Raw genomic sequence first — 72,089 nt, forward strand, 5'->3', positions numbered from 1 at the left:
ACCAGGGAGGTTATAAAAATACCCTATATACATGTGTACACTGGAGGCATTTTAAAAGTCATCAGAAGCTTGAAGGGTACAGTGTCTCAGCAGTTTCAGCTACTAAAACCCAACTGAAGTGTCTGTCATTTAAATTTGGATTGGCTCAGTTATTTGAATGGATGATAAAATTGAATTGTCATCTCAGGGAAAAAGGAACCAAGTTCACCTACCCATCCTTGCAATCACTCACAGGGTAAGAAAATCTGGTCCAGAACTCGTCTTTTTGACATTATAGTTTCTGAGTAAATGTAATCAACGTGCTGCCCCCGCCCCCCCAGCCCCCAAGGCAGAGTGCTGCAGGAACAAGGTAACTGCCATGACACCACCTCGGGGTCAGTCCGCTCACGGGAGCGGCTCATCTAAGGGTCACTCCAGAAATGCAGCTTGCACCTCTAGGGAGGAGGCTGTAGGAGAGCGCATGAATCCAGCAAGGGCCTGACCCTGGTGACCTCACCCGCCCTGTCCTCCCTTGAAGCCACAAGTTGCCAGCGCCCCCAAAGCCCAGTGCTTTTCATTCTTTTCCATTGGTTATTCCTACCACAAAAAACTGTGCTCGGGGAAGCACCCTCACCCTAGCACTTATCCCTGAAAACCAGTCACTGCATCTTCTGTCACAAAGTACTTCCGAGCCCTCTGTCCCCACTAACCGCCAGCTTTTGGGGGCAAAGGGACGCTGCCGCGACAGGATGTGAAACCCACCCAGGGGCCCGCATCCCCGATGGATGCCCCTGGATGGGCCAGCTCGTACTGTCTGGCGGGGGAAGGGTCTGAGCAGGGGGTGGGGGGCAGGAGGAGCTGCCAAGACGGATGGAATGAGCAACAGCCAACACGAGCCGAGTCTGCGAATTTTTCTGGATTCCTCGAAGGCCCTCCAGGGGGAGCGAGGTCCAGGGGGGCAAAGCAGGGCCCGTTGTCCTCGGATCCGGGCCAGGGGGCACCAGGAGTGTGCAGTCGTCGACTTCCTCTTCCTGCCGGCCCTCCCCAAGCTGGGCTGAAGGACCTGATCTCCATGGTGGGGTCACAGAGAGAAAAGTCAGCGCAGGCTGTGTTTCCAGGCGAGGGACGCGAGGGGCGGGCACACCGTGCACTGCTTCTCCCTCTCCCCTCAGGTTCCTGTGCAGGAGGAAGCGAGCTGGGGGCCCCGCTGTCACAGCACTAAGAAGAGGATGAGCACGACCAGGAGGACCACGAAGAGGACAGCGATGGCACACCACTGGCGCCGATCTGGAAGGCAGGACACGAGGGTCAGCTCTCCCGGGACTCGACGTCCCCCAAGGGACAGTGACAGGAAGCTTAAGGCAACACCTGGATGCAGACAGAATGGGCAGAGGCCCTGAACCTGCCCGGGCACCTGCACCTGCATTCACAACCCTGCCTGTCCCCTGAAAGTCAGCCTTGTAACAAGTACCTGCTTTGTGTCTCAAGTCTCTAATTAGAATCTATGGATCACAGTTCTCTGCTGGCAATCCCTGGAAAAGATGTTGCCGTTGGTATTACAGATCAAAGCTCGTCAGCTTTAATCTCCCACCAAAATCAAATCATTTAAACAGTAATCATGTTCTTTTCTTATGAGCACAATGGAAGGATAGAAAGGAGATGAAAGCTACTGCTGGTCACTTCAGGAAACAATGAGCTGAAAAAGCAAGCTGCAGTGATCACAGGGTGATGAACTTCACACCACCCCTGGGCAAGAAAGATCACTTAACCAGTAACTGTGTTAAAGTAACTGACACAGCTTATCTATAAATAAAAGTGGAATGTCTTTTCTGAAGCTTTCTGCCCTACTCACAATTTAGAACAGGTGCAGTAAACAAAGTAGCCAGAATCCATCTAAATGGCCTAGAGCAAGGAGGCCCCGAGGGACAGAAGGGCCCACACAGGCTCCCGCCCACAATCCTGACCGCGTCCCCCTAACTCTCAGGGCTGCTGGGAAAGCTACACAACACGAATGCCCTTGCACACTCTGCGGGCCCACGGTCGGGGCACAGGATGCTGTCTGCCGTCAGGATGCACCCTTCACTTGGTCAGATGTAGAAGAGCAAGCCTCTCTCCACAGAGGAGCCCTGCTGTTTTGCACAAAGGGTCAGGCTGAGATAAAGCCTGTGACAACACAGCTCAAATGCTGGAAGTAAGAGTTCCATTTAAGTAGAAATATAAAGGTACATACACTGATTCACCTAAAGTTTATTTGAAAGCCTGCAGATTTTAGCACACCAGAGCTATTGAGAATCACATTATAAAAAGGTCTGAATCTAAGAAAATACACTGCAGAACTCTCCGCAAAGCAATGCGCCAAGTCCACAAAACATGTACTTAAGTTACTTAAATGCCACGGACAGCAAAGTCTTAGAACCGGCCAACAGAACTGCTACCAAACAGTAGTAAGTAAAGCAAGTACCTCCCTAGTGGCTCATCCTGCTCTCCATCACACATGCTAGAAACTCACTTAGTAACTGGGGATTAGGGTCAAGACCTCAAGTCCATCTGTTCCTTTTCTGAAACAAGACTAGTCCACAAGGTGTGGGGAAGCAGAGCTGGCCTATAATAGTAATAGGCCTATAATAGTAATAGATAATAGGTTATAGTATTAATAGATAATAGTATTAATCTGTTTATCACTTCAGTGGTCCAGAAAACTCAAGTACCTAGCATTCTTTCATCTATTTTAAAATGTTTACGACAATTTAAAAGCCCTCTCGTTAAAATGATTAGTCTATATTCTAGGATGATACAGTCAAGGTAAATGCCTCCTAACAAGGCATCCTGCCATCACAGACCTGGAATTCCAATACTGAACCAGCTTCCCGTAACCCAACCCTCCCACCTCCACTCACTTTCTCTTCTGCAACTGCACTAAATAGGGGTTTTCATCAAGGAGGACAGCCATCACACAAGCTAGCACAACCCAGGAATGCTCTTTTAAATGCACTTTCCTCTGAAGTGTTAAGTTGCTTCTAGGAAGCATGAACTGGGCAACCCCGAGCTGTTACCCTAGCACACTTCACCCCAGAAGGGGCGGGTACTAACCACAAGGGCTTTTGTGATCTCAAGTCACAAAACCAGCTTTTTGCAAGCTCAGGACCTGCCTCAAAAAGTCAGGGGGAAAAAGGGGACTCCACAGGTTTTTCCCCCTCCCAATATAGTCTCTTCCCCTAAAGAGAAAAGATGAACAACAGAATTTGGGAAAGTGAGGGGAAGAAAACCTTGGTATCCACACAAAAGAATATACTTTTTGAGGGTAGGAGATTGACAAGATTAGTCTCTCTTGGGTCATTCAAAACAGTAAGCATGGCATCTTGGGTGATTTCTGCCCAGGAAGCGGCCAGCACGGTGCAGGGGTGGGGGGGAGGGTTGGGGGGGGGGAGCAGAGGTCTCGCCTCTGCAGGGCTGTGGAGCGTGGGCGTGCAGTTACTGCCTAATCAAACTTCAGCGTGTCTTGACACTTTTTTTATGCACAGGCTTGGTTGAAAAGCGGTGAACTTTCCTAAAAGTTATGGAGGAAAACACAAATTGCCTCGCTGTCAAATTGAAGCCAACACCGCCAAGTAGGAGGCCCCGAGCAATTCTCTGGGGAGCAAACAGAGATTAAAATGAGCCCCACAGGCAAGCTGTCCAAACCTAAGGGCCTTTCAGGCTAAAGGCTCTGTTTCCTGGCTCTCTTTCTTAGACAAACATAACTGAAGTTCTTACTTTGCTCCCCAAACTTTTCTTCTGGGAGAAAGTAGGAGAAGGCATAAGCAGGCCTAGTGCTATTTATACACACTGAAACACTTACCACAATGCAAGTACTTTTCTAAATTATTCATACCCAGAATGCTGGGGACAAGGACACAGTGCATCTTTGTTCCGCTGCTCTTCTCCAAACAAAACTGGTGCTGAAGTAGCTACTTGACTTTGCGACTAATACATAAACTAGTGAGAGATCTGGTTGAAATTGGTTATATGATACTTCAGTAAAACGCTTTTTTTTTTTTTTTTTTTAAAAGAGGGGTCGGGGGTAAGAGGAGAGAACAGAGGGAAGCAGGAGAGGACTTTGCAAACCTCCCTCTAGGTGTGCGGAGGACGAACTAAGCTGGTGCCTGCCGCAGGCAGTGAAGAGCCTGCTAGAAGCATGAAGATATTTGCCCCTGGAGAGGATGAAGGAAACCGGGAAGCTAGGAGCTTCCCTTTGTCTTGAATATAACAGGTCCTTTGCCCCCAGGGCCATCTTCCACCTGTCTTATCCTTTATTTTTTTTCAAACAAACATTTACTATGTACTAATACACGAGAGACACCATTAAACGCTTGTACACTAATTATTATTTCATTTAATCCTCACAATGACCTTGAAGAATGTCTCAGTTCCTCCCTTCACCCGGAGACTCCCACAAATAAAGGGAAAAAAAGATACTGGATTTTCTTTTGACTTAAAAAGGTATTATTTCTCATATAATAGGGAAGATGGGTTGTAGTAACAAAAAAAATAGTCACTGGAAAACATCTTCCTACACAGTAACTGATTTGAAAAATGTTGCTTCTTTATCCCCCCAGCCTGGTGCAAATTTGCTGGAATAGTTTACTACAAATTTAAATAAAAACAGTTTAAATGAGATCTGCAAGGCCATCTTATTCTGAAATGGTAGAGGTTTTTCTTTCGGTGAAAAGTCAGTCCAGGAGAAACAGTAACTGGCTCTTAATTACTGTTTTAAAATGAATTCCCTATTTTGGCAAGGAAATAGGAAAAAAAAAAGAAAAAGAAGGATTTTGTAATTGTAAAGAAAGTTACTCCACCAGAAGGAACGTCACCCGACACCATCAGCCTTGCACGGTGTGGACCACAGAGGCACTTCCCAGGTGAAGGCCACGAGCAGGAGACAAAGCCCGTGCGTGCTGGTCTTCTACTCTCTGACCCCAAAGCATGAGAAAAATGTGCCAGAGGAAAGGGATCTGAATGGGCACACCTGTGAGACCCCCTAGACTGTGTCTCTAGAATTTAGTAAGAATTCTCGAGCTTAAAAGCACATACATACCACTGGTCATGTGAGATACTTTTGCAAGTTTCTTCATCACATTGTCCAGCCGAGACTGAGTGCTCTCCAACTCGTGAGAGAAATCATCCAACATACTAGAAAGACAAGCAGACGCAGGAGGCAGCTGGTCAGCACAGTCTGCAGATACACTGGCCATGGATCTGGGCCTCAGTTTTAGCAAACATCAAACAGGCAACGTTGGGGTCAAGCCCCCAGTCTTTTATCCTTAGGACAAGATACGTTTTTGATTTCAGAATTTTGGAAATTTAAAGAAGTAGTAAGTTACACTGTGTATTAGCCAAGCCCCCAGCAGGGTCTGGGACAGTCCCCATAATCAAACACACAAGTTAATATTTCTGCAAAGAAAACTATGAGGAGTCATAGCTGCAGTCAGTTCAGGTTAGGTTTTTCTGTAACATGAGCTTGCTGAAAATTTTTTTTTAATTTTGAATTTTTTAGAGCTTTCTAGATTTCAGAATTGCAGACAAGGCCAGTGTGGACCTGACCATACAATAATACAAACTCAGCAGCAGTGCAGTGTAGCAGAAAGAATACGGTGTGAAGCCAGACAACCAGGCTTTGCCACTTGCTACCTTGGACAAGGGACCCTGTTTGCTTATCTGTAAAATGGGGCAATCCTATCAGCGCAGCTTCCCTGCCAGGATTCCTGTAATACACAAAGCACTTTACAGCAACGTAAGTTAAGAAATACACTTGGATCAAATAAGCACCTCCTTTAAGGCACCCGGTGCTTTATCATAAAGCTGGCGGCCTCAGGACTGAGTTCCTGACGGTGTGTGCGCCTCATCTACACCCACAGAGGACAAGCTCACACTGGTTGCTGTCCAAGGTGCAGGTGGGAAAGAAGACACCAAAATACTTACACCAACGGTGTTTAATTTCATAAATTACTAAGCATTCCAGACTTTTCAGCTTAAGATTAGTGTATGATTCTCCTGAGGCTAGAACGTGACATACCAGTTAGCACCGGCGGGCTTACTAACCAGGCTGTACTCCTCTGGCAGCATCAAGGGCAGCTGGAACTACTGGTCTTGGTCTGTGCCCACACGAGGCACCTGACAGCCCTGCAGGATTCCAGTAACCAACTCCTCATTAAGTCAATCATTAAATAAACTCCATGTTGACAACTAAATAAACAAGCCTTTGTCCCTTACCTGAATTTTCAAATTAAAACATTTGTAGCTCATTTTAGATCCTGGTAGCATCTGGGCCCTGCAGCTGGCAGACCTATCCGGGCAGGGCCAAATGCTGAGCTACTTTTCTTACTGAAGACAAAAACGGGTAAGTCATCCAACCTCCAGCCCAAGTACACCCACTAACCACCCACTAACCAAGTTTCTAGCCCAGCTCTAACTAACTCAGCGCTGTCCAGAAGAAATACAATGTGAGTCACATATGCCGCTTAGTATTTTTTAGTAGCCACATTAGAAAAGGGGGGGGGAATTAATTTTAACGACCTATTTGGCCCAATATACCTAAAAATTATCATTTTGACATGTAATTTTACATTTTATTCATACTAAGTCTTCAGAATCTGGTATGCATTTACGCTCAAGGCCCTTCTCAGTTCAGACTGGCCACATTTCATGTACTTGATGGCTGGTGGCTATTGTACTGGACAGCAGAGGTCTAAGTCCAAGACCCATGTTTTTTCCTTTTAATTTACTTACTATTTTTATTAGAGTTATACACATACACGGTTTGTAGAGCTAAACAGACCTACAAGGCCTCTTATTAAAAAAAACACAGTTGTCTCGCATCCCCGAGGGCCACTGCTTTCAGCCCCTCACACTATTCTCTTGGTGCTTTCTCCAGTTTTTGAAGCTACACACTGGCACCTCAGTATCCCGACCCTGCTGACTCCGCACAATGAAAAGCTAGGGCTTAGCCCTCCTCCCATTTTATACCCCACATCAGCATCCTTCCCACTTCTCTTGCCCCTTCCTTCCTTCCAATATAATTGGGTCACAGTTTGATAAGGTCAACATTCAGGGTTTACACTATCATAAGTGAGGAAACGCTCCTCTCCCAGCTCGGGGGTTTGGGGCATGAATCACACCGCTCCTTGGCTCTCCCCTCTGCTAGCCGAAGATTTGGCTTTCTCAGGTCTGTTGAGTCAGTAACCATTCATCTATTTTGCAGTATCTAAAATGTAAAGGTCATTGCTTCTTATTCCAAGCTCTATGTCCCCATAGATTTTATGCCGTTAAAAAAAAATTCCTGGGCTTCCCTGGTGGCTCAGTGGTTGAGAGTCTGCACGGGTTTGTGTCCCGGTCTGGGAGGATCCCACACGCCACGGAGCGGCTGGGCCCGTGAGCCATGGCCACTGAGCCTGCGCGTCCGGAGCCTGTGCTCCACAACGGGAGAGGCCACCGCAGCGAGAGGCCTGCGTACCGCCAAAAAAAAAAAAAAAAAAAAAAAAAAAATCCCTCTGTTCCTGTTCTAGTGGACTTTAGAGAAAAAGCAGAGATAAGAGGTTGTGTTCAGTTCACCATCTGTAACCAGAAGTCTGCCAGGCTCTACCTCTACCCAACCAGGGAAACTGCTCAAGTAATTAGTCCTTTCCCATCCCCACAATACATTTGAGGGTAAGAATGCATTTTAGACAAATTAAACTGCATGCCTAGATTCTCATTCTGCCAGCTTCCGACCTGGTCTCCCTGCTTCCAGTCTTTTCCACCGTGGTTCATCATCTAAACCACAGAACGATGGGCTTCCCCCAAAACGTAAACCTGACCACAGCATTACTAACACAACCTTCGCTGGGGCTGTGTTTCCCACTGCCCTTTGAATAAAAAGTCCGAACTCCTTAACATGGCTTCTAGGGCCTTCCCTGATCTGTTCTCTGCCTCCCTGACTTGACTTCTGCAACCTCCCTCTCAATCCCCATGCTCTAGACACACTAAACCTCTCTGTTCTGTGCACTTTTTCACCCTGAAATCATCACAGGGCTCTTTCTTCCTTCCGATAGCCCCTCCCCTCTCCCCCACCTCTCCCACCCAGTCTCACCCCACCTGGCTACCTTCTACTCATCCTTCTGGTCCCAGTTAAACCACTCTTCTCTTCTCAGGGACTTTAGACTGAGTCAGGTCTGCAGTTCAGGCTATTAGGGCCCTCAAGGCACCACGCATCCCCTACCGCGGTAGCCTAGCCCTCCACTTCTGTCATCACTTAACGACTTGCACCATTTATGCAACATCTGTTCCATCCAGTGACCAGTAAACTGTGATGGCAGGGACACTGTCTATTCTCTGGGCTCCTCTGTGGATACCCAGGGGCCTTCCAGTAGAACAAGATGCCCAATTTGAATTTGTAATGAATGAATCCATAACGTTGAACACAAAATCGAGGTAGGAGAGTTTCTGAAATACCCTAGTGGAACAATTATTTTTTTCAGAAAAGGTATTTGTAAAATGGTAAAGGTATTATATATATATGGTAGCATTTAAGAATGCTGTTTTTGGTGTCATACTTCAGGAGTGCACAAAGAGATTGTTCTTAAGGAAAAACAAATCCAGTTATATTTTCTTGCGTTTTCTTTTTCTTTTTGTGGGGGAAGAAGTTTTTATCAGTTGGAATTAAATTGATACTTTTTTCCCCATAAAATTAAAATTAAAGATACAGAGCAGAAAGTCCAGTTGAATGTAGTGGGAGAGGCATGGGATGTTAAGTTAGCCCATGTCCTATCCTCTTTGGGACAAAAATCTCCACAGAGCTTACACAGCCATATCAGTTTCACATTTCTATTCACAACAATACTTCAAATACCTGTTTGGAGGAATTTGTTCCTGTTTTTGCAGGTGTTTAAAAATGTTAATAACTTTGCCTAAACCCTGTTGAAAATTGTATCTGACAGATTCGCTTCTTTTGGAGAGACCATTCTGTGAAACAGAATAAAGATGCAGCTATAAGCAAAATAGCTTTTGGTTTTACTAGCCATGTAACTGTCAGGCTCTTTATAGGTCCCTAAGACGGCTTTTCCCGCCATTTCTCTGCGGCAAGAGGGGCATCTTGGTACTCACACTGCCTGCTCCTCCAGCTCCCCTCCGATGCGCTGGGACATGTTCTTCAGCACCCCGATGCTGCCAGAGACCAGCTCCAACTGCTCATCCTGCTGTTCCACGATCAGCTGGTGCCAGAGAAATGGGAAATCAGCAATTAAAATCCATCTTACCTGGTTCCAAGCCCAGCACTCTAGCAGCTGCTAGCTTCCTTGCCAACTCGGGACAATTCACATTCAGAAGCAAAGCCCAGAAATCAAAGGACCAGACCGTTGCCTCGGAGAACACGCTGCTCAAAAGGCTGGGTTGTAAAGCTACTGATCTCCCCTGCTGATCCAACTTGTGAACAGTCAGCGGGGCTTGAAACCACCCAGAGAGATTTACCCTGGTTGGCTGAAGTCCAACAAGGGACAGACAATGGCCGAAAGCACCTGTGCAGTGACCACAGACGCATGGGGACGCTTGGGAAGAGGAAGCCCGCTGCCAGGGTCAAGGTCTCAATCGGCAACAGCCGGCCACAGCTTAACTACAAGAGAAAGTCTGGCAGATCTCTAGATGTGGGAAAACTACGCACACAGAGTCCTTTGCTCCCTCCCCAAGGACAACTAGAGGAGGCTCTGTGACAGCAAGCAGACAACTTCAGAGCCATAGTTACTTTTAACTGTGTTGTAGTCGCCTTTTTATTAAAAAAAAAGAAGTGTGCTTGGTTAATAGCAATGTAAGTAGACAAATGGTTAAGCAGACATGCTAATAGAAGAACAAAAGAACACATAACCTACATTGAATATATAAAAAACAGTATTTAAGAACCAGTAGTTTTGATGGATAGATAATCCTCAAATCCCCAGATGCTTCATCATTAGCTTCCTTTTATTAATACAACTACATATCAAAAGCAACAATACAAGGGTAATCAACCTCACTTTCCTTCTACCCCTTAACCTCCACCAAAGCAATCATTTTTATATATAATGGAACCAAAAATTTCAATGAAAAAACAAGGACTAAATTTTTCTCGAAGTGCCTTTGTTGAAATGAACAAAAGCCGAACACAGAAGTGGAGGCTGAGGAAGAGGCTGCTGTATTTTTAAACCAATGGCCTCCTCTGTCAGTTTCGGGTGTCTGGTCTGCTTGTCCTAAGAAATCTAATCAAGATTGGTTCTCTGGAAACTCATGCTCTGAAGGACGTTTTAAACAGCCTTTCTATATGCAATCATCACACAGGTAGACTCAGGCAGCTGCAGGGCGAGCTCTGGTCCATCCTGCCTGTCATTAGCAACAAAGCCCCCGGGGTGGCAGAGAAGCGGGGAGGGAGGTACCTGGCCTCCCACCTCCCTGTGCTCGGCTGGTGGTTCTCAGGTACCTGCTGCTGTGCCTGTTGCTCCTCGATGAAATGGGAGTTGGCCAACTGGAGCTCCTGGTCAAGGCGCCCATATTTATCCATCGTTCCAGTGCTCCAGTTCTGTCCGCCACTGTCTCCTAGCAGGGCCTGCGAGAGTGGGGCAGGGGGCAGCAGGGCAGAAGAAACAAACCATTACTATCTCTGAACAAATACCCCATCACCATGATACAAAGATTTCTCCCAGTGCTCATAAGCTGGCCTCCCTGGGGTCAGCCTTTTATGTAGTGGTGTAGGGTAGTGCCTGTGGGGTACAATTTAAGGAATGCCAGGAAGGGTACTCTCTATTTCCAAGCTCTCCCAACAGGACTCACAAATGGGCTCTGTCCCATTAAAATGCCAATAAGTGTCAACTTGAAATCAACAAACACCCATCTGTGTACTGCTTTGTGGATCTGAAGGCACTTGGTCTCTGTGGGCCAGTTCTTCCTAGCACCCTTGGAAGTTCACCAGAGACCTGTTGTAGGTTCTAGTCTAACTGATTCCAGACAGCTAGAGTCCTTTCTATTTAAGTATGACCCAGGGAAGTTTTGGTTCTTTGGAGGGGAGAGGAGAGAGTTCCCTAAAATGACAAGAAGCTAAGGCACAACCCCTCACACACAGAAGGCGCAAGAACCATCAATGTGTATTCAATGTAATCCACAGATAAATCCCAATGCCCTTCAGGTGAACTAAAAGGCTACAGGTTTCCCAGACAGAACTGGGGGTTGCTTCACCAGGCAGCATGGCCACAGAGGGTGCGTGACCCTGATGACCCAGGCAAGCATTGGCCCTGAAGTCAGTTCTCGACCTGGGCCCCCAGACGCCAGGGTCAGGTTTCTCAGTGTGAATATGAGGAAGTTTGTAGCCAGAAAAGGATAAGTTTGGGAATGTCTTCCTTCCTTGAAGAGGCCAGCCAACAATGTGAGCTGGCCCTGCCTGGAATGCCCACAAGCCTTTCTGACTTGGCCAAAGTACTGCTCAAACCAGCCCTGCACAAAGAATTGGAAGACACTGGCGAATAGGATTCTTCCTTGAAGAGCTGTCAGATCTCACCAGGTACTTTTTAGCTCTGGAACTGTTCAAAGCCTACCTGACTACTTGGTTCTGTCTGAAAAGCCCTCCCATAGCCCCTCAATGTTGACATTAGCCTCACCTGACTTTCAGATGTGAATTCAGTCAAATGGCCACACCTGAGGCTAAGTTCAGGGATGCTCAGGATGCATCTTAGGTTCTGAGGCAGTTATGAGAAGAAAATCAGGAGGCCTGAGAGCTTCCAGCAGCCCAGGACCTCAGTCAGGAGTCTGGATGGTAACTGTCTCCGGTATAAGGCAGACCCAAGGCTTTTTGGGGATGGCTCTGCTCCAAACTGGTTGCAGGGCTGTCAAGATTTCAAAGGTCGGGCTCATTCTGATGCGAAGGCTCTAAGGACTCTATGGAGGATACTGGGGCCTAGTGATAATTTTTTCAAGGTCAGAGAAAGGCTACAGTGCATCATTAGGCTATGGGCAGAGAACTGGAGCTCCCGGGGTCACAGTCAGGGCTATTTTTTCTAGCTTACCTATGGTCTAGTCTTGGGTGGACATACGTCATGCTGCTAAGAGTCATCTGTGCTTTATTGTGAGGCAGTTTAGATTTCCTCAGTCTGACCTCCAGGAGTCTGGTTAGTGGGACAGAAGATAGAGGGCCCAGAGCACCAAGGACCAGCCTGTGTGCAGGTGCCAGAGCAGGAGGTCCTGGCTAAGCAAGGAGCACCTGGTGCTAGATGAAGCATCGAGGTGGACTGTGCCTGTGTGAGTGCTTAGAGAACCCTGGCCCCGCTTTTCCTTGAAACGCTGTGACTCGGAGGCATTTTACTCACCGCCCAAAACAAAATTCCCAGCCATACTTGGAAAGGCTACGTATAAACACACATTTTATTTATTTATGTTAGTTCAAATATACTATCTAGAGAATAAAAATTCAAATAGAAGTAATAGAGGATAGGTGTTACTGTTCACTGTCGAAACTAGTGATACTTCAGGTAACTGTCACTCAACTTCTGTAAGCTGAAGCAGAAACGAAAAGGGGACTCCAAAATTTGGCCAGCCTGCGGCCGTTCACTAGCTTCTCTTAAGAGTTAGTGCCAGATGGGATGGCTAGCTAATGGCTTTCCTAGCTGCACTGAGAAGAGCAAGGAGGGTAAATGGGAAGAAAAAAACAATGACTTGGAAAATGAGATGCAGGGAAAGGAAACAGGATTAAGTTAGGTGATATTTAGAGAGTCCTCTCCCCTTTTCAAGCTTTTATAATACTTTTTTTCAAAATTAAGTGGGTCAAGAAACACCTACAGGTATAAAGTGAGCATTTACATCATAAACTCCTGATTCCTAGATAGTTAAAAATGCCGAGCTGATTTCTTGAGTTACCAGTGTAATAAATTCAAGGACTGGGTCTTTTGTAGCTTTTATTTTTGATGTGTCAATATCTGGGCTTTGGTTTCTGAAATTAGGTTTCATAATTTATTTGTAATAACTTATAAAAACTGGACCTCACATCAAAAAAACAAAAGATACTTAAATGGTGAAAGATTTAACACACATTAAATTAACACACATTTAAGTTTCCTCAAATACTTTACATAAAATTTCAATCATTAAATGTCTAGTGAGTTCTATGCATAGGCAATGTAATAGCAGCTAGAAATAAAAAGGAAAAAAAAAAAGAAAAAAGACCATGACACCATCCCTCCTAACTCACAAAGGAGCTTGAGGTCCAGCAGAGAAAGTAAGCAATTACAGCTCTTAACAGAGCGCCTGGTACACGGAATATGCGCAACAGGTGCAGAATAAACGGCCTGGGGCAAAGGCTCTAAGGTACGCAGAGGGTGCAACCGGAGCCCAGAGGAGGAAACCAGAGGGTGTGAGCGAGGGGAGCGGAGGCAAGGCTGCCTGCCAGCATCACTACGGGCTCAGCACACAAGGTCTTCTGCTTGAATACATGATACACGAAGTCAGAATTTTTAAATTCCAAATATCTCTGTATTTTCTTTGATTGATACTGTATATTCTGACATTTACCCACCTGTCTATTTTTCCTTTCAGCTAATGCCTGCACAGATGAAGCTGACATCTGATCCTTCATGTCCTAATGAGATAAACAGAACACCAGAAAACAAATGAACATCCTTAAACAAAATCATGGTTAATATTTTGCACACTAGCAAAATATGCATAATTATTAATTTTTAAACAAAAATACAGCATTCTTTGACTTCTATTTTCAGTCTCAAAAATAAAGGAAATAAAGAGAAGGACATGCCCTTAAAAAGAAGTAACCGGAATACTAAATTTAAATATGAGGAAAGAGAAAGTACTTCCTGGGTACCTACCATAGGCCGGAAACACTGTTAAACATGTACACATATGATCACTGACTTTCCACAATGCCCCTGTGAAGCTGGTATTACCTTCATTTTACAACTGAGGACACTAAGACGTAGAAAGACTAAGATGCTTTCTCAAGGTCACATAGCCAGTAAATGGCAACCCTGAGGTATACAAACAAAAGCTGTGTTCAAGGGCTAGCATCTTTAAGTATAATACATGTAAAAAAACCATGCACTTTATGATAAAGTATATTTACCATTACATGCCAGAGAATATTTTCAAATAGTGATAAACAGGTAACGTATTTTATTTGAGTTGCATTCATGTGAAGTATAGACTATTTCTAACACCAGTATTTTCCAGACTGGTATCAAAAATAATTTTGTATGCAAAGAAAAATGAATTACTTAATCTAAAACAAAACACTTGGGGATTCCCTGGTGGCGCAGTGGTTAAGAATCCACCTGCCAATACAGGGGACGCAGGTTCGAGCCCTGGTCCAGGAAGATCCCACATGCCACGGAGCAACTAAGCCCGAGTGCCACAACTACTGAGCCTGCGCTCTAGAACCCGTGAGCCACAACTACTGAGCCCGTGTGCCACAACTACTGAAGCCGTGTGCCGCAACTACTGAAGCCGTGTGCCTAGAGCCCATGCTCCACAAGAGAAACCACCACAATGAGAAGCCCGCGCATCACAACGAAGAGTAGTCCCCGCTCACTGCAACTAGAGAAAGCCCACGTGCAGCAACAAAGACCCAATGCAGCCAAAAATTTTAAAAATAAAAATAAAACACTTTATTAAATATGAGCCATTTGCATCATATTTAACTACAACCCAATACACTTTAAAATGATTTCTGCTGAGTACATGATTATTATAATACAATTTTTCTTGAAAAAAAAAAAGGATGCCAAAATACTTTATAATTTCCAGTTGGCAAGTAGGCTATTTTAGAGGTGCAAATGTTGAAGTATTAGGCTTTAAAAAACTTCTTCCAAGACCCATGACAAGTGAATGGTAGATGAGACAGTGCCACAGCTTTCCTGATTCCTACTATGAGAAGTCTGAATGACAACCACCTTGCTGCAACCTTCAAATTGCCTGATCCCTCGCTCAGCAAATACCGACTGATGCCCAGTGTGTGCCAGAGCACAGCAGTGACGATACGCAGTGTCCTTGCCTGACGGAGCTCACATCATGGTGGACAAGAGGCAAACAGCAGTCACACACACACTTCAACAGGGTGACTAGCATTTTGGGAAGGAAAGGAGTCAACAGGGCTGAAATCCAGTGGGTGAACACCACTTTAGAAAGATGGAGGTGACACCTGATCGAGACCTGAGGGCCGAGAATAAGCCCACCACAGAAAGAGCAAGGGCAGAGAATTCCAGGCAGAGGAAACAGCAAGCACAAAAGCCTGGAGGCAGGAAAGGCTCAATGCTTTAGCTTTTGAGAAGGAAGGCCCGATTGTCTGAAGAAGCCACTGTGTGCTGGGTGTCGGAGGGAGGATGTAAGACACGTCTGGCCAAAACATGCAGGACCTTCAAGCTGCTTAGATTTTATTCCAAGGTAGTGGTTGGCAAACTTCTTCTGTAAAGGAATAGATATTAAATATTCAGCCTTTGTCATTTTTTTTTTAAACCACCCTTTAAAAAATGTAAAACCATTCTTAGATCTCATAGGCCACAGACTGCAGGCCCCTGCTCTAAGGCAATGGAAAGCCCTTAAAATATTTTGAGCAGGGCCATGGAGTATTCTGGTTCATGTTTTAAAAGATCACTTTGGTTATTCTGTGGGGAAAATGTTGGCAATTAAGCAAAGCAGAAGTAAAGAGATCATTTTACTGCCACACATTGAAGTGCCGCCCACGATGGGAAAGGGTGCCTCTAGGAACAAGTGCCCTGACATTGGAGGCCTTCAACAAGAGAGTATGTGAGCCCTTGGAAATGACACTGGGCAAGTAGGGTGTCGTTCACCCACTAGATTTCTGAGGGTGCTCTACCTGGGGTCCAGCTGACCCATAAATTCTAAATTTTATCTGTTCACAAACCTCAAAAGAAAAAAAATATATATATAAAAGAATGCCACCCACAGAAACTGAGAAAAATTTACTTAGTAAAAAAAGTATTCACCATAAAAATGGAGGTATTGGTACGTTTAAAACAAGGGAAACAGTGATATAAGCCATGTTTCTTAAATGTTTGAGATCTACCTGAGTCAGTCACCTGAGGTGCTGTTAAAAATGCAGGTCCCTAGACCCCACCCAGCCCTACTAAGTCAGACTCTAAGGAACAGTTTAACAAGTCTCCCAGGTGAGAAGCTGTTTGAGAAGCTCGGATCCCCACAAATTCTAGAAGCCTTCAAAGGAGACCATTATGCTGTTATCTCCTGGATTGCAGGATTCCTTTTCTAATTATCAATTAAATTGGAGTTTAAGATGATATTCTGATATTCAAACAATATGAATAGTACAATCCCATTTACTTGATATATATTAATAACTACACAAAGCAAATATCTGAATTGTTCACTGGTGGGATAATATATGCTTTTTTTAATGCATTTTATACATTTTACAGTAGTCTTTTTAAAAATAATGAACATTACTTGCATAATAAAAATATCAGCCCACATGTATGGAAAAAGTGACTTTGAAGTTCCAGTTGAACTTTGAACACTGTCTGTAGAATGTGCTTTTGCTGTTAGAAGGTAGGACAGTGAGGGGGGCAGTAATGACTGTAAAAGCACACAAGGGAGCTTCTGGGGGGTGCTGGGAATGCTCTGGAATGCTTCTGGGTCTGCTTCCATGGTTGGGATCAGTTTATAAACTCTTTAAACTGTATATTTGGGGTGCATGCACTTTCCTGTACTATTATAACTTAATAAAAATGTTTAAAAGAAAACTACTGCTCTTGAACAATGGCTGGAAGGTAAACTAGACCAACCCTTTGAAAATAAATTTGGCATTTTGCATTAAGAGCTTTGATATTTGTAACAAATATCCACTGCCTTGACCCAGTAATTCTAATAGGACTTATTTTAAGGAAATGATAGAAAATATATACTGAAACAGATATGCAAAGATGTAAACTGCAGTGTTATTTACAATATGAAAGAAAAGTAGAAATAAGCATCATATCCAAACAAGAGAATAGTAACTTATAGTAAACCTATACACAATGTAATATCATGTACTAGACATTACACTTAGGAAGAGAGTTCGGTGAACAGACAATTCACAGAAAAGCACAAATGATCAAACATGAAAAGATGCACTAACCCATTAATAATCAAAGAAGTGCAAGTTAAGAGATATTTTTCCCAGTTAGATTGGCAAAGATGAAAAAGATGAACACTACTTAGTGTTGATATAGGTATTAAGGAACACGGAATCTACACTCTGCTTTTAGAAATATCATTAATAAGGTCTCTTTGCAGGATACTTTGAAAATATTAACCAGTGTTTTAAATGTGCATTTTCATTGAACTTTTTAGTACTTAAATATTCAGGATATGCTCACAAAGATGGTTCCTGAAGTATGATTTGCAATTGCCAAAAATTAACAACCACCTAATATCTACCAATAGGGTCAATGATCAAACAGATCATAACAGAACCAGGCTAGAGAAGAGGTTAAGAGCATAGTCTTTCATATCAAAGACCTGGGTTCAAGCTTAGTTATGCTTTTTAGTAACTATGCAAAGTTGCGCAAATTACTCAATTTTTCTAAGTGCCTGTTTCTTCTGTATAATATTTTATAGGGTCATTGTGGGGACTGATAAAGTATGCAACCATTAAAAAGGATCATCTAAATCTACTCTATCCAATAGCTATTAGCCAATTACGGTTACCTATTGAGATCATGAAATGAAGTCAGTGCAACTGAGGAATTAAATTTTTAATTTTATTTAATTTTAATTAATTTAGATTTAAATTCAATTACTGGAAAACTTTCACATGTCTGGAAAATACATGGTGTGCAAATCAACCTTTTCAACTGTATTATAAACTCTAAATGCAGATGAAGTATCCCCAATGAAAAGTTCACTTCTGAATTGAGATATCCTTAAGCATAAAATATATGCCAGACTTAGAAGTTTTAGTAAAAAAAAGTTTTAAAAATTTAACAAAAAATCTCTATTACTTTTATATTGATTATATGTTTAAATAATAATCTTCTGGATATACTAAGTTAAAAATACATTAAGTTCACCGTTTCTTTTTACTTTTAAAATATGACTACTAGAAAATTAAAGATAGCTTGCATTTTAGTATTTCTATTGGACAGCACTGGTCTAGATATATCTGTATTGATATAAGACTATGTCCACAATATTTTTTCATAGAAAAAAAATACAGACTAATATCATTTCTTTTAAAAGTGTACTTCAATGTCTATAAAATGGCTAGAAAAAATACTTAAAATTGTGATTTTTTTTAGGGAGTGGAATTACAGAATGGAGGGGCATTTCACTTCTTAATCAAAATTATCTGCATTTTAAAAATAGTATGAATTACTTTTAATTTTAAAAGTTAAAATAAAAAATGCTTATGACTGCATAACAGTATGATCACAACTATGTAAAAAACACAACAAAGTTTTGTGTTTACGTTTCTTATTTTGAGTTTAGGTTTTTCTATTTTTTCCTCTTGTAAAATTTTTCTAATTTTCTTTGAAATGAGCACGCGTTACTTTAATGAAATACATGGTTTAAAGTTCCAGTTTAAAAATTTTCTGTTTAATAAAATATGTGTGTGTGGGTATATGTTAGCTCCGATGGTCAGTGAACTCAACAGCTGTGTGGTGTGCACCCTGTTTGGGGCCATGGCAGATGGTAAAGAGCTATGGCTTTCACTTTCAGGATGGCACTTTTTTAATGTAGTGTAAAAGTTGCCAGATACCATACCACAGATTACCTTCTTATTAGGATATGGAATTTTAAACTATGTCACTAAACAGTTTTGAGCATTTTTTAACCACCTGTCATGCCAAAAACATAATTACTCATCTTTTTTGAAAAAAAAAAACAAGTTATTTGTTGTTGTTTTGGCCACACTGTGCAGCTTGTGGGTAGTTCCCCGGCCAGGGATCGAACCCGGGCCCTTGGCAGTGACAGCGTGGAGTCCTAACCACTGGACCGCAGGGAATTTCCTCATCTTCTTTCTAATACAAGAAGTTTAGAACAAGCAGTCAAGACAGCAGTTAGTATCGATAAAAAATGGTTCACCTGCCGAAAGAACAACAACGGTCCCAGTTGTTTATGCTCCTGTTCCCATTTTATGCCATCTTCCAAGCTGAGTGAACAGCACACTGTAAATCCCAGTGCTTCCCACTCATAGGAGTCACATCCCAGTGTCATTTGTAACCACAGAGTATGACTCACCCTTTTTGATTAACCAAAGCCATTTCTATCTTGACTTATAACTGACTACCACCAATTCTTGGGTTTTAAGAGGTTGGATTTTGGGGAGGCGGTGCTATAGTTCTGACTGCCTTTGAAAGTTTAAACAAAGTTGGAGAATGTTAGTGAGGATCATTTAATTGATAAAACTGAGATCCAGAGAGGCTAAATGACTTGCCATGCTGAAAATTTATTAAGGTCTCAGCTGAGCCTAGAACTCAGGTCTCCTCACCTCTCTCACTGTTCTGCCATTTACTGCAAAACCTTTCACTACTAAATTAACCCAACGTCACTTCTGCAATAGATTTCCGTAACACGAACATCTCACAAGCGAAAACTCTGATGTATACGTGACTCCACAAATGTAAAAATGATGACCTCAAAAATACCAAGGTTATATAAACAAAACAAGAATGTTTTGCTTTCTTTAGTAAAAGCTGCCAGCAAAACTTAATAAAAACTGCACGAACTTAAAAGACGTTTTGAAAAACATATACAAAACTTTTTAAACAAAAATGACTTATTAAAAAACAGTGGACATTGAGAAGATAAACAAAAATAACTTATTAAAAAGCAAAAACAGTGGACGTTAATTGAGAACACAAGAGAAAGATTTAGTTCTTCAGGTAGAACAGCAACAACAGATGTATAATGCCCTAAGAAGGAGAAAGCACAATTGGCATACACTGTGGATCAAAAGGTATTCCTTTAAGCAACTAAATGAAAACCCACTGATAATGGTAACAGGAGCTTACATAAACTTGTGATGTACAAATTCCTAATCTGGGCTAGGTCTTGTGTTTCATTTCCCCAAATTGCTAACTCTCTGATCCCACAATATCAGTGTCCTCCAAGTGGAACCCAGAGAGTTCTGGATACAAATACTGTTCAGCTGAATGCAATAATATTGAATCAACACAATGCTTTTTTTAAAAAAAATCAAGTTAGCATCAATTACCACTTCTCTTCTACAAAACCTCAATTAGAATTTATTAAAATCAGATGAGCAAAAACTCAGTTAGGTACTATTAACCCATCACCGGCAAATAGTAACAGCTTTCAAAAAGGAGTAATAAATTAGAAGAATGATTAAAAACTCTAAAACATTCAGTTGGGTCACACAGTTGAGTACAGTTTAGATCTCAACTATAAAAGGACTGCAACATTATGAAGTATGGACTTGATTTAGAATACTTCTTTCAAAGAACGTACTTTAAAAAGCTTTTCAATTATTATAAAATGAACTGAACTTTGGATTATACTTCCAATTATACCAACTCACTTAACTTTTACTATGTTGACCTCTGAATTTCAATTTGCAAAATTTACAAGTACTTCCTTGCAGAAAAACAAATATAATGATTAAAGTCAAGAATATATGCTTCACTGCAAGGCACCATTTAAATACCAACATCTACAAAAGTCATTTTCAGAAAAATCTATCACAAAAAATTAAAAAAGCACACACTGCATTTATAAAATAAGGAATTGGGAAATTATTTACCTTACCAAAAAAATACATCACCCAACAACAGGGCTTCCTTATCAGATAGCCTCTGAACTGGCTAGAGACTAGGAGTGTCTAATCCAAATGTTCATCATATAGATGGGGCACCTAGGTCTAAAAAGGTTACTGCCCCCATTACAATGTGGGTTTATTTCTAAACAATTTAGGTACATGGATACAGAAAGGCAACTAATGAGTAAAGGAACAAGAATATTTAAAGTACAGTGATAACCTACCATCTGAAATAATTTCAAAAGGAAATCACATGACATGGAGTCTTTGGCAAGCACACACCAAGGTTCCCGCCTAAGATGACTCTTAAAAAGCCATATGTTAGCACTGGTATGATCCCAAGTCTTTTTATTCAAGGAAGCTGCTTTCTAGTACATATGTTAAAGACAGGTGGTTCTCCTACATCTAGTTATGCTAATCAACTGGCTTAGCCATATAGTTTCAAAATACAAACATATCTTAATGATACAAGATTTCACTTAAATGCTATTTTCTCTTAGGTTTTTTAAATAATAGGTTATTATCTAAATAATTGTAGACTGAAGATTTGTTCCCTTGGATTGATTTTTTACATGCTGATAGATGCTTGCTTGCTCTGGATAACTCCCGAAAGGCTGTCAAGCCGTTGTATATTGAAATGTCAGTAAATGGGTTGCAAGAGTTCCAGAAGCAATTCAGATGGTGGAAGAGGCCGCCATCCAAACCCAGTAAGAGTACCCTTCACAATGCAAAGGGATTACCAATCAATCAGGAAAGCAAATGGTTTCTACAATAGCAGTTCTTCTTTTTGTCTAGAAATACAGTATACTAAGAAATATAGAGGAAAAAAGATAACTGGTTTGGAGGAATGAGAGGTATGGACAGGAAGATTACAGTAACCTTCCCAAAGCCAGCAGCCTACTCTCTCATTTTTGCTCTGAGAAAAAAGGCTTACCGATACTAAAAACAGATTTCTTTTCAATCAGAGAAATATGTAGAAAACTGGCATTTAATTCATATTAAAAAGGAGTTTCAGACTTGACCTATTAGTTTAAATTAAAGGGAAGAGTTCAGAGAAGTCTGGCTATTTCTTGCACAAATTACACAGTAAGATCACATCCCTTACCCTGACGACTTGCCGAGTACTTGTGATGAAAGCTTTTCTTATACTCAATTCGGTTGCATCGAGGTTGAATTTCCTAGGATTTGCTTCGACTATGCGTGGGTCAAAAAGTCAAGGTAAAGCAATTTCATCATCGAAAACCTAACAACCAACATCATGTGAAACCACAGAATCCCTCACAGCAATAAAATCTGGCCCAGCTTTTCTGAACACATAGTCAACTTGGCACTAATCACTCTCAAACTTTCTCTGCCCACAGCTAGATGAGGATCCTTGTGCCCCGAGGCAGAGATGACCTGCCTGGGTTCACTGCAAACCCATGGGTGTCTGACCACAGCTGAGCTGGGCTCTTCCAGATGCCTGCCAGCACGTTTTTTGACTCCAGATCACCTTTCAGTGGACAGCTTCTGTCCTGGGAAACAGCAAGCTGTTTTCATTTCCATTCCAACTCATTCCACTTCTGCCAAGAAGCTAACTCTGCTTCTTAACCTAGAGATCGAGGCTTCTTTTGTGAAGCTTTCCTGCTCTCCTCACCCCCAGCTTGGTTCTGCTGATCCGTGTCACTCACATGGCTCTCTGTACTTATCTCTTATCATCTGCAAGTATACACTTGTGCCAATATTTGACTAATGTCTGTTTCTCCCACCCCCAAGTCCCTCTATACTCCCACGGTAAATTCTACAAGGGTTGGTATAGTTTTGCTTATCAATCCAATCTCAGTAACTAACAAAATGTCCAGCACATAGCACACTCAGTAACTACTGCTGAATGACGAATATCTATTAAAACTTTTGTCCTCTAATCTCACAATTTCTCTATCTCCCCCAATCTTTTTCTCATCCCTCCTACCTCGAGGGAAGACATATCTCCCTGTAACTGTGCTTTTGATCCCACTCCCTCACGTATTTTGTTCCACTAGTTTTAGAGAACACCTTTGTCTTTTAATAATTTAGAAGGTGCCCCGGGGTCACTGTGATTAATAGAAATTATGGACTCCACATCCAGTCTGACTCCAGGGTCCAAGCTCAAAATCACTGCACTAGGCCACCTTCACGTTGCAGGATCTGACTACTCTACCTTAGATTACTGGTCAACGATTTTAAGTGTGTCAATGGTACGAATAAGGGCAACATCAATCAACGATAAAAGGCAATATCTAATCTATGTACTTGAGACATCTAGATGAAACTTGTCCATCTGTCTGCTTGCCTCATGTGGCACAGACACTGCAGAAAAGGATATTGATGGTTTCGTCCAGGTCCTCTAGATCCCACTCTATGCTCCGGAGGTTGTTTCTCAGCTCGTTGGTGGTCCAGTCGATTTCTTCCCTCGTGGCTGTGGATGGGTCCTGGAGGAGCTCTGTCCATCTCTGAAACAATCCCTGTGCAGTGTTGACTGCTTTCTGTACCTCTCTGTATTCAGGTGAAGGGAAAGGAGAGATATGAGACAGCATGTTCCACGAGCAACTTATAAGACTTGGGTGAACCTTTACGATCAGACACCATCCTCAGCAACCACCATTCCCCAAAGTGTTTTTAAGTCATTACAGAAGGCTCTTCATGGACAAATATCAAAGTTCAAAACTTTAAAATAACAGGCTGAGTATTATGTTCTCAGCTGATTTCAAAATAAAACAGCCACTACTTAAGCAGCTATAATTACCAAGTTGGTTTGTGAAGGACAAAATTTAATTTTTCTAACGGACTGTCCTTAAAAGTAGTCTAAGAAGCTATAATATAAATTAACTAAAGAGCCGTTAACATTCACACATGTTGCCAGTTGGAGTGAAGTAATTTATATTCAGAAGAAAAGGTTCTAAAACAACTTTCCTTTTCTTGGGGAGGTTCGTGTGGAAGAGGGGTAAAAAAGGATAGAAGGAAGAGTTACTCTTACACAGCTAGTCTTTTAGAAGGCAAGTATTTTAACCTGAGACATTTTAAAATCCAACATCTCATTAGAAGATTCCTAAACATTATTAGCTTTAAATGTATCTACTTTCCTGGATTAAGCAACTCTGTAGAGCAGATTAGTGCTTCATGCTTAGGGAGTGAGACTAGGCCATTAAGAGCGATGGTCTATTTTGCTTTTAGATACAGTCACAAGGTCTTAAAAACTCCTCCCCTGCCCCTGCCACTGGGCCAGTATCCACCACTTAAATATTATAACCTAACACTACCACATATAAAAGCCAAAAAGGACTCATTGTATAATCATGGTCTCTTGTGTACAAAGATTATAATCTTCATGCTCCTAAACGAAGAGACCTGTTTTGATCCTTCTATGATTTCTTCACCAGTTCTTCTGGGTGTTCAATCAGTGTGTTCATTATCTATCACTTTAAAACAGAAATTGCACGCATCCTATTCCCTCTGACATTTCAAGTACCAGAGGAGACAGCACTAACAAAATGAAGAAAGGTGCCTTACAATATCTTGGACTGTGAATACTGATGAGAGCTAAAAAGCTGAATGTTAAATACAGAATACAGCCATTGGGCCCAGCTGAATAAATCACTGAGCTCAACGCGGCCAACAATGTATCTACCAAGGTTATGTTCATAACCAGTTCATGGGTTAGGCAAGTCCCCTCATTTTTCCTCTCACATCAGTCTTATGCTTTTAGCGCTAAAGAGAAACTCTATTTGAGACAAAAAGAGGAAGGACTAAGTAAGTGAGATGTCAATCTGCTATTTTTACTCTTTACTGAAGTTTCTGGCTGATTTGGTAAAGAAAGAGGTATACATTTTGCCATAATATGAAGTACTTGGTTTATTTGTAAGTGTTGAATATCCTCTATGACAACAGAAGACAAGAGTTAAAAAGGTATCTAAAATGGTATCTCATTCTAAAGAATATGAAAATTATCAGTTCTGTAAAGGAAATTTGAATTCCTTTTTGAGAACTAGAAGCCTCGGGCTAGGGCATACCACGTTCTCCACACCAGGAGACAACTAGGATGCCGGAATTACACTCTTAAGCAGTGATCCATAAACTTTTTTGGTCTCAGGGCTCTTTTGCACTTTTCAAAATTACTGAAGACTCCAAAGAATTCAGATTAATGTGGACTCTATCTATTGCCACTTACTGTATTAGAAATTCAAACATATTTAAAAGTATTGACCAATTAATCCAACATAATGATGAAATTATGATATGTTAATGTTTTCGCCAAAAATTTCTAAAACAACAATATTTAGTTAGAAGAGTAGCACTGATTCACATTTTTGCAAATCTCTTTAATATCTGGTTTAACAGTAGACAGGTGGATTCTCACATCTGCTTCTACATTCAGTCTGTTGACATACGTTTGGTTGAAGTATATGATGGAAATCCAGCCTCATACAGATAGGTAGTTGGAAGACGGAGGAGTATTTTAACAGTCTTTTCAGATAATTGTGGATATTCTTTCTTGACACAATACAAAAACTCGACAAGTGGCAGTTTCTTAAAGGTTAGCTGCAGCGTGGAAGCTGAAACTGTACCAAAGACGTTGTATATTCTCATACATTACAACCCACTGCTCCATCTTGTACCGTGAAGGGATGTTTTACCCACATATGATTTTACAGCATCACGTACTGGTCATTTGTAAAGTATTAGTTTACTGAGCATCAAAGATCTTCCAAATGCTGACTCATTTCATTATACAATATCCAAAATCATATAATAATATCACCACCAATTCCATCAGAAAAACTTAACTACTGGGAATCTGTAAGATGATAGCAGTTGATACGAGCTTTCCAAAATTCTATTTTTTAAAAAAAGGCTCTAATTTCATCATCCACAAAAATACTGTCAGTTGTTTTCCGAGAAGTGACAGGTTCACCTCATTCATTTTTGAGAAAATCCCAAGATAATTTTGAGATCTGTGAACATATGCAAATCTCAATAACCGGTTTGCGAGTCATTCTTTTAAGAAAAAATAAGATTCTCTGGAGGAAAAAACGAGCTATTTCAGCTCACAGCTGGATCACAGAAATGCTTTCCCTGGAGTCACCATCTTAGCTCACTATACAGCCAAAGTGTTTCATGCACTCTTTCATTTCGTCCCACAGAGTATTAAAATGTGTACTAAGGCTGGGAGAAAACATTTGTGCATTACATGTCTAATTAATGACTTGTATCTACAATATATTTTTTAAAAAAAACAACTCTCAAAACTTAAGAAAACTCAATTTAAAAATGGACAAAAGATCTGAACAGTCAATTCACTAGAGACGACATACAAATGACAACTAGCACATGAAAAGATGCCTTATATCATTAGTCATCAGAAAAATGCAAAGTAAATCCACAATGAGATACCACTACAAACTTAGAATGGCTTCACACAACTAACCAACCAATCGACAATGCCAAGTGCTGACCAGGTGGTGGAGTAACTGGAACTCTCATTCATTACTGGTGGAAATGCAAAACTGTACAGCTACTTTGGAAAACAGTGCGGCTGTTTCTTAAAATTAAACATACAGGGGCTTCCCTGGTGGCGCAGTGGTTAAGAATCCTCCTGCCAGTGCAGGGCACACAGGTTCAAGCCCTGGTCCGGGAAGATCCCACGTGCCATGGACCAACTAAGCCCATGCGCCACAACTACTGAGCCTGCGCTCTAGAGCCCGTGAGCCACAACTACTGAAGCCCGTGCACCTAGAGCCCGTGCTCCACAACAAGAGAAGCCACCGCGATAAGAAGCCCACACACGGCAACAAAGAGTAGCCCCTGCTTGCAGCTACTGGAGAAGGCCCACGCGCAGCAATGAAGACCCAACGCAGCCAAAAATAAAATAAATTTATAAAAAACAAAAAAAACATACAAAACATACACTTACCATTATGACCCAACAACCCCACTTCAAGGTGATACAAAAACACACAAGTTCATACAACAACCTGCAAATTCTTATAGTAGCTTTAGTCGTAACAGCCAAAAATTGAAAACCCGAATGTCCTTCAACTAAGGAATGGAAAACTGTGGTACATCTGAACAATGGAGTACTACTCAGCAATAAAAAGAAACAAACCACAAATACACGCAACAATATGGACAAATCTCAAATGCATTATGCAAAATGTGAGAAGTTAGAAGGCCACACACCGTATGATTTCATTTCTGTAACATTCTGGAGAAGGCAAAACTACAGGGACAGAAAATAGATCAGTAGTTGCCAAATGCTGGGCATGGAGGAAGGGGGACACAGAAACTTTTAGGGGCGAGGGATCTGTCCTGCAACTTATTTGTGGAGGTGGTCGTTACTGACTATACACACTTGTCAAATTTCACAGAAGTATACACTAAAAAGGGTCAATTTTACTGTAGGTAAATTATAACTTTTAAAAAAATGAGGAAAGGTGTTCCTGGGACTCAAGATTTGATAATTTTTTTTTTTTTTACTGTTTCATGAAGAACCTTCTTGAAGGAATATGATTCTCATTTTTCTTTTTCACTGTGAGGGAGGAATACAATGACTACTAGTACAGTTTGGTGCCACTGCCTTGATTTAGGCTAAGGCACCAGCAGTTTGCACCATCAGTGTTATTGTCAACATGATGAAAAAAAGCAAATAACATGAGTAGTATCATGAAAAGCAGTTGAAGCTGAGGGGCTCTTCTATGAAAGGATCTTGAGACCCCCTTGGGATCCAAAGGCCACACTTGCAGACTTGAGGGGGAGGAGGGGCAGGTGGGTAGACTCAATTCTTGCAGCACAGAGCGAAATCAAGGAGTCCTTAAGCATGCAAGAACTTGTGCATGTCCTCAAGAAGAAATGAAAGAAACGGCAGGAATTAGAAAAATGCTGCAAAGCATTCCCAGGACGACATTCAAAACCCAACAGGCCTGGCCAGTGACCTGGCTTATTCCACTCTCAATCTCTTATTTTTAAAAGAGGTTTCATTTTTAGTTTTCATGTAATAGCATAGACATGAGAAAATCAAAGTAGTCTTAGTTTACATTTCTAAGACACGTTTTAAGGGATCACAAAGGTGGGAACTTGTCAGCAATGGTTCAGATCTTGAAAAGCCAGAACACGCAGTGTGTCAAGGAATCCTATCTTAAAAGCAACTAACGGGGTCCCTCAAAGTTTAAAACATCTCCCAATTTTTCTTCTTCCAATATCAACTCAGCATAGCATTACCCTGAAAAAGAAGGCATGAATGAAGAGAAAACATGTGTCACAGACAAAACCTATTTTTAAGCCAAATATTAATGGTAACCGGAATATACCAAAGAACTTAGAATTTCTGAATAGTTTCAAGAGATACAAGACCCAATGTAATAATGTACAAGACCCTACCTAGTGAGACAACCTGCTCAATTCAGAACTATTCGTAAATATCTGGGACTAAATATTTAGAATCACCTGTCATTCCAAGTAATTGGATGAATAGGACAGAGGAGTATATAACCACGACAACTGTTTGATATTTGTGAGGGTTTCAACAGAGGAGAGCTGGCGGAATTTTCTTCACCTACTTTCTCAGGAAAGGTAAGGGAGTTGTTTCTGCATGAATTGGCTACTTAGGCACTTCCCACACAGGCATGCCCAGCATCAGCTACTCCACAGTTAGTGCTCACCACACAGTGAGCCCACGTGAGCATGCTGCACGCTGTGGGCAGCGCTGCAGCTGCCGACTCCTTAGTCAACAATGATCCACTTTCATCTGTGCTCTCCAGAAAGGTCAAAATCACAAGATATTGCCTCTGCTTCCTGTAGAGTTAGGTGCAGCTCTTTTCAGGTTTTTCTTCCAAGTGCGTAATGGGAATAATTAAAGTCTGACACTCACAACTTTCTATGAGGGGTCATGTATACCCTGAATTTTTGGAGCTCTTCAGTTTAGCAATCTTCTTAGTAAATAATAATCTGCTCACAGACAGCTTTGGTATCATGTCTGACACCATTTCACCAAAAACTTGCTAATTACTTTCTTAGGAATTACAGGTTTAGCTCCTGACCCAGAGAAATCTTTCAATCCATTGAAGGAGAGAGATGGCTATCTCCTACAACAGTCAAGCAGATGTTCTGCTCCTATATCTGTTGCAGATACTTCCAAAGTCAGTTTTGTCTTACACGTTTCATGAGTAACAAGAGTCACAGCATTGGAAATACTACAGATGAGCCCCTTTCCCTTACTGTCCACCAAACGGCCCATCAAAATGATGGGACCCATCATATCCTCATGGATATGAACTCCTTATGACCACCAGAATGAAGGTCCTTCACTGCAAGCCATGCCAGTGCCCATGGGACCACCTGTAACACAGAGCTTCTTTCCCAGTAAGCAACTGTCAAAAATGAAAACACAGTCCACATCTTTGAAGAATGTATCTTCCAGGCAAAAATAAAGCTTTCATCTAAGCTTTCAAAGCCAGATTCTTCCATTCCTTATAAATAAAGAGTTGACACTGGCAGGACTAACCAATCCAGTTTTGTTTTTTGCCACGCCATGTGGCATGTGGGATCTTAGTTCCCTGACCAGGAATCGAACCTGCATCCCTTGCATTGGAAACACGGAATCTTAACCACTGGACCACCACGGAAGTCCCCCAGTTTGTTTGTTTTTTTTTGCGGTACGCAGGCCTCTCACTGTTGTGGCCTCTCCTGTTGCGGAGCACAGGCTCCGGACGCGCAGGCTCAGCGGCCATGGCTCACGGGCCCAGCCGCTCCGCGGCATGTGGGATCCTCCCAGACCGGGGCATGAACCTGTGTCCCCTGCATTGGCAGGCAGACTCTCAACCACTGCACCAGGGAAGCCCCTCCAGTTTGTTTTTGAAGCCAGCCCAGCAATAACCCCTGGTCACTGCTAGTTGAGCCCCTGCCATATAACATTCCAGTCTGTTCCACCATGGTAAAAGGCTCACCATCCCAACCAACCCTTAGGGCTTCAGGCAATACATCCAGGTGCCCATAAAATAATTTCTTATCTGGATCTCACTAAATTTGCTGTTAAGATGGGAGGAAGAAGTATTTTAGCCATTAGGGAGCTTTTGTTTCCCGGAATCTGTCATTCAATTGGGCCAACGAATTGCAGGATAACCATAGCTGCAGCCTCCATCAGCCTTTTGATTTCTCCTTTCTTCTTTGACCATGCTAATGGGCTCTGAACTGGCATCCGTTCCAGTTACTGTGGTTGTATAACAGTTACCCCAAAACTTAATGGCATCAAACAACCATTTCTTATGGGGAGTCTGTGGGTCAGGAATTCATGCCGAACGCAGAAGAGATAGCTTGTCCCCACTCCACAATGTCTGGGGCCTCAGCTGAAAGACTGCCAGGCTGGGGCTGCAGAAGCAGGTGCTCCTCGGTAGTATCTCTGTGTCTGCACAGTCTCTCCACAAGCATGCTCCAGCAGAGTGGCTTCAGTAGAGCTGGACTTGTGTCCCAAGTCAGAAAGATGCAGGTGAAAGCTGAATTGGTTGGTTGTCTTTTGTGACGAAAGCTTCAGGAGTCAAGCAGTGTCATTTCTGCCTCATTCTGTCAGTCGAGGCAGTTACAAAGGTCTGCCTGGGTTCAAAGAAAAGGAATGAGGACTCCAGCTTGATAGAAGAATGCCAGCTTCACAAGTTAAGAAAAGCAAATAGGACAGGATATATATTGGGGCGGCCACCTTTGGAAAAACACAATAAGCCACAACACCTATACCTGGGGCAGCACCCATCCTGCATGTCTGTTTACAGTAGGGTCCCTGTTTCATCAACACCCTGAGAGGCTAGTGAAGGCAGATGGTTTCCACTCTACTAATGAAACCTGAAAAACCTAGGCTGGGCAAACCTCTGCAACCCTATCACCCTTCTACCCCATATCCCACCAACCTGTTCTACCACCAACCCCTTGGGCTAGGTGAGAAGCTCTTTTTACTACTTGACTTCCACACTCACATCGTTTGTATTTAAGGGGAAAAACACACATACCCTGCACTTGACCTTACTGCCATTTCCAAATTCAACTTCACTGTGATAATATCTTTCGCAATAATTCTGCTGGAGGGAAAAAAAAAGCGTCTTCACTTAGTTTCCTATAGTTATATACAACTTTGACCTCAACTTGCTGCTGCTTCCACAATGCCCCTGGGACACCACTACTGCCACCAATGACACTGCAGGTCAAAGTCATGGGTGACTTGAACTCGTCCTCATTTCCAGTGTACTGGACACCACAGCCTATTTTCTTGAAACGCTCACTTCCTTGTTTTTGTGACATTGTGCTCTTCTAGTTTCTACTAATTTTCTCTTTCCTCTTCCTCCAGTTGGTCCCAGTATTTCTCAGCACTATTTTTATAGCTTCTAGGTGCTCACCAACACTAGCAGGTTCAAAAGATTCCTTGAAGCTGATGACTCCCCACTGCATTTCCAACCCTAACCTCTCACTCAGGACTAATTCCTATATTTTTAGCTGCCTACAGGATCATTCCATTTGCCTAAAACCAAACCAATCATATCCTCCCTACAAAACAGTAAATACTCATACAACAAAATGAAACAGAAAAAAAAAGCTTCCTTCTCTAACTTCCTCATTTTAGTCAACAGGGACACTATTTTCCAAGATTTGAAACTTGTCTAGACAAGCATCATCTTTGACTCTTCCTCTTACTCCTCACCTTGCACAACCTCTACTTAAGTTGCATCACTGGATTTTAGATCTAGAAGGAACTTTCATGATAACTAGTCTGCACTCATTAAACAAATAAGAGAACGGGGGCTCAGACTTCTTGTCTTCTGGCCTCTAGTTCTGCTGGCCCAGAGCATGAGGGGCCTTCCAGTACCTATTCAATCCCATCTTTGCAAAGGCTCCAGACAAATCTATTTTCTTTGTGGAATCAGAAGACCTGGGTTTGAGCCCTCAGAAGTTGTTTGACCATAGGCAAGTGCATAGTAACTGCTAGTTAAAACCACCTCCTGATTAAGAATTTACAATAGGAAACATTAACTTTAAACTCCTCAGCTGGGTATTCCACGCCTCCTCCACCCCAAAACTGGCCGACTTTAATCTCCAACCTGATTTCTCACTGAAACAAAATCTGTTTCACTTGGCAGGTCTTCTTCCCATCCTCCCTTTCCTCATTCCTGGCTCTACTTTCACTCACTGCTTCCCCAGCTGGAAGAGTCCTTACACCTCTGCAAATGAAAAGCAGACATTTCCTTCAAGGCCCAGATTGAGGCCCTACTTGCTTCACTAAAGTGTCACTGACCAACATTCCCCCTGGGGGTCTTTCCAAGTTTTTTCAGTCTCCACAGTATCTCAGCTCTATTCCAAACTCTTACACGCAAAGCATATTGTCTTTCACCTACACTGTTTCACATATCTGCACAGTGTTCTCCAAACCAGACTATAATTTCAGGAGCCAAATAGAGTTATTAGGCATTCAATAAATGCCTAATTCAATATAACAAATGTCTGCAAAGTGGTTTTTATAGTGAAACATCTGATTGGGGAATTCCCTGATGGTACAGTGGTCAGGACTCCGTGCTCTCACTGCTGAGGACCCGGGTTCGATTCCTGGTCAGGGAACTAAGATCCCACGAGCCACACAGCACAGCCAAAAAAAAAAAGAAAGAAACATCTGGTTGATTTTTAAAAAGTAGAAAATGAGACCTGACTTACATTCAATTTTACTGGATAAAATTACTCGCTAAATAAGGATAATTTTTTCACAGTGACTATACCAATAAACAGTTTTTTCAACAGTGTGACTAAAATGCTCAATGCTTGCCTTCAAGGAGCTCATAATCTAGTGTTTAAAAGTACACACAGACCAGAGACGGTTAGAGAATAATACAATGTAACATACACTATCTTGCTCACCTGCTTACTTACGCCTTTATTTCAACACAAATCCACAGCTAAGAATCTGGAAATAAAACTGTCCTTGTTCGGGCACACAACGCCTCCAAATCAGCAAAATATTAAAGAACCACAACATTCATGCCTTTTACCTATAGGAGAGGCTCACTTGGTACCAAAATACTCTCATATTCCACTGCTCAATTTCTTAGTGGCTTATTCTGATTAGAAGTTGCAAACAAGAGAGGGAAAAAAACTACAGAACCCAAAACTCAAAATGGGCTCACTCATCAAACAAATACTATGTAACACCTTACTGAACATAATGATGAAAACAACATGATTCAAATATGGTATGTTTCACCTAGCAAATTAATTAAGATTTCTTAAAAGGAGACTCAGTACAGGCAAGGGGTCAAGGGAAATGGGCCCATCAAACTTTAGGGGGTGGGGTAGTGAGTCGAGTGGAGTTAGGGGTATATCCTAGAGGGCAATTTGGCAACATGCATCAGAAGCTTTGAAAAATGTGCACTCCCTCTGAATTAGCAAATCTGCTACAGGACTACAGGCTATGGAAATAATCAGGAGCAGCAATGAAGACCTGTGACAAGCAGACTTGCCACTATATTAACTGTAACAGTGAAAAATTTAGGTACATCATAAACCTTGTCCTGGGTGATAAGTTATATCACATTTATATAACAAAATACAATACAGTGATTAAAAAATCTCCCAACCGGGCTTCCCTGGTGGCGCAGTGGTTAAGAGTCCGCCTGCCGATGCAGGGGACACAGGTTCGTGCCCCGGTCCGGGAAGATCCCACATGCCGCAAAGCGGCTGGGCCCATGAGCCATGGCTGCTGAGCCTGCGCTCCGCAACGGGAGAGGCCACAACAGTGAGAGGCCCGCATACCGCAAAAAAAAAAAAAAAAAAAAAAAAAAAAATCTCCCAACCAAAAGCATTTTAAGGATATAAAAAAATACAGATGAAAAGATTATAAGACAGTATGATCACAATTTCTTAATGATTAATAACAACAATAATACCCATTTATATAAATCCTGGCCTTTCCAATTACAGGCTTATGAATTGTAAGTTTGTTTTTTTTTTTACTCTCTAAGTTTCATTTTCTTCATTTGTAAGATGATAATAATAGTACTAGTACCTATTTGATAAGGATTAAAAAGACAATCCCTGTCATGTTCTCAGGACAGTGACTGATATATTTATATCAAAAAAAAAACAGAGATCAAAAACTGATGGATAGTATTACATAAAACTGTTAATAGAAACAGATTTAAAAAACACCAAAATTGTAACTAATTTCTGGATGGTGGTATTTCAATGAATTTTTAATCCTTTTTTATATTTTTACTTCCTAAGTTTTCTAAAATGAGCATATATCACTTTAAATGTTACTCCAAAAAAAAAACCAGTAAGACATGGTCTTTCCTCTCAGAAAGGGCAGCCTGTTTGGATGGAGACATATATAGACAGTTAAAAGAGAATGTTTACTGAGCACTTGATACATACTCCAAACTGTGCTGAGGCAACTTACATGCATTAACTCATTTAATCCTCATAACCGACAAAGCAGGCATTGTTAAGCCAATTTTGTACATAAAGAAACAGGTTCAGAGAGGATAACTAATGTGCCAAAACTTACACCAAGTAATTGACAGAAGTGAGATCCCAACCTTGGGTCAGCTTAACAAAGCTCAGTTCTTTCACCAAACCTCACTGCCTCCGGAAGTCAAATAAAAAGAAAAATTACACCCAGAAGATGCATTTCCTTTCCCTTTACGCCCAGCTTTGTTCTTCTTACAGAATTTATCACCACCTGACATACCGTATATTCGTTCATTTGTTTACTGTCTCTCTCTAGAATATAAGCTTCATTAGGACAGGGATGTCATTTGTTCACTGCTGTCCCCTTAGCCCCTGGCACACAGAAAACAGACACTCGGTAAGTATTTCAGAATGAAGGATTCCGAATAGAGCTGTGACCTGAACATGTCTCCGAGGTCACGTCTGGCAGCAGTGCAAATGAAGCTTGCTGAAGAAGCTGCTTAGAAGAGTTCAGGTGGGGGAGAACAAGGACATGAACTAGGGTGGAGGAACCAAAACCAGAGAGGAAGAGAGGATTCCAGAGAGATCCAGGGGATGCACTGATAGGCCCCAGTGACCAAGTGGACATGGGACTGAAGGGCTGTGAGGAGTCAGGAGTAAAAAGGGCTAAGAAGAGGCAGGCATTTTTAAGGAGGGGGAAGGAAAAGAAAAAAAGGAGAAGATATCCACCCCATAGCATGGGGGAATGTCGAATAATTAGTAGGAAACACAGAAAAACACACAGGAGAGAGTTGGGTCAGAGTGACTGGGGTGCAGTATGTGCACAGATACACGGGGACCACTTGACACAATGGGAATAATCAAGCTCACCCAGTGAGAACACACAGGAGAGGGTCAACTAGACAAACTACAACTTAGGGGCAGGCCTGAGTTGATTCAGTAGAGCTAGGGGTTCTGGTAGTGAAAATACCACTGTGAATGTCTGTGCCAGGTATGGCCACATCTGCCCAACTGTGGTAGTTTTCTCCCGTGTTCTGGGATTCTGCTCTGAGCAAGAAGACATCGAGAGTGTCAAAACCTCACAAGACGAGCTTCAAACACTCAGGCACTAATCACTGCATATTTAAATTAAAACAGCTTTCGGGGGCTTCCCTGGTGGCGCAGTGGTTGAGAGTCCGCCTGCCGATTCAGGGGACACGGGTTCGTGCCCCCGTCCGGGAGGATCCCACATGCCGCGGAGCGGCTGGGCCCGTGAGCCATGGCCGCTGAGCCTGCGCGTCCGGAGCCTGTGCTCCGCGACGGGAGAGGCCACAACAGTGGGAGGCCCACATACCACAAAAAAAAAAACAAAAACAGCTTTCGAACTGGTCTCCTTTTTATTTTTTAATTTTTATTTATTTATTTTTGGCCGCGTTGGGTCTTCATTGCAGTGAGCGGGCTTCTCATTGCAGTGGCTTCTCTTGCTGCGGAGCCCAGGATCTAAGCCCACGGGCTTCAGTAGTTGTGGCTCACACGCTCCAGAACGCAGGCTCAGCAGTTGTGGCACACGGGCTTAGCTGCTCCAAGGCATGTGGGATCTTCCCGGACCAAGGCTCGAACCTGTGTCCCCTACATTGGCAGGTGGATTCTTAACCACTGCGCCACCAGGAAAGCCCTGGTCTCCTTTTTAATCTTTCTACACACTGATACATCCAACACTATTACCAAATCAATATTCCCGAAACCCTAATTTCATGTCATTTCCTTGCTTTAAAAATCTCCAATGGCCTCTTAGAGACTCTTCTTGACCCTATTCTACCTGTACCTGTGGATGTACCTGTAGAAGTGTTAACAGTATGAGTAGAACTGGGCAGCTAAATTTTGAATCCTGGGTCCACTACCTATTAGCTGTGTGAGCCTGGGGAAGTAACTCAACCCCTCTGTGCTCCCTCAGCTCCTCATGTGTAAAATGGGGCTAATACCCACACCACAAAACTGTTCTTATAAAGTGAAAATTCTTATAAAGTGCTTACTTAGCACGTGACGCCTGACATAGGAATTGCATCCTTTAAATGTTAGCTATTATTATTATTACTTCTCCAAATAAACTTCCTACTGCACCTGGGATGCTCTCCTTGATGATTTCTAAACACACAATGCCTGCCTTTGCTGGTAGTGTTCCCACCCATGAACCACCACTCCTTAACCACAACCACCAAAGAGAATTTATTCAACATTTATGCTATATATTCAAGGTGCTGGGCTGGAAATACAGGAAAAACAAACAGTTCCAACCTTCAGAGCTCACAGTCAAATAATGAAAGACAGCCAGAGGAAAAGGTGCAATAATGTGTTACAGGTGCCAGGGGAAGCACTTCCTAGAGGCAGTGGAGATGCTGACACTGAATCCTGAAAGCTGAGTGGGTGCATCAGGCAGAGTGGATGCATGTAGAGTAAGAGCAACCAGTCCTGCGGTCACCGTCACTGTACTGAGTCTGGTGAAGCCGGAGCTCTGTGCTAAGGGCAGGCAGAGTGAGCAGAGGGTAGAGGAAGGCTATGTCAAGGAGGTCAGGAAGTGCTGATATTTTATTCTGTAGGCAACAGGCAGCCACTCAGTGATGTTAAGTAGGGAACTCCTGCTTGGGTTCTAGAAAAGCTACACCTGTGCTGCCCAATATGGATGCCACATGTGACTGCTGAACCGTGCTAGTGTGACTGTGGAACTAAATTTTAATTAATTTAAATTTAAAAACTGATACGCAGTTCAGCTACCCAAAATTTTTAAAGTATATCTGGAACAATTTGGGTATGTGAATCTATCGAATACTTTTTCAACTTTAAGTTTAATGAACTCTAAATACAGATCAAGTGTTCCTGATGGGGCTTCCCTGGTGGAGCAGTGGTTGAGAGTCCGCCTGCCGATGCAGGGGACACGGGTTCGTGCCCCGGTCCGGGAAGATCCCACATGCCGCGGAGCAGCTGGGCCCATAAGCCATGGCCACTGAGCCTGCGCATCCGGAGCCTGTGCTCCACAACGGGAGAGGCCACAACAGTGAGAAGCCCACGTACCACAGGAAAAAAAAAAAAAAGTGTTCCTGATGAAAATTTAGCATCCAAATTGAGATGTGCTGTAAGTGAAAAATACACACCAGATTTTGAAGACAGTACAAAAAGGGTAAAATCTTCTTTAATAATCTTTAGATTAATCACATGTTGAAATATTTTCACTATACTAGGTTAACGATGACATTAAAATTAACTTCACCTGTTTTTTACTTTTTACTGTGTCTAACTAGGAAATGTAAAATGGAATGTGTGGCTCACCCTGCATTCTGGAGAGCACTCATCCAACAGAACCAAGGCAGATGCAAGAGGAAAGAGACTGGAAGCAGGAAGACCAATAAGAGACTCTTCTTGATGAGTCCAGAAGAGACACAGGCCTGAATTATCTAAATGCTCCCCCATCTTCGAAACTTAATTCAAGACCTACTACTACCTCCAAAGCTGTTCCAGTCATAACTGTTCCTAATGAGATGCCTTCCTCTGAACTACTGGGGGAGTTAATTATCTGTAGGATTCACTTGGCACTTAAATCATTTCCACCTGTCATTTCTACTTAATTCTGGAGTGAGCTGTTTCTCAGATTAGACTATCAGCTCCTAGGCTAAGTGCCACAATTTGGACATCTTTAGTTTTTCCACACTGTGCAGTGCACTTTCAAAACTTTTTTTTTTACTTCTTTATTGGAGTATAATTGCTTTACAATGGTGTGTTAGTTTCTGCTTCATAACAAAGTGAATCAGTTATACATATACACGTGTTCCCATATCTCTTCCCTCTTGCGTCTCCCTCCCTCCCTATCCCACCCCTCCAGGCGAGCACCGCGCTGATCTTCCTGTGCTATGCGGCTGCTTCCCACTAGCTATCTACCTTATCTCTCGCTTTGTCACAGCTTACCCTTCCCCCTCCCCATATCCTCAAGTCCATTCTCTAGTAGGTCTGTGTCTTTATTCCCATCTTACCCCTAGGCTCTTCATGACATTTTTTTTTCTTAAATTCCATATATATGTGTTAGCATACGGTATTTGTCTTTCTCTTTCTGACTTACTTCACTCTGTATGACAGACTCTAGGTCTATCCACCTCATTACAAATAGCTCAATTTCGTTTCTTCAAAACTTTTAATAAACAGAACTACATGAATGGCTCCCCATATATTCCGTCGCATAATCTGGAGATACTCGTATAGCTAATTTTACTTTTCCTCAGCAGAAGGTTTTGACATCTTAACGACATGAGCTAAAACCACGTAAAAGTCAACCAACACTCCAGGCCAATGTTCCAATAACGCAGTGATATCTAATCAGTGAGCAAGCCTTGGCAAACTGTATTGGATACTAGCAGGAAAAAAAAAGTCAAGATGGCAGAGCAATTTAGCATTTTCACAAATTCCATTAAAAATCAAACCAAAAATTCTGATTATCTATGGCCTCCACTGCCAGAGATAACCTTTGCAACCTAAGCATTAAGAACATTCATTCAAGGGAAAAAACACACAGCTTTCACACTTAAAAATCAACCCCTAGGGCTTCCCGGGTGGCGCAGTGGTTGGGAGTCCGCCTGCCGATGCGGGTGACACGGGTTCGTGCCCCGGTCCGGGAAAATCCCACATGCCGCGGAGCGGCTGGGCCCGTGAGCCATGGCCGCTGGGCCTACGCGGAGCCTGTGCTCCGCAACGGGAGAGGCCACAACAGTGAGAGGCCCGCGTATCGCAAAAAAAAAAAACACTAAAAATCAATCCTTCTAATAAGCAACACATTTTCCAGATAGAGAGCCACATATTACTAATAATCTAAACTCAGCACTTTCCTATCTAAATTAAAGTCAGGTGAAGGAAAATCTTTTTAGGGAAATGTTAAAAAATATATATCTTACTGTATCATTGATATTAAAGTATTTCACCTAAAGTACCACGTAAATTTTCTGAGAGGAACCCTTAAAACACACACACACACCACACTCAAGCAACTGGTCAGCTTTTACCCCTACAAAAATAGGAAGCTAGCAGCAATTAGTTTAAAGCAAAGAGACACTTATGGTTATCAGCACTGATCTTTCCGGAACTTTGCAGTTCTCTGAATTTTAACGTTTGTTTGACATTTAAAACAAAAGCTGACAAGTTATAACAACAACAGAATCGATCTTTCCTGAATTTGTTTAATGGCTATAAAGCCTATGTAACAGTGCAAATAAAGTTTCTATCTCCAAACGACTGAGCAATCAAAGATGGAGTCACAACAGCTCATAGAGAAAAATAAGTTAAGGCTGTTCTAGTCTGAAAGGCAGAAGAAACGGGGGAAACCTGTCAAATAGCCTGGATGAAATCAGGGAGTTAAAAAGAAAGCACTCATTTCCTTTAGCACTGTGGGAAAATCCCGGTGCTAACAGTAAGCTAAGGAAAGTTTGGTTTGGCTGATTTCATTTTGTTTTCCTTCCAACATCATCACTGAGTTTGAACGGCTGCTTTCCTCCCCTCCCATTACTCGGTAAAAACTCCCCCACTGAATTGAGTTGTCTTCCGGAGCCTCGCGCCCCCGCCTCCCAGCCTGCAAACGTGCTCAGACGCCTCTGGGTATGTTGTGGTCTCACCAGTCCGCGGGCCAGCGCTCCGAACTCAATGGACAATGGGAGCTCACCCCCGTGCACGCCAACTACAAAGCTCAGGAGGGCCATTTCCCTTTTCCTGCCCAGATGCTGTTTTTCCCCCTTCGAAGCAGGGCCCCGTTCTCCACTACAGCTGTAGTTTGGTCTGGGACGCCTGTCTCCCTTCCCACCTGCAGAGCTGCTGAACCCCTCCACCCCTCCAAATAAGTTGTAGGGCAGCTTACAGGCCAAAGGGGACCCCCTCCCCAGGGGCTTAATTGGGGTCACGGGTTTCAAAGTCCAGGTAGGACGGTGAGGGCATGTCTCTGGACGCTTGGTCATGGCCCTCACGGCTAAGTCGTCCCCACTGTCCCCTCGCCAGCCTCTACCTGTCTCCCATCCCCCTACAGCGAGGAGAGCGGGGAGGTGCCGGCAGGCAGCACGGCCACCTCCTCCTCCAGTGGAGCCCTCGGCGACACTCACCCTTTCACCACAAAGAAGGGGTCCTCCATGGACATGGCGTCCCGGCCCCCGGCCGCCTCACGCTTGCTCCGCGCACAGCGCGCACAGCGAACGCTGCCCACCCCACCCGCCTCGCGCGGCCGCCGGCGCCTCGGCCTGGGGGACCCGGAGCCTCTGAGCGCGCAAGCCGGGGTGCACTGGCCCGCCACGGGTCCAGCACTTGGTCGGCACCGCAGACCGAATCCCTGACTCTGTTGCCCGGCCCCGCGGCCGCCCCCTCCCCCGGCTCCTCCCAGCGCGTCCGGCCGCCTGGCTCCGCCCCCGGGTTGCTCAGCCTCCGCCAGTCACGAACGCCGTCCGCCGCACCACTTCCGCACCCATGCTCACGTGACCAGACCCGGCCCCGCCCCTTGTCGGCGGGGCATGGGCACCTTGTCACAAGACCCTGGAGACTGGGCTCTGGGGGTGGTGGGGGAGGGCGGGTCTTCTCTCGCCTCGCCCCTCAGGATTCAGGGGGAGGAGCTGCTTGTTCCCTTGCGGGAAAGGCTGTCGGGTTTCCTAGATACGCCGTAGTACCTGCTTTGCACAATCCTTTCACCTTTCCTCTACTTTTGATACTTGATTTTTGATAACATGTTGATTTAGAAATCCATCTCGTCCTCGACTTACAATAAAACGTGCTCGTATACATTATCTGACTATGATAATATTGAACAACTCCTTGATGAAGGTCTTGCTATATCCAGCAATGCGCTGAAGGCTGTTACGTGCATTATCTCAATATTCTTGGGGGGGGGGGGCGGTATTACTATTCCCATTTAGTAGATGGGAGAATTCCAGAGAGGTTTCAAGATTTCCTGTGCTCGCACAACCTGGACAGGGCAGAGCCAGAGAATCTGTGCACTGTCTACCAGACTGGGGTGTGTTTTCTTTTGCTGTGCGTTCTTTTCATACAGTATACGGTGCTTCCCAAGAGAGAGAACTTTTGAGGAACAAAGAAAGGGCCAGGTATCGCAACTTCTTCCAGGTTCAAAAGCGATTCCAGAAAGCATTTTGGTCAGAACAGTTATCAGGCTTATATGCTAGATATGCTGTGGGGTTTGTGAACTTTAACTGCTGATTATCATTGAGCACTTCCTGTATGTCAAGCACTGTGCTAAGTTATCTCCGTTGCACTCACAATGAGGTAATTACTGTTGTTATCCCCATTTTATGAGTGAGAAGTCCGAGGCTCTTGGAATGTTAAGTGACTTGCTTAAAGTCACCAGTCTTTTTGGAGATGGGAGAGTGCTCAAAGCCAGACAAACCCTGTTTGAACCTGAGTTCTGTTATTCAGTTCCTCATATATAAAACATGGATCATAATATTTAGCTCATGGATTGTTGTGAAGGTTAAATTGAAATGCATGGAAACCCCAAAGCCCCAGCGGAGTGAGGCAGTGAAGTCAGGGAAACCAGTCCAGAAGCTACTGTGGTCATCTAGTCTGAAGGGGTGAAAACCAGACTAGGATGACAGCAATTGTGGGGAGAATCTGATAGATGTTTCCAAGGAAAAACGAAACACCTAGACATGACAAAAGATTGAATAGGGTTAAGGAGGAGAGAGGTGAAAGCCAAAGACTCCAGTCTTCTCTGAGACCCTGGAGGAGCAGTGGAGGTCAGGTATGGGGGAACAAAGAAGCTGCTGGAAGAGAACTGTTTTGCTTCTGAACATATTGAGTTGGGGAACTGAAAAGGGATCATCTTTCATTCATTCAATAAACACACAGAAATCGAGAAGATGAGAGTTGTGATTAAGAGCCATAGTTGCAGACAGATTACCTGAGTTCAAATCCTAATTCTGCTACTTCCTGACTGTTGTGTCTTGGGCAAGCTTAGTCTCTCATTGTCCTCAACTATGAAATGGATACTATAATAACACCTTCCTCATAAAGAGTGTCATCAGGATTAAATGAATCAGTGTCCGAGAAGTGCTTAGAACAGTGCTGGCACGTGTTGTATTCTTACTGTGTGCTAGGCACTGAGGACACAGAGATATACAGGCTTGGTCCTTGACTTCAAGGAGCTCTCAGACTGGTGGGAGAGCCAAGCCAGTTACACAATGTTGCCACAGAAACAACCCAGCCTGGAGACAGCAGGGCAGCCTGTGGGGGGGGGGGGGGGGGTGGGCAAGCCACAGCAGGGGGCATTGCCGGAATGGAAGGAATGGGACTGTGGCCACAGGAACTAAGGCTGGAAAAGGGCAGGGCCAGTTTATTGGGGGGCCCTTGATTGTGCTGTTAAGAACTGTGGACACTGTACTATAGATCACGGCAGCTGAGGGAATTGACAGGATAATACTGGCATTTGACACAGGTGCAGCAATGGCTGAAAGGTCAGCTAGGAGGTCATCATCCAGAGGAGGGATGAGGGTGTCCTGAAATAAGCTCACTGGAGGACGGAAAGGAGGGATACATTTGAGAAATACTTTAGAGGCAAAATCTGGGGACATGGTGAATTATTATCCCAATCTTTTAAAAGCCCTGAGATACATGTTCTTTCCTGGAACAGTCCAGAAGACACTTGCTCTTGTTGGCATCCATTGACTTGGCCATGGCTGTCTACATTTCCCAGCACCAGCCACAGGAAATATCCACATACTGGTCATGTTTTCTTTCTTTGCCTTAGCTGTTACCATCACCTCCACCCTTATCTACACACTGGATTAAAATAAACCAATTTTAGTCAATCTATATATCCAACACAAGGAAGTGACTAAAAATTTATGGGACATTCATCTGATGGTCACTAAAAATGTTTAAAGGTGTGTAATGACATGTATTGAAAGTAGCAAAACAATATTGTATATATATGATTTCAATTCTGTTCATTTTTATATATAGAAACAGTTTTATGCATAGAAATTTTTTATACGTAGGAAAAAGAAAATGTACTTAAAGTCTGGCAATTTTCTACAATGGACTATTTACTTGGATAATCAGAAATATAAAAAGTAAAAAAGAAAAGAAAAATTGAAGAAAGATAAGTGAGAAAGCCAAGTGACTACATATGCAAAAGTACATCAAAGGTTAGCAATTTTAAATCCTTTTTAGAATAACTCAACTTAGAAGTGTATGAATGAATGGACATTAGTGAGTACTAAAAGTTAAAATACACTATTGGAATTCAGTGAACTTCTTGACATAACAGTGAATTTGAACCATCGTAGAAGGGCAGGTATGACTTTACCCTCCTCTATGAATTTGTTAGTGCACAGGGGAGGAAAAATCACAATTTCTCTTGGTAAACTAGTGAATAACGATCATAGTAATAGCAATTGCTAGCATTTACTTACTATGTAAGTTTGTGCCAAGCAATATACACTGTGCTAAGTAATATACATGCATACTCTTCAGAAATGGCTCCAAAATTTCTACATGGGGCAGGTTTTAGAATGTAACTTGTTTGGACAACAGGGCTAGGAGGCTTGAACTGAGGTTGCATGGCAGACCCACTGTATTTTCTTAAATTTGGGGTTTATTTGGGACCATGATTGTATGTGCATGATAGTGGTGCTCTAAAGTCCCAAGTGAAAAGTCACCTCTTGGTTCCACCACTGCTGATTTCATTGAATCCTCACAAGAGCTCTGCTTATTATCCCCAATTTCCACAAAAGAAATCTGAGGCTTAGAGAGGTTAACAATTTGCCCAAGGTCTCATAGGTAGGAAGTGAGAGCCCCATTTGAAAATAAGTTTGTCTGACTCCTAAACCCATGTTCTTTGTTACCGTACTCTCCTGCCGATTTGTATAAGGGCTAGCCTTGCTCCAAAATTGGTGAATGGATTTTTTTTTTTTTTTTTGCGGTACGTGGGCCTCTCACTGTTGTGGCCTCTCCCATCGTGGAGCACAGGCTCCGGGAAGCCCCGGTGAATGGATTTTACCTAAGCGCGGAAAATGTCTCAAACCAGATTTCACAGACATGCATGTGCACGCACACACACACACACACACACACAAACACACACACACCTATTGAATTTTTTAAAACAGCCCAGAGGAAACTACTTATTGAACATGATAAAAAAAATTACAGTATATTGAAAACAATATATTTAATAAATAAGACCCTTTTGCTAACTTAATAATTTGTCTTTTGGTTTTTGAGGATGACTTGCCCCATTTGCAAGTGGGTCAGATTCTTCAGAAGGGCCTTAAGATATATATAATAAAGCAGGTATTAAAAAGCCAAAGACATAATTAGAGGGATCCGTAGTAAACAAGATAAACACAAGCCACTCTGAAAAATACAACTTGAGATTCAAGGATAGACAGCTGCTCAGAGGTAGAGCTGGTTCCCAAGGAGAGTGCACAGGACTCTCCCCATTTCAATGCTTCCCAGCTTAGTTGAGCAGTCTTCACTTGTCCTTTAAGATCTTGACTGTTATCAAATCTATTTATTTAAAAACTTAAGGACTATTAAAGCTATACCATAAAAAATGCATGTTGGGGCTTCCCTGGTGGCACAGTGGTTGAGAGTCCGCCTGCCGATGCAGGGGACACGGGTTCGTGCCCCGGTCTGGGAGGATCCCACAAGCCACAGAGCGGCTGTGCCCGTGAGCCATGGCTGCTGAGCCTGCGCGTCCGGAGCCTGTGCTCCGCAACGGGAGAGGCCACAACAGTGAGAGGCCCGCGTACCGCAAAAAAAAAAAAAAAATGCACGTTGGTATTGGGAAATTGTTAAGTGAAAAATAAATTACCAAATAATGTTAGGATGTGAAACCCTGTTTTGGTAAAATGAACCCCGCAAAGTGTGTTTGTATACATACATATATAGGCATAGCAAAAGCACTGAAAAGACATATACTAAAATGTTAACAGTGGCTTTCTCTGAGGAGTGATTTTTATCTTAGTACTCTGATTTTTTGGTGTATTTTGAAGTTTTCTGGATTTTGTTTGTTTGTTTATTTATTATTATTATTATTTTATTTATTTATTTTTGGCCACTCAGCCCAGCTTGTGAGATCATACTTCCCCAACCAGGGATTGAACCGGGGCCCTCAGGATTGAAAGGGCTGAGTCCTAACCACTGGACTGCCAGGGAATTCCCGTCTGGATGGTTTTTGCTTATTTGCACTTAAGATAATGTGACTTTAAAAAGTGTGGTCATCATGCCCACTTTTTAATGTAAATGCTGCAGACTGCAGTACAGTATGCGGTTTTGGAACAAGATATGAACAGAAATTCAAAGGAACAAATAAATACACTGCCATGGAACTCCAGTGCTAGTGAGAGATCTCTGGGACTATTGGGGTCTCTGGGAGTGGCACATGGGTGCCCTACATTTGTTAAGAGTTAAGGGAAGAACAAAGAAGTGAAGGAGGAAAGAAAGGAAGAAAGAAATACAAAGATCTGAGAAGAGAAGGTGCTAGGAGATGCTGAGAAGGTGTCAAATATTAATTTCATTATTGTCTTCTTTTTTTCTTTTGGGAAATGGAAGATGTATAGTTTCCTGTTGCTGCTATAACAAAATTACTACAAACTAAGTGCCCTAAAACTACATAAATTTATTCTCTTATAATTCTGGGGGTCAGAAGTCCAAAAGTGGGTCTCATGGGCTAAAATTAATGTGATGGCAGGATAGCACAGGGAGATCAGCTCAGTGCTTTGTGACCACCTAGAGAGGTGGGATAGGCAGGGTGGGAGGGAGACGTAAGAGGGAGGGGATATGGGGATATATGTATACGTATAGCTGATTCAATTTGTTATAAAGCAGAAACTAACACACCACTGTAAAGCAATTATACTTCAATAAAGATGTTAAAATAAATAAATAAAGTGATGGCAGGGTTGCATTTCTTCTGGAGGCTCTAGTGGAGAATCTGTTCCTTCTGTTTCCAGTTCTAGACACTGTTTGCCTCCCTCTTATAAGATCCTTGCGATTGGACCCACCAGATAAGCCTGGATAATCTCCGCATCTCATGATTTTTAATTTAATCTTATCTGCTAAGTCCCTTTTGCCACGTAAGGTAAGATATTCACACGTTCTGGAGATTAGGATGTGGATATCTTTGGGGTGAGGATGGGGGCATTACTCAGCCTGCTGCAGAAGGAAACCAGTATATTCTCCTACCTATCTGGTACATTGTAAACAGAGCCTCATCTAATTCTTCAACAAGCCTTGTGAAATATATGCCAGGATTTGTTTTTAAAGTTGAGGAAACTGAGCCTCAGCACAATTTGGGATTCTGCGCAAGGTCCAGTAGCCGGGATGCGAGCCCCAGTCCCTGAGCCGGAGCTCAAGCCAGCCTGCCTAGTGGCCTTACCTCCACTCATCTCTCCCACTTACCCCTACTTCCTCTTTCTTGTCTGGGCCTGTCCTCCAACTCCCTGAACAAGCTGAAGCTTCTGTTTCCCAACTCCTCTGTGCTCTCGTGATGACAATGCAGCCGTGGCTTGGTGCTGAGGTTTGCTAATCAAGCAAGCCAAGCCAGCTGCCCCTCAGAATCTTCTTTTAGGCTTTTTTCTACCTCTCCTTTATTCAACGAGCACTTTTTTTTGAGCTATTGGGCTGGGTGCTAGAGCAGCAGGGAAGATAGGCCTAAGCTAAAAATGTCAGGACAGTCTACATGATACATATTATATCAGACATAAGGACTGAAGCATTATAGGAAGCCAGAGCAAGTCCTGGGAACTTTGTGTGAATCTTTCTCTTGGACCTTGGGAGAAATCTAAGCTCCAGGGAATAAGCAAAGGCTTCTTTTTCTTTTGAGCCTCCTAGGGGACCATACATGATTAATCTTTGTGTTCCTGGTGTCTTTCCCATAATTGTGTTCCATAAATATTTGAAAGTTGGGAACAGGGTCAAGACAGGAACAGCAAAAAGCAAGCAGTGTCTGAGACCAGCAAAGGGTTAAAGGCCACTGCAGAAGGCAGGCAGTGCTTTTGTTTTCCCTCTCTCTCTATTCTACCTAGCAACTGATGACACTAACTATTTCCCCTGTTTTTAACTGGGCGAGAACCCTGAGTGTCACTCAGTTGCTGAATCCCTTAAGAGCCGGTAGAGTATAGGTTCTTGAAAGATCAGCAGGGACCTGTCAGTGTTTTGGTTAAAAGAATCGGAAAGAGAAGGATTTTAGAGGGGCTGATGGTGCTCCTGTTACCTCTCATCGTTGCATTAGCAGTGATGCACAGTGATGCTCGTGAGTACCCCAAGTTCTCTTTGCTCTGAACTCTTCAGCTGAGGCAGCCTCAGGGAAAGAGCTTGTCTTCCTAAAACTTCTGGTGAAATGATTAAGAAGCCAGGGGCAGAAAATTGTGTTTATTAAACCCAGGACTTGTCAGAGGGTTGGACTAGCTGTACAGTTTTCCAATTCACGTGTGTAGGATTTTGATGTCACCTGCCTTCTGAGGGGTTGGAAGCCATTCTGGAAAGACCCTCTGGGTAACTTCCTCACTTCCTACTTCCCTTCTGAGCATTGCTCCCTTTCTTTTCTGTTCATGTCTTTTCTTTTACTTTTGTTTTTCCTCTCTACTAGCTTGGTAAGTCTCATGAGGATGTGGTCAGAGTTTCAGGGCCATTAAACAGTAGAGCAGATCCATTGTTCAGGTTTACTTGTTTTTCCTCTTCACCACAATCCCAACCTGTAACACAAGATCCCAGAAAGATAAAACCATGGTTCTGGACTTGTTTACTAGGTGTAAGAGATGTCAACTGAGTAGAAGGAGTTTTTCATTGTTTAGGGAGCCTATGTTACTAGGGAAGCAGTTGCTTTCTGTTGCCTGCAATACATCAAAAGACCTGTGGGCTGGAAGCACCAGGCTTCTCTGCCCTAAGCAACTGCTTTCCCAGCTAGGGGCCAGCACTCCCAGATGGCTGCCGGGCAATGTCTCCATCTCAGTCTGGGCCACCACCATAGGCAGTGATTCATGAGCATGACAGGAAGGAGCTCTTTCAAATCGTCTGTGTGTTAATTATACAAATGTTGGTTGATGACCTACTGTGTGACAGCACTTTTGGGGACATGACCATGAACAAGACAGACAAAGGTCCTGCTTCTATAGAAACTTAATCCAGAAAAAGTCCTACCGTTCAAGTCAGAAATGGGAAAGATTGAGGGTGAGGGTAAGAGACAGAGGATAAAAAGAGGAAAGGAGTGATATTTCTAGAATGTAAAAAGCCTATATATTACCTGTATTTAATCCTCAAAGAACTCTCCAATAATATGACCACAGTATCCCCTAAACATAATCTTTCATGTAATGGTCTAACTGACCCTTGTGGCAAGCTAAGAAAATATCCTCATTTCCAGATGAGGAGACCCAGGCCTAGAGAGGTGGACTCAGCTCACATAACGAGCTGAGTCTGAAGTACATGCAGGTCTTTTAGCCTACAGTCTGGGGCTTTTCCTCAATATCACAGCACCTCTGGATGTGGACGCTTGGCGCTTCGATAATAGGTGGAATGAGAAATAGAACCAGTCATATATAAAGGGCAGGGAAGGTCGCTTTGTGCCGGCTATTCTCCTTTTGACTCCTTCCACTCCATCCTTCTCTGGCCTGTCTTGTGCCCTGGGAGGCTGACTGCTACAGAAGGTATCACCCAGTCTCTCTTGCAGGCTGATTTCTGTTCGGGTTCACCCAATGGGAGATGTTGAAAGGACAGCAGTCACAGAGGAAAGAGAGGTTGGGGTATTTCCTTCTTCCTCTTTCCCCACTTTGTTTAATGTTTCTGGCAGTAGCTGTGTCCCTCTGCAATACAGTTTTCTCTGAACAGCCCTTTCTTCATGGTTCTAGCTCCCATTAGGCCTCAGGAGCACTATTTGCTCCTCCAATCTCTACAGCCCTAAGGGTGGTAATGGCTTCCTATAGTTGTTAGCTTATGGGTGCCCTATCATCCCTCATCTGTTCCTGTAACTTTGCTCATACCTCTGCGTGAAGTCCCTTCATTAAAGTTTCTTCATGTGACTCATCTGGGATGAAGGTTGTTACCTGCCAGGATCCTGACTGAGTGTTCTGAGCATTGAGGGAAGGGAAACAGGGTTATGAAAAAGGTCTTGGTCTACTTGATATTTGGGCCTAATGCTAGCCCTGAGTAGGAGCTTCTAGACATGGAAACACAGGGAGGAGATACCAGAGTGTATGGGGGTCACAGTTCAATGACAGGATCAGTCCAACATCACTTCCAGTGTGTTGATTTCATTGACTCCATGGCCTGTAGTAGACTGTGCTTTCCTTTGTACTTCCATAGCTCCTGCTCACAGCTTTATAACTTTTTATTTACCAAAATCTTTCCTTCAAGCCTCTCCTTAAAGGCAGGGAGAGAGATCGTCTCACTTTTCTCTTCTTTATTTTCCTCATACTTCCTAGTGACCAATAGGCACTTAATAAATGCCTCCTGGAATTTATGTTCCAAGGTGACGTCCCTAAGAAATTGAAGTGATCTGACCGTGTGCCATAGAGAACTTGGTCAGCAATAATGACTAAATTCACAACTGTGGTTTATTCTAGTTGCAGAATTTGTATGAAAAAGAAAGATGTTTCATGCTTTACAGCTCCTCCTGTTCTTCATTTCAGCCTGTGGGAGACGGTGAGCTGGTGACGTGGGTGGGTGTCATCAGGGCGGGGGCATGCATGGGATCTCTCTTGCAGAGGCATATGTGGTTTGTGTTTCATCCTGAAAAAGCCAAGGTCAGTCTCTTGATATTACTCATAACTCTATGGATATTTCAATCTGCTATATCAATCTGCTTCATGAATGATGAAGTCCTTCACAGACAAGGAGAAATGATGGATAAGTCCCCTGAACTGTCAACTGGGCTAGCGTTAAAAGACAGATTTGCAAATTATCTGCTTAGAAATGACCTTGAGTTCCAAGAGTTAACATGAGAAAATATGGGCATTTGCTATAGACATTATTAGACTTCAATCTGTTTCCATGGAGCTGTTGCCAAGGCACATGCAGTAGAAATTTCTCCAAGATACTGTTTTACTCCCTTAAGGCCTTCTTGGTTGACATTGAATCTATCTAAATCTGAGAAATTCAACTAATTTGTAGATTTTCTTCTGACTAGTTGCAATATTTGTCTATTCTCACTAAAACGCATTGACCTCAGTCATCCTGTTACCCCAGAAGGATTGCCAAGGACTCGAAGGAAGGGGCCTAGGTTAAAGATCAAACAAGTGGCTCTTTAAACACTTGCTTTATGAAACCCAAATTGAGACAGATGACATTCTTTCTGACAGCCAAATTTATATTTATTATGGAAAACCCTTCAAGAGTATAAGTACCAAATCACATTTTGTTACAACTTCAATGAATCATTTAAAAAGAATAAAATTCATAAAAATGTAATTCTTCTGGGAAATAGGAGAACATATTGTCGTCATTGTATACAGAGAGTACTGGGGAAAAAAAACCCACCAGGGCACATTCATTCATTCTCCAGAGTTCTACATGGCCCACAGTGATCTCCTTGCTATTCCTCAAATACATGGAACAGGCAACTTCCTTGAGGACTCCGGCTTGTTGTTCCATCTGAAAGGTTCTTCTCCTATGACTCACTTCCTCACTTCATTCACATCTCTGCTCAGATGCCACCTGCTCAGAAGGCCTTTCCTGGTCCCTCTACCTAAAAGGTCAGCCCTCTTCACACTCTATCTCCTTTCCTTGCTTTTTTCCCTTTTTCTTTCTTAAATTTGTTTTTCTCTTTTTGAACTTTTTTCTTTTCATTTTCTTTTTTTCCCTTTTTCTTTATTATTATTTGTGTGTGTGTGTGTGTTTATTTCCTTTCCCTGCTTTATTTCTCTTCACAACTCTTGTCAGTAGCTGATCCTGTATTATATCTTCACCTACTGCAGGTCTGCCTTCTAGAAAGGAGGTCAGAGGGCTGGGATTTGATGTGTTCATTGCCGTATCCCTAGCAGCTAGGACTGTGCCTACTGGAAGTTCAGAAAAGGATAAAACTTAAAAGAGACATTGGTAACCTCCAAAGGGTAGCCTCAAAAGAGTAGCTAAAGAGTCAAACTGTCACATTCAGCACTTTCGGGCCCTCGATGACTTCCTGTAGTGAGAGGAGTTGTTAGGAGAGGGACTGGCAGTACTTGATGCGTATAGAACTACCTATATCACTGCATAGTTTGAGAAGTGTCCAAAGGCCCTCTTAACTAAAAATATCACCCTCCACTTCTCCCCCTCATTCCCACGATGCCTGAAATTCCAGAGAGTAGTTCCCAGGAATCATAATCATTTTGACTGTATTAAGGCATCGGGCTACTTGGGAGGGTCAACAGATAATTGGGACTTTGTTGAACTGGATATCCAATTGGGACCCACAGCCAATTGTAGGAAGGTCTGGAGCCGGGGTCCCCAGGGACTGGGAAATCCAGGACAGTGAGTCATCCTTGACACAAGGGGGCGGGAGAGAGCAACGGTGATCTGGGCGAGAACCCTGAAACAGAGCCTGGGATGGGGAAGTGCCTCTGCTTGGGATCAGCTGGGCAGTCTAAGGCAAAGGGGCTTCTAGCCTGAGAGGTCAGAGTGTAATTCCTGGTCCTCCACGTATGGATTCTAAGGATGATCTTGGGCAATTTTCTTCAACTCTCTGCACCCATTTGTCTACCTGTAAAATGGGAATTTTAAGACCTTTAAGACTCAAAAGGTTGCAGTGAGGAATAAATGTAACTCATGCCTATCAGAGGCTTAGCATGGTAACTAACACGTGGCGGCATGTGCTCAAGAAGTAAGTGCGGTTCTGAGGGTTATGATTCAGATTTTGCTGCCCTCCACGGCTCGCAGAAGGCTTAACTTCACAGCAGGTTTTCTGCCTCCTCCTTGAGGATCCCTCTGTGTGAGAGCAGGATCTCTCTCCTAGCTGCTGGAACACCCCATTGGTACCTCTTTTGTGGAACTTACTGCTTGCTGCCCTGTGTTTGCCCCCATGGAGGAATACCTGAAAACACTTTATCAATTATTTTATAATCTAGTGTTTCACAGCCTTTTGTCAAAACGGTCCAACTAGTTAATCTACAGGTTAAAGGGAACATAATATAGGATGTAAAGTCACCACTGCATTTGGTCTAATTGCTGTTCGGTTGTGTTGTTCAGGATTTTCAGCAATCTATCACAGGCTATTGGGACAGAGCAGCAAACGCTCTTTGAGAAGCCACTTGACTGGTCTGGACAGAAGACCAAATTCAAAATTGTAGATTTCAGTTCAATGAGTGGATTGATGTTCATGGAAAGGGAGAGAGAAACCTAATTTCATAATTATTGCAGCAAGAAGAATCAGAAGGTTAGATTGAATCATACGAAACTGCCATGTTGGTAGATCAAAAATGGTCAAGTACAGGTCTTTTCAAATGATTCAACCTTCACAGTTCTTGTAGAAATCTAATCATCCAGGCAACATATCCATAGGCTATAACTTATGACAAGGTCTAATGCGACATGAGAGAAAGGGTACCATGGACTTTCCCCTATTTTTTCTGTGACTCAACATCTGTCAACCAACTTCCCATCACAGCTGAGGTAGCATTTTGGAAGCCCAACTGAGGAGCAAGCGTGACTCATACCTGTGGACGCACCAGATGGGTAATTGTATCCATGGCAAACGAAGGGGAGAGGGCTGTGATGTTCTGGAGCAGAGCCACAGCTGCACGAGGCTGGATGGGCAGATGACCGGCAGATGGAGGCCAGCCTTTTGGGGCAGAGCAGCCTTTGAAGTCAGGGCTGGCTAGTGGAGAAAAACTGCTCCAAAACCAGGAATAAGACTGAGATTGAGGTTGGAGAAAAGGGCATTAGTATTGGCAACAGACCATGTGCCTCTCTATTTACCTCTTATAAACTCTGGATAATGCAAATCTTTATGAAGTCACATTTTTATAAGAAAGTGAAATTACATGTATTGTAAATATTATGTATGGAGATAATGTCAGTGATACTCATTTAGAATAAATCCTCCCATTCATTGAGCAGTAATGCCCCAAGTTGGTAATACATTTTTTTTTTTTTTTTGCTTGTTGGCATCTACTAGGCATGTAGACCCCAGATGTCATAAAATGAAATACAGATTCCAAGGGAAGTTCTATACATCAATAACACAGTCTCTTCTTAAATCCCTTCTTCCTTGCTCTCTCCCATTCTTTGCCTGGAATTTGATTTCTATGAGGTTTTTGCTATCAGTAACTGTGGAAGCCATTCCTATCTATTTCTTTGCCCCTCATCCCTTCAGCTCCAGCCGCAGGCCTTATTGTTGCTGGAGTGTGCGAGCTTGACCTCTCTTCAGGGCCTTTGTACAGGCCCCCCTGCCTGTACTGCGGTCCCCACATGTCTGCCTGGCTCCCTCACTCCCTGCAGGTACTTGTTCAGAAGTCTCCTTCTCGGAGCGGTCTTCTTTGCAAATTTTTCTCCATTGCATTTTTGAATTTTATTTTTTTTATACAGCAGGTTCTTATTAGTTATCCATTTTATACACATTAGTGTATATATGTCAATCCCAATCTCCCAATTCATCACACCACCACCACCACCACCCCGCCGCTTCCCCCCTTGGTGTCCATACGTTTGTTCTCTACATCTGTGTCTCTATTTCTGCCCTGCAAACCGGTTCATCTGTGCTGTTTTTCTAGGTTCCACGTATATGCGTTAATATACGATATTTGTCTTTCTCTTTCTGACTTACTTCACTCTGTATGACAGTCTCTAGATCCATTGCACTTTTTAAACAACATGTTATATGTATTTATTTTATATTGTCTGCCTTCCTCCTCTCCTCCCGTTAGGATGTAGGCTCCAGAAGGGCAGACATTTTTATCTGTTTTGTCTGTGGTGTGCTCAGGGCCTGGAACAGCGCCTGGCACAGAGGCGGTACTCACATGTTTGTTGACTACTCAGATGGAGACTAAAAAAGCGTGAGAACTAATGTTCCTGACTTGCTCTTCCTTTAGCCTCCACCTTAAAACAGTTGTACATCTGCAAAACCTTTCTAGAGGTGGAGAAATAGAACCGTTTGCAAAATCGGTTGCAGATTCAACCATATTACACCTTTTGCAGACTCCAGGCTGGATGTAAATTAGATTTCAGCTCTGCTCCCTTTATGAAAAGTGTTTTTTAAAGTATAAGCTCCTGGGAATTCCCTGGTGGTCCAGTGGTTGGGACTTGGTTCTTTCACTGCTGGGGCCCCAGGTTGGATCCTTGGTCAGGGAACTAAGATCCCACAGGCCGTGTGGTGAGGCCAAAATAATTTTTTTAAATTAAGTATAAGTTCAAGTTAAATAGATTCATACTCATTCCAGCGTACTTAATTGTTTTGAAGCAGAGAAATAAGTGTCTTGCCAACAATTTAATTCACAAATATTTACGAAGCACCTACCATAGGCTAGGCTTCCTATGCTAGGCCTTGTAGGAAATACAGAGGGAAGAAAGTAAGTCCCAGTTCTTTTTTTTTTTTTAAGCTTTTTTTTTGGTATTTATTTATTAATTTATTATTTATTTATTTTTGGCTGCATCGGGTCTTAGTTGTGGCATGTGGGGCGGGATCTTTTTGTTGCGGTGCACAGGCTTCTCTCTAGTTGTGGTGCGTGGGCTCAGTAGTTGCGGTGTGCAGGCTTAATTGCCCTGCAGTATGTGGGATCTTAGTTCCCCAGCCAGGGATGGAACCTGTGTCCCCTGCATTGGAAGGCAGATTCTTAACCACTGAACCACCAGGGAAGTCCTGTCCCAGTTCTTAAGTACCTTAGGATTGAGAAGAGGGGAGGAGGTGAACGAAGACAAAGAGAATAGAAGGCAGAATATGGCAGCTGTTGTTCTGGGGATAGAATTTGTGCTTCGGCTTTACCCTGGCTCTTGTCTTCATAAGAACCAAGACTTCTATGATTATCTTATGTCCAACCTCAGAGGTTTCCACTGTGCTGCCTCCCTACCCACACAGGAAGGGAAAGGGGTGGGAAATAAAAGGTCAAAGCAGTGCAGAGGGACACTGGGACCCTTACGCTCTGCCCAGGCCTGGGGGAGACCAGCCTCCATCTTGCCCAGCACCGCAGCTGACATGCAGGATACAACCTCCAGGGAGGGCCCACGGGGCAGGGGTGCCTGCTCTGAACCCTGGGGTAATATCCCAGGGATATTTCTGGCTCCCACATATCTCTCCCTTCCCCACTGCACTAAAAACTTCATCAGTTAGTTGTTCCCAATATAGGATAACTCCCAAGGAGGGAATTATCATACTCCTTTTGTATGCAGTAGGTACTCCACAGATATCTGTAGATAAATGGGCTTACATCACAGGAACCTCCTGGCGACTCAGTGATGCCATGGCAGGCCTGTGCAGTGATGTATTCTGGGGTAGAAGATGTTTCCAGTCATGCCCCCTGTCACGTCACCTGGGCACCCACCTCCACATCCCCATGTCAACCCCTCCCTTCCCGCCTGCATGTGTATTCCAGGGTTTCCACACTTACCAGAGAATGATTGGCTGTGAGTTACTGGAGGATGGAAACACCACGGGGTTTCCCCAACATGCATATGACGGACAGGATTTCATTATCTTCAGTAAAGATACCCTCTCCTGGATGACTATGGATAATGTGGCTCACATCACCAAGCAGGCATGGGAGGCCAGTCAGCATGAGCTACAATATCAAAAGAATTGGCTGGAAGAGGAATGTATTGCCTGGTTAAAGAGATTTCTGGAGTATGGGAAAGGTACCCTACAAAGGACAGGTAAAGAGGAGGGAGAACACCTTGTCCCCATATCCTCAGAACCCATGGTTTTATACGTAACTTCCTCTCATCTAAGTTATAGCGACCCTATTCTGAAATCCATTTTGTTACTATCATGGTCTGTAACTCTCCATGAAAACTTTCCCTAGTTATTTGACAACGTTCAGCAGTTCCCGTGGGCTCTAGAGCGCAGGCTCAGTAGTTACGGCACGTGGGCTTAGTTGCTCTACTGCATGTGGGATCTTCCTGGATCAGGGCTCGAACCTGTGTCCCCTGCATTGGCAGGCGGATTCTTAACCACTGCACCACCAGATAAGCCCCAACCATCTTAATTTTAATGGTTGCAGGTAACAGAAAACTACTCAAACTGGCTTTAGCACAAAGAATTTGTTGTTGTTGGCAAACCAGGGTTCTGGGTCATTCTTGGTTTTAGATGTTTCCTGCAAAGAAGAAAATTAATTGGGAAATGTAGTTGCTGAGTTCTAATACTGTGTACTCAGTACATAAGATACTTCTCTTTAACTTGAACTTCTTCTTCCTAGAGCCCCCACTGGTCAGAGTAAATCACAAAGAAATTTTCCAGAGATTGCAACTCTTTACTGCAGAGCTCACGGCTTTTACCCCCCAGAAATTTCCACGATCTGGATAAAAAAATGGGGAAGAAATTGTCCAAGAAATGGATTATAGAGACCTTCCTCCAGGTGGGGATGGGACCTATCAGACATGGGTGTCAGTTGAGCTGGATCCTCAGAGCAGCAACCTTTACTCCTGTCATGTGGAGCATGGCGGTATCCACGTGGTTCTTCAGGGTTCCCAGGGTAGAGATGGGGTTGTGGCTGTCTGGGGAGTGAGACTGAGGAAGGGGGGTGAGCAGGAAGCATGGATCACTGCGTGCTTTAGAATGGGTCTGTTCAGTCAGAGGTTCTCTCACTTTTCGGTCTCAAGCCTCCTTTATACTCTTAAAAAAATTATTGAGTAACCCAGAGAGAGCTTTTGTTTATTTAGGTTATATCTGTTTCTATTTACTGTACTACAAACTAAAAATTAAAAAAAAATTAAACACTAGAAAACACAAGCACATATTCCATTTGCTATCAGAGTGATGATGTCATTTCATATCATGTGGCCTCTAGAAAACTCCACCGTGCCCACGTGAGAGATGGAGGTTTAAAAAAAGCCGGGGGGGAGATCATGAATTAGATCTCATGGACACCTTGATTGGGTCTTGAGGACCCTTGGGGCATTCGGACCATACTTTGGGAGCTGCTGTTCCTCTGTTTTAGACTATTCTCCACAGAGCTGTGAAGTAAGAAGTGACAGTACGAAAAATAGTGTCGGGCTTCCTGATGATTGCAGGTACAAAAGTTCCCAAACGTTAACATAGAAGAGGAGGAGCACTCGTGGATTTTCCCTCATTTGCTTTGCTTTTAGAATCAGAAACTACGCTTCTGGCGATGAAAGCTGTTGGGTTCATTGTCCCCGCCACTGTCCTGTCTGGAGTTGGTGTCGTAGCCTGGCAAAGGAAGCCCTGAGGTGAGAGGCCTGTGGAAGGATCCTAGGAGTTGGCAGACTGTCTCTCCACAGCTCCAATGAGTTTTATTTTCTGCACCTGCCACTCTAAGCTCCATTTAGAAATGGGTTGGGCCTCACTTTGCAATCACAGGACCTAGAACACCCCTCTCACCGTATAGGGAACACAAACCATGGATGATGCTTGTAAGGAGAGTGGTCTGTTCCATAGGTGGCGCCTGACATCGACAAAGTGGTACAGTTCCTGTCCAGGTGGACAGTCCTCCTAGAAGGTGTGGGTCAGAGAAGATACAGTGACATTGGTTTGTCTTTTTCCAAGTGATATTGTTATGATTAATTACTATCAACTTTTGAGGGAATTTTGTCCTTGGTTTCAAAACTTCTGTAAGTTTTCCCATTTTGACAAACATTCTGCTTCCATCATATGGAAGTCACTTTTCTTCTAAATTCATCTTTCAACCCATGAAACGTGGAAGAGATACCTTTGGAAAATGGAATTCAGGGTAAGAAAAAGGGGAAGGAAAAATGGGAGAGATATAGGCTCTTAGTACCTTGGGGAAAAAACTTCATTCATTCAGTAAACATGTCTTAAGTGCCTACCACGTTCTAAGCCCTGTATTAAATGCTGGGATGTAGCAATGCAGAAGACAGACATGATCCCTCTTAGAGAGCTTACAGTCTAGTTTTGTAAGGTCATTCCCCACCTCTGGCCTCACTAGGTGCTCAAGTTGATCACAGCATAATATTGATGAGTCCTGGATAATGGGTTTGAAGCCAGTGTGGGCCAGGAATTTGGCTTTGTGTCATAGCCACAGACTGAAACCTCGATTCAGGTGATACCATGCAAAGCATGTTATTAGTTCAAAGTAAAACCAACCCTCTACTAGAAAATTAACTCAGAGTTAATGGGCCATTATGTTTTCTTTAGAAAGTATAGCACTAATCCCAATCCAGCGAGTGATAGCTGCTGAAGCAAAAAAAAATTTTTTTTCTTTTTATACGGGGACACACCTCTCTCAAGAACGATACGCACCGTGTGTTCCTGCTTTTTATCTTGCGGAGTTTGTGAATTTGAGTTAAAGTTTGTCAAGTACTAAGAGAATCTTGACCAAGTATACTAAAAATGTCAATGCCAGCTTCTCAGTCTTTGCTGAACATTGCATACTTTATTTTTGAGCTGTAAGGAAAAATGCACATACCTGACTAAAAACTTCTCCTTTCAGAGCAAAATGGAGTTGTCTACCTTCCTACACCAGATCACTGACGGGAGATGGCTATTTTCCAGCTGTCTTTCCTCTAGGAACCATGGTCTCCTCTGTCCCATATGGACCCCAAGTCCAGCGCTCAAAGCTCTTGACCACACCCACAACAGACATGGACATTATAGGATTAATTATTTGTGGCAGACAGATAGGAGCTACAAAATGTTATTTGTTCTTTGGCTCCAAAAAGACTATCAGCTATCAGGCTCTTTGGATGGACTCCTTCATTACATTTCCCCTAAATGTGGCTGTTCTCATGGCACAACACTTCTTTACATCCCATTTGTCAACAATGGTTTGCGGGTAGGTTAGCAAATCTCAGGGCTGGGAGAAAACTTCAATCCAGGGCCGGCAATGTCTTCTCCAATGCCTTTGCCTTGAGCATCTAGCCTCCGCTTGAATTCCACCAGTGAACGTCACCTCACTACGTCACAAAAGGCCTTTCTCTTCTTTCATGAGAGTGTTGACTAGGCAAAAGCGGTGGGTGCCACGACTGTGACCCTACAGACAGGTTGGACCACCCCGTGAGAGCAGTCAGCCAGTCTCTACAATGGCCTGTGCACTGGTGGGATCATTTTACACCTTCCCTGGCCTGAGAGAAAGCAAAAGTGCCCTGTTCTTTTGCCAGGCAGCTCTGCCTGGTAGCTTGGCATCTTGGAAATATACCTGGTCAGATTTGTGGAGGTGATTTCATTCTGTCTTTTGTAAGAAAGTAAGAAAAATAAGTATCGGACATTATCACCTTTAGTAGAAATACAGAGACTTGAACCCAATTGCTATCTTTTAATGTAAAAATGATGGTGTGTCTCAGAAGAGCATCCAGTTCTAATTTCTGTCCTTCCTCTACTGGCTTATTGTAGATGGGCCCGACTCATCTTTATACATGTGCTTTTTCTCCGTACATCTGCCCTGGGAATAAATAAAAGCCCCACTGTGAGAATTAACATCCCCTTGATCCTCCTTACTCTTCCCAACCGCCTAAAATCCTCACCATCATTTACCTCTTGTCCTGCCCTCTGTAGCCACCGGTCCTTGGGTTGACCATCAGTTATACATTCATCTGTCCCACTTCACTGACTCTGTCTGACCGCACACGTCGGCTCTGATACTCGCTTCAGTGGCCCCAACTTTGACAACTGACTTTGAACATGTATGTCAGACTTGACCTTTGCTTTCCCTTGACCAATGCATTTGCCCTCTGGCTTTAATCATCACAGCCACAGGTACAGACCCTCTCAGTGTGCTAGGGCTATTCCTTGCTCCACTGTCCCCACCTCCTTCCATGGTTGAAGCTCCCACCCCGTGTCTCTTTGCTGGTGCCCGCTGAGTTGCATAAGAGAACAACTGTGTTTGTTTATTTTGCTTTTAGGGTTGCCATGGGCAATTGCCATACCATCTTTTAAGCAGTGTTGCACTGTGAAGAGAGCAGTTTTATTTCTGGAATCGTTTCTTCTTACAATTAGAATAGTTAGGACTTAAAATATTTTTGGATGGACCCTTACAGTGGTTCAGATGCTGTATCTATATAAATGTCTTCTCCAACTGCCTGGTACTCTCATCAAACACATGAATGGTCAAAGCCTTTTTGTGCTCCCAGGGCCTTGCCCTACACTTGTCCACATGGATGAAGAGGAGGAGGCAGAGGCAAGGGCAAGGATGTGGTGATGAGACCTTCTGTAGTGCAATTGCAGCGTCTCTGTTTCTCCCTTGGGGATTTTATAATATAAAGAGAGTTATCATATAAATATAATATAAAGGGATGATTTTTCAATAATATGAACAATTTTGCACCTTCATTTTACAAGTACCTCAAGATTACATTATTTCTTAATAGTTTTAGACTTATTGCTTCATTAACTTGTGTTTGTTGATTACAGATGCTTGGTAATTGGAAACTATGAAATATTTGATAATGTAATCTAAACATTAAAAACAAAGGACTGTGCTATCACCACAATCATGTTTTGACTTTGGATTGTCTTTACTTAATATTTGGATGAAGAACACTGGATGAGAAATCTGTTCAACTCTCTTCTTCATCATATATTTTTTTAACTCTATTGTCTATTTTCTTTTTAAGCACACACAGACCAAACTATAGTCTATTTAAATGGCAGTGTAACAGGGAGGGAAGAAAAGCAGTTTGAAGAGCAGGGTGAAAGTCAGGCAAAGTTTTCCTGGACCAGGCTCCTCTGTTGTAGGGGTGAGCTGTCCCATCGGAGGGCTGGCCTTCTCTGCCTCTTCCACTATTTTCAAGTTCTTCTGGGCCGTTCCTTATTTCTGAGGACCCATGTACTTGGTTTTTCCTCTTCTATTTTTTTTTTTAAATAAATTTATTTATTTATTTTTGGCTGCGTTGGGTCTTTGTTGCCGCGAACAGCGGCTACTCTTCATTGCGGTGCACGGGCTTCTCATTGCGGTGGCTTCTCTTGTTGTGGAGCACAGGCTCTAGGTGTGTGGGCTTCAGTAGTTGTGGCACATGGGCTCAGTAGTTGTGCCTCGCAGGCTGAGTAGTTGCGGCGCACGGGCTTAGTTGCTTTGCGGCATGTGGGATCTTCCCGGACCAGGGCTCAAACCCATGTCCCCTGCACTGGCAGGCGGATTCTTAACCACTGCGCCACCAGGGAAGCCCTTCTGTCTACTTTTGACCTAAGAGGAGATTGTTCTCGCAGTTGTGGCCATGAGGAATAGTCGTCCACTAGGGAAGCCAGTTGATCATTTTCTGGCAGGGTCCCTCTGAGAGGCCACACGTTATTTTGATTGCCCATGTCTGGAGTCTTTGCCTGAACATGTGCAGGTCAAGCATCCCCACGGGTGCATAAACTGGAGTGCCAATGTATTCATTTACTGTGAGAAACACAATTGCCAAGTGGGTCAGATATTTGTCTCAGCTGGTCAGTACATCTTCCAGCAGCAGAGTCTACGTGAGAACAACTAATCACAGGCAGAGCTGCGTGTGGTGGTTCCACAACTGGTGCATGGGTTGGGGTGGCGGTGTGGGACAATTCTTGCTCTTTAGCTCCCCCTTTCCAGGATTAGCTGTTCTTTCCCACACTATTCATTCACAGAACATTCTCCAGGGAGAGTGGGCAGCAGCGCTGGAGGGGTTCAGGGTCGCTTGTGTCCCAGCCCAGGTGTTTTCCACTTGACTGCGCTGCCGTTCTCAGAGGAAGAGTCTCCACTGCCCTTCCTGAAATGTCTTCACCACCTCTCTTCCTTTGGACATTTGCCATCTTTTAGCCTTTGATCTCGCTGTAACATCTCTACATCTCTCTTTCACTCTGGGCTCCCTCTCTCCAAAGTCCTTTTATCTTCTGGTTGTCCCAAACCCTGCAGGCTGTGTAACAAGTCTCAAACCCTGGTGGTTTAAAACAACAACAATCGCTTTATTATCTTTCGTAGTTTCTGTGGGTTGGGGATTTGGGCAGGGCTTGGTTAGGCAGTTCTGGCTTGGGGTTTCAAGTCAAATAGTGGCTGGAATTAAAAGAGTGCAGTACTGGAGGAGCTAGGGGTGGGGGGTGGTCAGGCATCTCTCTCTGTGTGGAGACTTGGGGGCTCTCCATGTGGTCTCTTTGTGTGGGTTAGATTGGGCTTCCTCACAGCATGGTGGCCTCAGCGCAGCAAGACCGCTTACATGGCAGCTAACTTCCCTCAGAGCAAGTATCCCAAGAGATCAGGGCAGAAGTGCATAGCATTCCTCTGACCTAGCCTTGGAAGTCACATAATGTCACCTTTGCCCTACTCTAAGTAGTCAAAGAAATCACAAAATCCTGTTCAGGTTCAAGGGGCGGGTACAAAGATCCCAACACTCAATGGGAAGATTGTCAAAGTCACGTTGTGAGAAGAACACGTGGGTGGGAGGTATTGTTGCGGCCATTTTTGGAAAGATAGAGCTTGTCACAAGTGCCATGCCCCACCATCTGCTCCCCATTCCACCTTGTATTAGTGTCCTAGGGCTGCTGTAACAACGTACTGCAAACTGGGTGGCTTCTAGAACAACAAAAAGTTTTCGTCTCACTGTTCTGGAGACCAGAAGTCCAAAATCAAGGTGTTGGCAGAGCTGTGCTCCCTCTGAAGGCTCTAGGGAAATATCTGTCCCAGGCTTCTCTCCTAGCTTCTGGTAGTTCCTTGGTTCGTGGCTGTATAACTCCAGTCTTCAGATGGTGTTCTCCTGTGTGTGTGTCTCTGTGTCCAATTTCCCTTTTTATAAGGACGCCAGTCATACTGGATTAGGGGTCCATGCTACTCCAGTAGGACCTCATCTTAACTGACTACATCTGCAACTACTCTATTTCCAAATAAGGTCACATTCTTATGTACTGGGGTTAGGACTTAAATTGGGGGTGTACACAATTCAACCCATAGCACACCTGTACCAAACCTCTGCAGGCTCCCCTCAATCCAGCAAAAGCTCCTTTTGCTCCAGGGAATCAGCTAGCACTTAGGAAATCAAACTAATTAAATGAATTCTCCCTATAGTGAGATTGACTAGTAATCAGTCCACCTTACCTTAACCCTCCATGAGAAGAGTTAGGTCAAATGAATCTGGCGGAATTTTCGATGGTTCTGGGGGAATTGGGGGGACAGCAATCCTTTCTTTAAATCACACCACTTGGTTTTCTTCCATTTATAAGGCTCATCTCCCGACCTCTGCAGGACAAGGAAAGGTATTCTCGACCTCCAACTTTTATCCCAGATGGTGAAGGCAGTTGCTCATTGATCTACTTGCCCAACAGCTTCTCCTCTAGAGCCTGAGGCTTCTGACGCTTGCTGCCTTTGATTCTCATAAGAAGGTCACATTCTGCCAGAGGGGGATGCTTGTGTCTTTCAGTAGGTTAACTATGCATTCAGACCCCTGGACATAAGATTTCTGGAAACACTCAGACCGTGGGCACCCCCTGCTGAGGAAGAAACCCAAACTGTGACTCCAGAGGAACTCACCAAGCTTTCACTGAGGCGTCCTTCTCCTTCTCTCTTGCTTCCCCATAGTTGGCTTGGCTGAGTAAAAAGAACACCAAATACCGCCACATACATGAGTGACTTACCGTGTAGCTAGACAGACACCATATCTGCCATTAAATGTATCTTTGTTGTAAATCTTGTTTGATTACAACACTAAACTCTGCCCATTTATTCTATTTCTGTGGGTTAGGACCGCAGCTAACCCATAAGGGATATTTGTGCAAATTAGAAAATTGTTCCCTTCCTCTGGGTGGACGCTGACTAAGGCCGGGTCTCAGGGCTTAGCCAGCAGAACATAGAGTGGATTTCTACCCTGTCTGCCCCCTTGGTGGGGTGTCCTTGTACAGAGCACAACTTTACATGACAGCTCTGGTCCTACCATTAGAAAATGGATGGATGGGGCTTCCCTGGTGGCGCAGTGGTTGAGAGTCCACCTAACGATGCAGGGGACACGGGTTCGTGCCCCGGTCCGGGAAGATCCCACATGCCGCAGAGCGGCTGGGCCCGTGAGCCATGGCCGCTGAGCCTGCGCGTCCAGAGCCTGTGCTCCACAATGGGAGAGGCCACAACAGTGAGAGGCCCGCGTACCGCAAAAAAAAATAAAAGAAAATGGATGGAAATTGGCTGTAGACTAAGATGAATGAATTAGTTTGGAAGAGAGGGGTAATGATGGAAAAATACAGGTCAAGTCATTCAAAATGGTAGAATTAGAAGCCCTGTATGTGGATACAAACAGCTAAAATTATCTGAAAGGTTTTACATAATCCTATCATCGAATTTATTTATGGCGATCTATTTTTAAATTTCTATGTCATATTAGACAGTCTGTTTGCACAATGCCTTGTATGTAGTAGGAACTCAGTAAATACTTCTTGAATGAACCAGTACAGTATTTTAATTAGCTAGTCCTCATGTACCGGGGCAAAAGAACAGTGTCATCTTACAGCTGAAGTCATAGAGGGGAAATATCCCACTCAGGATTGTGTGACATTCGAGGGGCCCAGGATGAACACTCCAAGGATTCATCTGAATTCTTTAGAGGTTTCATCAGCATTAACATTCTTTATTTCATACTTTACCTTGTTTATTGCCTTGTCTGTGAGCTTAGGGATCCCAAACGTTCTAACCACACTCCTCCTCCCTGACACACATATTAGGGACAAGGACAGATTTCAGAGGTTCTTACATGAGGCACCTTTTTCTGGAAGGCTTTGAGAAGAGGCACTGAGAAATGAGTTCTCAACCATCTTGGGGGCCCAAACATCTGATACTTAAATATATATCTTTTTATTCTTAATGCCAGTAGAGCTGTTATATAATCTGAATTTTCTTTTCTATCATCACTTGGGTATTTAGTTAATGAAAGTTCTTGGGAATTCCCTGGCAGTCCAGTGGTTAGTACTCGGTACTTCCACTGCAGAAGGCTCGGGTTTGATCCCTGGTCGGGGAAATAAGATCCCACAAGCCACGTGGCACAGCCAAAAAAGAGAGAGAGAGAGTTCTTGAAATACAAATTCTATCAGTTCTTACCCATGACCTATGAAGTATAGGAAAGTGCTTTTTCTAAGGAGAATTGATCATGTATTTGTTCTCCTTTCCCCCTTCCTCCCATTCAGTGTTAGTTGAACCCAGCAGAAGCTTCTGCATTTGTTCCTTGGTGTGGGTTGGGTGTGAGAGAATGTTTGGGACCAGAAGGTTCTGAGTCGGTTAGAGCTGGACAGTTGGAGTGAGCAGCTGAGGGGCAGCTGGAAGGCTGGGTTGGCCTGGAGCCCTGGCAAGCCGAGGCTGGGGCTGAGGCAAGTGCCGTGGCAGCAGCCAGACCTGTGAAGAAGCAAAACAGGGGCCAGAGAGTGGCAACAACTAAGGAGAAAAACAACTTCTGAGAAAATAGCTTCTTTTTTTTTTAATTTAATTTAATTTTTTTATACAGCAGGTTCTTATTAGTTATCTATTTTACACATATTAGTGTATATATGTCTATCCCAATCTCCCAATTCATCCAACTACCATCACCCCACCCCCGCTGCTTTCCCCCCTTGGTATCCACACGGTAGTTCTCTACAACTGTGTCTTTATTTCTGCCTTGCAAACTGATTCATCTGTACCATTTTTCTAGATTCCACATATATGCATTAATATATGATATTTGTTTTCTGAGAAAATAGCTTCTTAAATGGAAAAGAAATTCAGAGAACAGGAGGCTCCGAATGAAATGGGAAGCCACTAGAATGGAAAAGGAAGTGAAACCAAGGGAAAAATGAGATGTTTAACCCCAAGCTAAAGCAGTCTTTGCCTTTTTCCCTTTTTGAAGAATCAGTGTGGATTCTAAGGTGAATTTGTTAGCTGAACTGAGTAAAAGCTCTCTATTTTTTTAAAGCAACATGACAGTAGCCTAAATAGAGAATTCTGGGAATACCCGGAAAAGACACAAACTCTAAAAGGTGACAATTCCAGGAAAATCTGGAATAATAAAAAGTAAAACATTTGGAGTCCCATCATCTGCTGAAATACAACACCTTGATGTACTTAAAAGATCCCAACGCATATACTCTGCATATTACATAACAGCTACAGATACACGGGCCCTGTATGATCTACCACAGGAAGCTGCCAAACCAGATGTAACCCTCAGAGGCTGAGAACTTGGGCTGCCTGCCACCTGACTTTAAAAAAACTGAATTAGAAAAAAAAAAAAATGTCATGAAGAACCTAGGGGTAAGGCAGGAATAAAGACACAGACCTACTGGAAAATGGACTTGAGGATATGGGGAGGGGGAAGGGTAAGCTGTGACAAAGCGAGAGAGAGGCATGGACATATATACACTAGCAAACATAAGGTAGATAGCTAGTGGGAAGCAGCCGCATAGCACAGGGAGATCAGCTCGGTGCTTTGTGACCGCCTGGAGGGGTGGGATAGGGAGGGTGGGAGGGAGAGAGACCCAAGAAGGAAGAGATATGGGAACATATGTATATGTATAACTGATTCACTTTGTTATGAAGCAGAAACTAACACACCACTGTAAAGCAATTACACTCCAATAAAGATGTAAAAAAAAAAAAAAAAAAAAACTGAATTAGTCATTGATCCCTGAGGATCAAGGAGGGCTGAGGACCAAAGGCAAGCTGCTCTAACCCAAGTTAGGCCTTTGCAACTGAAACTGCGATCAAATTTCAAAGATTTGTAAATTGCCCAGATTCACAGACCTGCGATCAGTCTACAAGATGACATGTTTATAGGCCCAATGATGACATTTTCAAGGATTGGCCTCTGCCACACGAATGAGTCGCTTCTCTGTGTGGTACTGTAGACACTATACTTTCATTAAAGCCACAGAGTTTATTTACTCCAGTTTCTCACTAATAATCTGCCACAGACAGTGATATTCAAGTTACATTCTTATGTCTTTCATTAGTTAATCAGCCACTCATAGAATGTATGTTCCATCAGGCCTGAGACTCCAGTGCCTAGCACATAGCAGGCACTCAATACATGTGCATATTGACTAGATGAATTTCTGTAATACCTACCACAAGCCAGACTATACAGGCAGTAGTGCCCAATGACATTTTGAAAATTAGCAAGCGCAGAGATGGCCCAGACCTGTGCTTGTAAGCAAGTCAAGCTCACATAATACAGAATGATTCTAGGGAAGGTAATCTGGAATGTATTTCTGTAAAATAGACCCTGGGCTTCATGTTAATAGAGGAAATACAATTCTGACAGTGACCTCGTGTGATAACGCTGAACAGCACAAGTTGGATAAAACTTTCGAGTCTAATGGAGACAGGAAAGCCTGCATATAAATATTGCATTAATGAAGGAGAGGAGGGAGAAAGGGGAGGACTGGAAAAACCTAGGGCTGCCCCGCTCCCCGCAGCAGCTGGGCTGGGCTTCCAGGGCCAACAGGCAGTTGTGATGGTGACATCTAGGAACTCAGAGATGTCCAGTGAGACAGAGTAAGCTCTAATCCTCTCGTTTCCTTTTGCGTTCCCCAGCTGGCCAGTCCTCAGAATTAACTCCGTCTCTCAACCCCTCAGTGCTCTTTGGCTCTGCCCCACAATGGACACCGGCTACTCCGTGCTGGAATTTATCTGTTTCCACACAGCATATCTGTCTGGCTAGACTGGACACCGCTGAGGGACACAATTTGAACTCTACCTCCTTCGCTTGGTATCAGGGTGATCTTAAGTTATTTAACTTCTTAGCCTCCGTTTTATAAAAACAGGTAAGTACCTGTTTCCCAGTGCTGACATGTGAGTTAAAGGAGATATGAATGTGTGAAAGCACATGGCGCAGGGCATGCCATGCGCTGTGTCTCTTCCTCTAGGTTTTCTCCAGGGACTACTCCCCATGTCCTGCATAATCATAGCTACCATTTATGGAGTGCTTACTATGAACTGGGCACTTCACGTGTATTATCTCTAATTCCTCATAACTTCAGCAGCAGGCATTCCCATGTCACTGAAGTTCAGATAAGTTCTATCTCTTGACACGGTCACAGTTCATAAATGGCAGAGGCATGATTCAAACCCAAGTCCTTCTCCATATACAGCTGTGCTCTTTCCAGCACATCACCCTATCTGCACACAGTAGGCATTCAGTCCATGCTTGATGGAAATTATAAGGTATCATCTACACTAAACTATGTTCCATAGTGAACCTCAGGAACAAATGAATAAAAACAACTTTACAATGAATCAGAAACTAATAAAGTCCCTTATAAATTGTGAAAGGCTGGATCTTTTTGCTCAGGCTTTGATGATGTAACTAAATGTTGAATAGGGCCAAATGAAACACATAGGGAACTGTCACACATTTCATGGAAATGTCAGTGAAGCCCATGGATAAGATTCATTCTTTGGCAATTGTTGGCAGATGGCAATAGCTGAGGCACAAAGGGAAAATTTAAAAGGCTCCTCACCTTGCAAACAAACTCACCTAAGGTAGATCAGTGATACACAGACTTTTTGAACTGGGAGGTCATTTAGGGGTTATATAGTTAAATTCTCTCATTTTACAGATGAGAAGATTGAGGCTTGGAGAGAGTAAAATGATTTGCCAAAGGAAAATCTAAAACTGATTGCAAACTTCATATCTTTATAATATAACGTCACTAGTCATTAGGGAAATGCAAATTAAGACCACAGATATCACTACATACCTATAAGAACAGCTAAAATAAAAAGTAGTGACAACACCAAATGCTGGCAAGGATGCAGAGAAACTAGATCACTCATCCATTGTTTGCAGGCACACAGAATGCTAAAAGCATTCTGGAAAAACTAAGTATACAGTTATCCACAAATTATACTCCTGATAATTTACTCCAGAGAAATGACAACTTATGTCTACATAAAAATCTGTACACATTGCTCATAGCAGCTTTATTTGTAATAGCTAGAAATGGAAAACAACCAAAATGTCCCTCCATAAAACAACAGTACACCCATGCTATGGAATATTATTCAGCAATAAAAGAGAATAAACTACACATGCAACAATTGGGATGAATCTCAAGGTCATTAGGCTGGTTGAAAAAAGCCAATTTCTAAAGGTCACATACTACATAATTCCATTTCTATAACATTCTCAAAATGACAAAATTTTGAGAGATGGAAAACAGATTAGTAGTTGCCAAGGTTAGGGATGGTTGCGGAGAAAAGGCTGGGTGTGATTATAAAGGGGTAGCATGTGAGAGATGATAGACCTGTGTCCTGATTGCAGTGGTGGCCACACAAATCTACACATGTGATAAAATGACATAGAACTCATGCAGCTCAATATTAAAAAAACAAACCAATGAAAAAATGGACAGAAGACCTAAATAGCCATCTCTCCACAGAAGACATACAGATGGCCAAGAGGCACATGAAAATCTGCTCAGCATCACTAATCATTAGAGAAACGCAAATCAAAACTACAATAAGGTATCACCTCACACCGGTTAGAATCATCAGAAAATCTACATTCAACAAATGCTGGAGAGGGTGTGGAGAAAAGGGAACCCTTGTGCACTGTTGGTGGGAATGTAAATTGATACAGCCACTATGAAGAACAGTATGGAGGTTCCTTAAAAAACTAAAAATAGAACCACCATATGACCCAGCAATCCCACTACTGGGCATATTCCCTGAGAAAACCATAATTCAAAAAGACACATACACCCTAATGTTCATTGCAGCACTATCTACAATAGCCAGGTCATGGAAGCAAGGTAAATGCCCACTGACAGCCGAATGGTTAAAGAAGATGTGGTACATATATACAATGGAATATTACTCAGCCATAAAAAGGAACAAAATTGGGTCATTTGTAGAGACGTGGATGGACCTAGAGACTGTCATACACAGTGAAGTCAGAAAGAGAAAAACAAATATCGTATATTAACGTGTATATGTGGAATTTAGAGAAATGGTACCGATGAACCGGTTTGCAGGGCAGAAAGAGAGACACAGATGTAGAGAACTAACATATGGACACCAAGGGGGGAAGCAGCGGCGGGGTGGGGGTGGGGGTGGGATGAATTGGGAGATTGGGATTGACATATATACACTAATATGTATAAAATAGGTAACTAATAAGAACCTGCTGTATAAAAAGTAAATAAATAAAATAAAATTTAAAAGTATATCTATATATATATTAGGGGACTAAAAAAAGTTGCATAGAACTATAGGCATATATTGTATCAGTGTCAGTTTCTTGGTTTTGATGTTGTACCAAAATTATGTAAACTGTAACCATGGAAGAAACTTGGTGAAGGGTACCTGGGACCTCTCTGTACTATCTTTGCACTTTCCTGTGAATCTCTAATTATTTACAAATAAAATATTTCTTTTAACTGAAGGACAACGCAGCAACTCATTTCTTTTATGATACTTGTAATTATATGGCTTATATGAGACTAGTTCCACGTAGAGACTGGCCAAATAATAGAACAGTCTGATAGCTCTAGCTTGTTAAAGTGATCTGTGCCTGTTATCAACAGCTACCCCCAAACTCCTTTTTAGAAAAATCCCATTTCATTTGCAATCAGATTGTAAACTAAGATATTTAAGGGGACCCGTTAACAATGGAATAATCTGAAAAGGCTGTCTTATTAGAGTTTGGTAATTTCAGATTGTAATATTAAAATAATTTGTTTGGGGAGTGTTGGGAGCATTTCCACTGTTTTAAAACCCTGTAGAAGAAAAAGCATAATGTATTTGGTGCCGGGATCCTGCTGCCGTCTTTTACAATTTGAAGGTGTCCCCACCTAAGTTAAGGTAAGCATCATCAACCTATGTGACCAAAAATGTTCATCACTTGGTGGTGAGCACCTCAAGATGATTTGGATGTTAAGCCTCTTTTTGCAGAGGCAGGAGGGCTACCTCTTAAGACTGATTATACTTCCGCTATTTGGATTGTCAGGTTATCAAGCTGGTTCCCTTGCAGCGGCTGTTTTCTACTAGTTCACAGCTGTACCTTGAGTCTGGTGCATCACCTGTTTTCTGGGGCTCTTAGTGACATAAGGGGTGTGACTAATGCTTTCCGTTATGACTGTACTGGTCAACCTAATGATTGAACTTCAGTTAACTGCATAGTTCCTTAGGGGCAGTTCCTCATGGAATTGATCCACATGTGTGGTTAGGTGTGATGCAGCTCACCTCCTTGTAGGGCAGACAGACAGGTAAGAATCCAATAGAAGTTCAACGTGATCAGTCCTACAACAGGACTACGTGCAAGGACAAAGGTGGGATCCAAGAGGGCAAAGGTAATTCTTCTGTGATGAAGGGCAGGGGGGGCAAGTGGAGCACTGAGGACCAAGGCTCACGGTGTCAGAGAAAGAGGTTTGAGCTACTTTTTCTTCTACTAGTTGCAGAAGAGGATAAGGTACAGAAAGATGGGAGTGAGTGGAAGAGCTCCAGCTATCATCCAACCCTTAATGAAGCAGCACCTGTGCCCGAAGCGTGCTAGGGCACCGCATGTGTCTGTGCTGTTCACTGAGGTATCTCTAGCACCCAGGACAGTAGCTGGCACGTCATAGTGTTCAAAAAATAGCTGTTGAATGAACAAATAAAAAGAATACATTAAACACATCCTCTGTTCACTTTATCCCTAACGACTTTTTTGATCAGCTCAGAATGCTACATGGTGACATCCCAGAAGCCAAGGAAGGAGATTTCAACAAAGAAAGTATATTCTGTGATGTTGGGTCTGGATGGGGCCAAACTCATCCAGGTGTTCCCAGGGCCCCGTCTGGGGCCCAGTACAAGTGGACAGAGCATCTTCATTGGATAAATGACATCAAATCGGTTTTTTTTCAAGAGTTAAGTAGAATGTTGTGATGGCTGTTTCTGTCCTCTTAAATTTTGTGGGTTTA

At 43.1% G+C, this 72,089-nt stretch overlaps 2 protein-coding genes and 1 non-coding gene across 4 annotated transcripts; 2 read left to right on the forward strand and 1 right to left on the reverse strand.

Moving 5' to 3' along the window:
* Nucleotides 1-1,189: 1,189 nt before the first annotated feature.
* STX6 (syntaxin 6) lies at nucleotides 1,190-40,569 on the reverse strand. Of its 2 annotated transcripts, XM_065885328.1 has the most exons (6): nucleotides 40,297-40,569; nucleotides 23,091-23,260; nucleotides 21,852-21,946; nucleotides 13,517-13,579; nucleotides 10,439-10,564; nucleotides 8,603-9,203 (listed from the first exon to the last, which is right to left on the reverse strand). In XM_065885328.1, the coding sequence occupies exons 1-6, from the start codon at nucleotides 40,329-40,331 to the stop codon at nucleotides 9,093-9,095; spliced, it is 600 nt and encodes a 199-aa protein (XP_065741400.1). In that variant the 5' UTR covers nucleotides 40,332-40,569; the 3' UTR covers nucleotides 8,603-9,092. The 2 variants fall into 2 exon arrangements, with proteins under 2 accessions (XP_065741409.1, XP_065741400.1); XM_065885337.1 differs by lacking the exons at nucleotides 21,852-21,946; nucleotides 23,091-23,260; nucleotides 40,297-40,569 and adding exons at nucleotides 1,190-1,266; nucleotides 5,054-5,148 and having other exon boundaries at nucleotides 9,097-9,203; nucleotides 13,517-13,576.
* On the forward strand, nucleotides 32,278-32,350 carry TRNAE-CUC (transfer RNA glutamic acid (anticodon CUC)). Its single transcript has one exon. It is a non-coding gene; the product is annotated as a tRNA-Glu (tRNA).
* A 6,829-nt stretch (nucleotides 40,570-47,398) lies between the features above and the next one.
* LOC136127924 (major histocompatibility complex class I-related gene protein) lies at nucleotides 47,399-57,504 on the forward strand. The gene is given in 6 exon segments (XM_065883568.1): nucleotides 47,399-47,453; nucleotides 55,697-55,972; nucleotides 56,515-56,544; nucleotides 56,547-56,620; nucleotides 56,622-56,790; nucleotides 57,404-57,504. Coding segments are annotated over 6 exon segments (705 nt in total).
* The last annotated feature ends 14,585 nt before the right edge of the window (nucleotides 57,505-72,089 follow it).

The sequence above is a fragment of the Phocoena phocoena genome, chromosome 1 (genome assembly GCF_963924675.1).
Source record: "Phocoena phocoena chromosome 1, mPhoPho1.1, whole genome shotgun sequence".
Lineage (NCBI taxonomy): Eukaryota > Metazoa > Chordata > Mammalia > Artiodactyla > Phocoenidae > Phocoena > Phocoena phocoena.

Excerpts from the sequence above, each read along its gene's own strand:
- STX6 (XM_065885328.1), bottom strand. The coding sequence starts at position 40,331 with ATGTCCATGGAGGACCCCTTCTTTGTGGTGAAAGG. Across the intron at positions 23,261-40,296 it reads CCCTTCTTTGTGGTGAAAGG|AGAGGTACAGAAAGCAGTCA; the intron begins GTGAGTGTCGCC and ends ACCTGAATACAG. Across the intron at positions 10,565-13,516 it reads CTGAAAGGAAAAATAGACAG|GCCCTGCTAGGAGACAGTGG; the intron begins GTGGGTAAATGT and ends CCACTCTCGCAG.